Source organism: Macrobrachium nipponense, chromosome 28, assembly GCF_015104395.2.
Source record: "Macrobrachium nipponense isolate FS-2020 chromosome 28, ASM1510439v2, whole genome shotgun sequence".
Taxonomy (NCBI): Eukaryota; Metazoa; Arthropoda; class Malacostraca; order Decapoda; family Palaemonidae; genus Macrobrachium; species Macrobrachium nipponense.
Window position 1 is genome coordinate 32,238,572 of NC_087217.1, and position 72,089 is coordinate 32,310,660.

A 72,089-nucleotide genomic window follows, 5' to 3' on the forward strand; every position below is an offset into this window, starting at 1 on the left:
TCATCGCTGATATCATCCAACTTTGCAGCTCAAATGATGTAATTTTTTATGATTTGGCTTCCTGACTGTGTAAATGAAGAATTCATCTGATGCGGCAACATGGAGAAAGTCAGCTTCATCCCAATCTTTAAGAAATGAACCACAAAACCATGCACGGTCTTCTCTCTGTTGCTGAGTAATGTTGGGCTTGCTGATAGCATGAAATGGCTTGATACCAGATTTTTTCAACTCATGATATACAGCACTATAACTTCTTTTCTTTCCCCTTTTTGTTTCTAGTTCAAGCGCTAATTTACATAAAGACTTTCTTGGTCTACCCAATGCCTCAGCTATAATGTCTTTTGACTCCTGAGAAAGGACTTCAGCCCTTACAAGATTCTCACTCTTTTTGCGATGACAGTCATATGGACTTTTGTTCCAGTTTCTTTTAACAAAGGATTCGTCTCTTTTATTGTATTTAGCTATCCAGGAATGTGAAATAAAGGATGTGCCAGCCTCCCTGGCCTCTCTGAAGGTTATAGCCCGGATTCAGTCAATCCATCTGACTTCCTCCAAGTCGTTAGCCATGGCTGTATCTAACTCCGTCACTCAGTCTGAAAATACAAGAAATATAAAACAAAAAATGACTTAATATAAACTTAAGATAATGTACTTGGAGATAGCCTATAGCAGAAAACTTCATAATTTTCCATTTGTTCTGTGGGGTGGGGGGTTGGGGGGTTGGGGGGCCGCCTCTAATTTCAAAACACCCGGTAGTATACTGAATAATTAATTAGTCAATGACTGAACACTTGAAAATGGAATTCAAATTTTCATCATCTCTATGAAATTTTCAGTTTTAAAACAATTTGATGATATAGTGTGGTTACACAGTACTGTAGGATAGTGACTGAATATTTTAATTGGAATATAAACATTCTTTACAAACTACTTGTCTATCAAAATTCACCATCCGTCACAGAATTGTACAAAGAATTTCCAGTCACATAACATGGATTCCCTGGAAAATGACTTTGTGGTTAATCAAAGGTGTGTTTACTTTTGTTCTGTTACTGAATTGGAACTGAATTTAGATTCCAGGTGATTAATGGTCGCTGAACCGCATTCATTCAAAACAATTATTATTATTTCTATGTTCTCAAATTCCAACATTCAGAAATCTGCCTGCATATTATATTAAACATATATGCAACATCTTACTAAGGTTGCGTTCACACCAAACGTGTCGCGCCGAGTCGCGCTAATTCAGGGCTAGTGTCATCTTCGCCTTAAATAGGAATAGGGATGTTAATGTTTTCTACTTTGTTTTCGTATTGCAAATCAGTGTGCGGACGCAAGTTATGTTCTAATAAAATTGTACTCCTTTATATCTTTTTTCACTTTTATGTAGGACAAAATGTAATATAATTAAATTTCAGTTCATCTTTCTTTGTATCCATATGGTAACATTTAAATCTAAAACTTCCCTATAGTTTTTGAAAAGTTCAGGTTGAGTAGTTAATTATATCATATATATTTATTATTATATATATCTATATATATATATATATATATATATATATGTATATATAACATATAAAGACTGATATAATATGATATGATATGTATGAGACATTGTTGTATGTCACAAGCTTTGACATTCCTCAGAAATTGGGAATCATTGTTTTTAGCTTCCCATGGGGACAGAGAACATCCCAGCCTAGAAAATGCTGATAGGTCTTGAGGTGGTGTGACATTAAGATCCTTACCTAAGCAGGTCAACGCTCGTCTGTAGTTATGGGTGTTTGTCAGAGGTGATTTTGAAACTGGTTAGGAGTGGTTTCATGGCGTGAACAATGGGTGTGAGTTTGTGGGTATGTGTGAGCCTCTTTCCTACATATTAAGGAAATGTAAACTTATCATGGCGAGACTCTTACGGGGAGAGAAAGAGCCGGGATGGCTCTGCCAAAGTTTTTTCTGTTTTGTGAAAGTGCTTGGAGATTCTGGGTTGAGATGGATGAGTGTATTTATACCTGTTTTAGCCATAGGTGTGGCTTGACTGTATTTTTGATATTATGCAAAGATGTTTCATTTAATCTTTTGACTTTGTATTTATAATTGTGTATGCTTATCATTGTTCTCCTGTTCTTCTAACAGGCGATTCTAGCAGAGGGAACTGTTCTAATGGAGGGAACTATTCTGGTAGGGGGAACTATATTCTGGAGAAGAGTGAAATGGTGTTGACTAATTACTGAATAGACTGGTAATTACCGAGGGTTATCTGAGTTATTTGAACTTTGAGTTATCATCCCATTTAATCATGCTGTTAAGAACCTGAGTTATTCAGTTAATACTTTGCTTTTAAATAAATGCATATTTTTGTAAGTTCCGACTCTGATTTGATGACCTAATGAAATGGAGGGGAGGTATGACGAGAGAGAGAGAGAGAGAGAGAGAGAGAGAGAGAGAGAGAGAGAGAGCTGTTGCCAGTCGAGAGAGAGAGAGAAAGTGTTACCAAACCCAGTTGTCTACCGCTCTTGGCAGATTAACAAAAAATCCCGCAGAGAGAGAGAGAGAGAGAGAGAGACCTTACCTTACCTTACCTTACATCTTGTTCGGGTTGCCCCAGGTCCCTCAGTGTGAGGCACCTCTAGTGTCTACCAGAGAGTTGCTAGTACATCTTCCGGTTATTTTGCATCTTCCAATCTTGGATGGTCTGGGATGCAGTTTAGATATTTGTCGAGCTTATTCTTAAACACATCTACGCTCACTCCTGATATATTCCTCAGATGAGCTGGCAACGCATTGAATAGACGCTGCATTATCGATGCTGGTGCGTAGTGGATTAATGTCCTGTGTGCTTTCCTTATTTTTCCTGGTATAGTTTTGGGCACTATTAATCTACCTCTGCTTTCTCTTTCTGATATTTTAGTTCCATGATATTTTCTGCTATTCCTTCTATCTGTTCCATGCCTGAATTATCATGTAGCGTTCTCTTCTCCTTTCTTAGACTATATAATTTAAGGAATTGTAGTCTTTCCCAGTAGTCTAGGTCCTTAACTTCTTCTATTCTAGGACTGTAAGGAGAGAGAGAGAAGATACGTACTGCAAAAAATCCCGGAAGAGTGAAGAGAGAGATTTCAAGCAATTTATAACACCATGATACGAGGCGTAGTTAAAAAAATGTTCAGAAATATTTTCCTGCTATATTTTTTTGTAAATCGAAATATCTCTCGTGGAATATAGAAAATCAACGAAAAATCGAGAGAGAATGAGAGGAGAGTATGTGAACTGGGTATGTCCAGATATTGTTCAAAATATGGAGAGAATTCTAACGCAGGAATAGTCATCTTGTTTATTGTGGCTGCCTATTCACTGGTGAGGTTCTTCCTGACTACTGTTGATGGAGTTGAACAGCCCAAGAAGGAACTGAAGGAGAGAATTGCAACTTGACAATACACCATCCGGTGCCAGAAAGAGCAGGAGGTGAACTTGGACAGGATAATTCTTCAACTGCAACAGAGGCTCGACAACAATGAAGAGATTCAGAAGGCGGGCGGAAGGGAAGAACACACTCGTGTGCTCCAGATCACTCAGGAGGTGTTGCAACAGCAGGCCTGGCAAGAAAGGACCTACTCGCTCGAAGCTGACACGTTGTCACTGTAGAGGGAGAACGACCAAGAAAAGAGGAAAAATCGGCAGCTGGAAGACAAGAGCCTCAAGATCACAGATGAAAATCAGCAGCTGATGGAAAACACATAGGAAATTGGGGAGAGAAACGATGCCCTATGTGAGAGGATATGGGAACTAACAGTGTGGTTGGCAGAGGCAAACAGCCAGGTTGAGAGGCAAGAGGACTTGTACGACAGAAGGAGAGAGACCCGCAGTTAAAAAGCTAAGAAGCAGCGCGGATGGTGAGGCTCATCCAGGAACAAAAGAATGAGACCAAAAAGCACGAATCCGGCAGGAAAGACGTCGAGGTCAGGTTCGAGCGCCTACAGAAGGAAGTGGAAGACCTCAGGAAGGATAAGTGTGGACTCCAGTGTGAAGTTGAGGCTGTGAAACTCAAGAGGAAGGAGCTGACATGCTTTCTAGAAAAAGGAAATCATGGCTGGAGAGGAAGACCTGTGTCTAGGGCGAACAGAACAAAAAGCTGGAAGATGAGGTTGGACAGCTGCGAGGAGCGAAGGAGAGATTGGTTTACAACCTGAAGAATCTGCAGGGGAAAAACAGACGCCTAGAGAAAGACAACTGGAAACTGAAGGAGCAGCTGTTCGTCTTCAAGGAATGGCGCGATCTCCAGGGAATGGCGCTATCTCCAAGGAATGGCACAATCTTTAAGGAATGGCACTAGCCTCACAAAGACGGGTAAGATGTGAAAAATTTGAGGACAATGTTTGTTGTATGGAAAGTTTAATGTTTATCTGTAATAAGTTTGCTTTGTTGATCCTTGAAGGAAGTTGAAGTTGCAGGGAAATAAATATGCTGAAATGTTTTTTTATGAGTTTTGTTGATTCCTGAAAGGGAAAGGAAGATGGGAGGATTGAAGAAAGCTTGAGGAAAATGACAGGATTGGTGGAGTGCCAGGAAAAGAAGCATAGGATTAAGAGAAGCCCTAAGAGAACTGAAAGGATTCAGAGAAGCCCCAGGATAACTGAAAGGATTCAGTGAAGCCCGAGAGAACTGAAAGAATTCAGAGAAGCCCCAGGGGAACTGAAAGGATTCAGAGAAGGCTAAGGAGAACTGAACGGATTTAGAGAAGCCCAAGGGGAATTGGAAGGAGTCAGTGGCATATTCTGGTGTTGTCTATGACGGGACAGGCGGGCAAGGCCGGCCACGCGTCCCGGGATGGGCAGGCAGGGCCCACCAAATGTCCCAGGACGGGCAGGCCGGGTCCGCCACGCTTCCCGGGACAGAAGGGCTGGGCCAGCCACACATCCAGGGAAGGGCAGGCGGGGCACATCATGCGTCCCGGGAAGGGGCGGGCAGGGCCCGCCACGCATCCCGGGACGGGCGGAGGGGGCGCCCCACGCGTCCTGGGACAGGTGGGCACGGCCCGCCACGTGTCCTGGGACGGGCGGGCGGGGTCCACCAAGTGTCCAGGAAGGGAAGGGGAAGGCCCGCCACGCATCCCAGGACAGGAGGGGTGGGTCCGCCACGTGTCCCGAAACAGGCGGGCGAGGCCCGCTACTTGTCCCGGGATGGGCGGGTAAGGCCTGCCATGTGTCCTGGGATGGGCGGGCATGGCCCGCCACGTGTCCCAGGATGGGCGGGCGGGGCCCGCCACGTGCAATAGGAAGGGCGAGTGGTGCCCGCCATGTGTCCCGGGACGGGCGGGCAAGGCCTGCCACGTGTCCTGGGATGGGCGGGCTGGGCCCGCCACGCTTACTGGGACGGGAAGGCGGGGTCTGCCATGCATCCCGAGATGGACAGGCAGGCAGAGCCCGCCACATCCCGGGGTGGGCAGGCAGGGCCCGCTACATGTCCCAGGACTGGCAGGCCTGCCACAAGTTCCAGGACAGGCGGGTGTAGCTCGCCCTGTGTCCCGGGACGGGCTAGCGAGGCCCCCCACGTATCACAGGACGGGCTGGCGAGGGCCGCCACATGTCCCGGGACGGGCGAGCCTGCCATGTGTCCCAGAATGGGCGAGGCCCGCCACGTTTCCCGGGATGGGCGGCCACGCATCCCGGGATGGGCAGGTGAGGCTCACCACATGTCTCGGGACAGGTGGGCAAGGCCCGCCACATTTCCTGAGAAGGGCAAGCGGGGCCCACCACACGTCCTGGGACGGGCGGGCGGAGCCTGCCACGTGTCCCAGGATGGGCGGTCGGGGTCCCCCACATATCCTGGGACGGGGGGGCGAGGCTCGCCACATGTCCTGGAACGGGTGGGCTTGCCTGCCCTGTGTCTCGGGACAGGTGAGCGAGGCCCATCACGTGTCCCGGAATAGGCGGGCAAGGCCCGCTACTTGTCCCGGGATGGGCAGGTAAGGCCTGCCACGTGTCCTGGGATGGGCGGGCATGGCCCACTGTGTGTCCCAGGATTGGCGGGCAGGGCCTGCCACATGTAATGGGAAGGGCAAGCGGTGCCCGCCATGTGTCCCGGGACGGGCGGGCGAAGCCTGCCACGTGTCCCGGGACGGGTGGGCTGGGCCCGCCACGCATACTGGGACAGGCAGGCGGGGTCCGCCATGCATCCCGACACAGATGGGAGGAGCACGCCACGGGTCCCGGGACGGGTGGGCGAGGCCCGCCATATTTCCCAGTACGGATGGACAAGGCCCATCTCGTGTCCTGGGATGGGCGGGCGGGCCCCGCCACACGTACCGGGATGGGCGGGCGTTGGCCCGCTACGTGTCCCAGGACTGGAGGGCCTGCCACGAGTTCCAGGACGGGCGGGTGTAGCTCGCCATGTGTCCCGGGACGAGCTGGCGAGGCTTCCCACGTATCATGGAACGGGTGGGAGAGGCCCACCACATGTCTCGGGACGGGTGAGCAAGGCCCGCCACATTTCCTGGGAAGGGTGAGCGAGGCCCACCACATGTCCCATGACGGGCGGGCGGGACCTGTTACGTGTCCCAGGACGACGGGCAGGGCCAACCACATATCCTAGGACAGGGGGGCGAGCCTCGCCACATGTCCCGGGACAGGCGGGCTAGCCTGCTATGTGTCTTGGGACGGGCGGGTGAGGCCCGTCACGTGTCCCGGAACAGGCGGACGAGGCCCGCTACTTGTCTCGGGACGGGCGGGCAAGGCCTGCCACGTGACTTGGGATGGGCGGGCATGGGCCGCCATGTGTCCCAGGACAGGTGGGTGGGGCCCGCCACATGTGATGGGAAGGGCGAGCGGTGCCCGCCATGTGTCCCAGGATGGGCGGGCAAGACCTGCCATGTGTCCCGGGACGGGCGGACTGTGCCCGCCACGCATACCGGGCCGGGCAGGCAGGGTCCGCCATGCATCCTGAGACGGACAGGCGGGGCCCGCCACGTGTCCCGGGACGGGCGGGTGAGGCCCGTATTGTGTCCCATTACGGATGGGTGAGGCCCATCATGTGTCCTGGGACGGGCGGGAAAGGGCCCGCCACACGTCCCGGGATGGTTGGGTGGGGCCCACTACGTGTCCCAGGACTGGGGGCCTCGCCACGAGTTACGGGACGAGCGGGTGTAGCTCACCATGTGTCCCGGGACAGGCTGGCGAGGCCCCCACGTAACATGGGACGGGCGGGCGAGGCCCGCCATGTGTCCCGGGACGGGCGGGCGAGGCCAGCCACGTGTCCCGGGACGGGCGGCCAGTTGCCGCCACGCATCCCACCACGTGTCTCGGGACGGACGGGTAAGGCCCGCCGCGTTTCCTGGGAAAGGCGAACAGGGCCCACCACACATCCTGGGACGGGCAGGCGGTGCCCGACAGGTGTCACTGGATGGGCGGGCAGGGCCCACCACATATCCTGGGACGGGGGGGTTGGGGGGGGGGTGAGCCTCGCCACATGTCTCGGGTTGGGTGGGCTAGCCTGCCATGTGTCTCGGGATGGGCGGGCGATGCTCGTCACATGTCCCGGAACAGGCAGGCAAGGCCCGCTACTTGTCCAGGGACGGGCTGGCAAGGCCTGGCACATGTCCTGGGATGGGTGGGTACAGATGGGCGAGGCTCATCACGTGTCCTGGGACGGGCAGGAGGGGCCCGCCACACGTCCCAGGATGGGGGGGCGTAGCTCACCATGTGTCCCGGGACGGACTGGCGAGGTCCCCACGTATCACGGGATGGGCAGGCGAGGCCCGCCACGTGTCCCAGGACTGACGGCCAGAGCCGCCACGCATCCCGCCAAGTGTCCCGAGCAGGCGAGGCCCACCACGTGTCTCGGGACGGGCGGGCAAGGCCCCCCACATTTCCTGGGAAGGGCGAGCGGGGCCCACCACACGTCCCGGGACGGCCGGGCGGAGCCCGCCACGTGTCCCGGGAAGGGTGGGCTTGGCCTGCCATAAGTCCCGGTATGGGCGGGAGAGGCCAGCCAATTGTCACAGGATGGTCGGGCGAGGCCCACCACGTGTGTCAGGAGAGGCGGGCGAAGCCCGCCACGTGTCCTGGGACGGGCGAGCAACGCCCGCCACATGTCTCAGGATGGGCAGGCAGGGTCCGCCACACATCCCAGGATGGGTGGGCGGGGCCCTCCACGTGTCCTGGGAGGGCGGGGCCCTTCACATGTCCTGGGACGGGTGAGCGGGGCCTGCCACGAGTCCCGAGTTGGGCGGGCGGGACCCGCCACGTATCCTGGTATGTGCAGGCAAGTCCCGCCACGTGTCCCAAGACGGGTGGCCAGGGCCCGCCACGCATCCCGGGACAGGCGGGCGGGCCCCACCACATGCCCGGGACAGCGCGGTTGCGGGGCCCACCGGAAACTACAGTCCACGGGACAGGCGGGCAGGGCTCACCACACGTCCGTGGACTGGCAAGTGGGGCCTGCCATGACTCCCAGTACGGATGGGTGTGGCTGGCCAAGTTTCCCTGGACGGGCAGGCGAGGCCCGCCACATGTCCCATGACTGGCGGGCAGTGCCCGCCATGTGTCCCAGGATGGGTAGGCAGGGCCTGCCATGCATCCCGGGGTGGGTGGGCGTGGCCCGCCACATGTCCGAGTCCAGGCGGACGGGCCCACCACAAGTCCCAGGACGAGCGGTCGGGGGGCGCCACGCATCCCAGGACGGGCGGGCAGGGCCCATTACACATCCCAGGATGGGCGGGCAGGTCCCACCATGCATCCCAGTACGGGCGGGCAGGGCCTGCCACGCATCCCATGATGGGCGGGTGGGGCTTGCCACGCATCCCAGGATGGGCGGGCGGGGCCCGCCACGCATCCCAGGACGGGCGGGCGGGACCCACCACGCATCCCAGGACGGGCAGGCGGGGCCTGCCATGACTCCTGGGACGGGCGGGCAGGGCCTGCTACACATCTCTGCAAAACTCGTAAGGATCAAGTGGCAACCATAATTATGCGGACTAAGTATTCTATCTTCCCAGATCGCCAATCCATTATCATGCATATGAGTTCATTGTTTTATGCCGTTCGATACTTTTTAGTGACCATATAGGTAGTACAGCAGATGGCCTATAAATAAAGAAAACATGAGTGGCCGGAAATCGCGTGATTATATATAGATTTTTTCCCCAGAAAACTGCTATTTTCCAAAGAAGAACCTGAATTTGAAATTTGTGAAACTCAGGACGACAATGAATTAGTGCATTCATATGATTACATATTAAAAGTCTTTTTTCCTGAAGATTACTCACCTTTAGACGAAGTCGATGATAAAGAAAAAAAAGTGATAATGAGCAAGACAATAGTGTTATATTATGTAACACGCAGCCTCAAAATGTTAATAATGATGACGAGGAACAGTGCATGATTATATCGTCAGATAGTGATGAACACTTCAATGCAGACAATCCTGTTATAATATGTGACACAGCCTCAAAATGTTAATAATGTCAAATAGCGACGAACACATCGGTTCAGATATTACACATATCAGTGACAGACTCAGATGAAACATTGTTCAAAATTAGAAAATTAAATAATTTAGTTTACCGAGTAAGGTTCAGAATTTTGTTTTCTTTATTTTCTTATAGAAGGCCAAAGGTAAACAAGTATCGCTTGAAAAACGTAACTAAGCGCTTGCAGAAACTTTATGCGGATACAACGGCAACACTGTTTGGTGTATGGAATTCTGGTTCGGCGTTGTGTGATTACACACATAATGAAGTTTGTTTTGAATGATTTCAATTTGTTCTACGTTGGTAAATAGTAATATATGGTTTTATTTTTTTTTAAATCACTGAAAAATGGTGGTTAGTACAATTGTTCATACTGCTTTTACAATCTCTCCTGAAATTTTGCCACTGCATAAACAAAGTGCAACCTGTAAACCTTGTTCCTGGTGTCCAGGAACTCTGTCCTCCATGAGTTACAGTATAGAAGTTTGCCATTGGTTTGCTACAGGGAGACATTTCCAGTGAAGGGAAGCAATCACTCTAGCTTTGCATTTCGATCAACACCCTGATCCTTGCTTCAGTAGCTACATGTAGACGGATTTCATGAAGGAGGTTGAGAATATCTACAAGTAAGACATAGCTAATTATGCTCCCTAAGTGCTCAGTCTAGACAGTGAAGTTAAACAAAAGGTATTAGCCTATAATCAGGACTGCTATAGTAGTTATGAGATGATTTGGGCAAGAAGGCTGATGATGTTGAGAGAAGTCAAGTATGCAGAGTGTGGTACTATCAATAGGGTAGCACAGACTCTATTGAAATAATATTGCGAAAGGAAGAGAAACATACCTGTATAAAAAAAAAAGATAGACAATTATTCTATACCTAAATAGATAAATATAATAACAGAAAAATCTAGGCAGGACATTTGGTAAAGTACTTATATACTACCTATTCCTTTAATTCATTCCAAAATTTTTAATTGAAAATGTCAATTGTCTGTGTTTCAATGTTTGCTTTGAAAATATGTATAGCTAGCAAATAGGGGAAACACCGCCTTGAATCCAACGTCATCATGTGGCTCAGCCTTATTCACTTGATATTTAATTGGTGAAACAAGAATACAATTACATCTTTAAGCATACAATTCAAAAGGTTGAAGTTTCGTCAACATAATGTGATATATGAAAGCGCCATACGAACGAAAACAAGCATGTGAAGTCTTCGTAAAATATGTTTTCAAGGCAGTTTTTAAATTCAATATGGCGTCGACCGACTGAGGTGCCATTTGTAACCGGCATGGATCCAACGTCCTTCCCACCCTTCCCAGCGCTCATTTGAACAATATTAGCGTATACGTATATGTAACGTTTATTGATCTTACTCAAGATTGCAGTTGTAATCAGCACAATAAGACAACATTTTGTTGCATATGTTAGTGAAAATGAAACTTCTTATTCCCGGGGGCATGGTTTGAACTAAAATTCATTTTTACCTTGTAATCGATGGTTTTATCCTTACTGCCATCGCAACTGAAACTCCAAATTGCTTATTTGATTGTACTTATACACATTTTGGTCTTAATTCACTCCAAATTGCACTTGAACTACATCGCTGTCCCTGGTTCCTAAGTGGTCACTCCACAAACAGTTGCATGCAGCACACGACTACACTGTTTATGAGGTGCAAAGCTTTATTCCTTTAATTGCTTACCTTTCCCATTATTTAGTTTAACTTTACTTTGTTACTTCAAAATGTTTATTTTAATTCACATCTATTATCCCTTTTTTGCAACCAAATTAACCCCCAAAATTACAGATATTTCTGAAGTAGATGTGAGCAGACGACGGCAAAATTTCATTGTTGCCAATTTAGTGGAGCTTCACACATACACCAATGCATTTACAAACTGTTTCCATGAATTCTAGGTGTCATAGTAATGCAGTAGTGATAAAATTGCTCTAATATGTATATATACTACAAATAGATAGGCTAATTTTACTTATTTCCCCGGTTTTGTGTAAGTCTTATACCCAGTTTGGAGGGTAAACACATACTAATTGGCAACACTGATAAACAATAGAAGAGCGTGAATTCAACAACGCCATAGATACTGTTCACAGCAAAGATGTTGATATTTGAGTCAGGAATCTAGTTACTTTTTCAACAACGGATATTTTCAAATAAATAATCATGATTTTGTAAAAAAATTTATGCAACTCATGACCTTATACTGCTGTTTTAACAATTTATTTGAATGATTATCAAGTGCATGCTTCTTTCTACTGAAAAAATTGTACTGTCCTTGGATGTACCAGGTGGTTGGTGTCATAATTGACGATTGTTGTGAAGAAAGTGCCCCAGTGTCTATGGCTACAAGTGGTGTGTAGGGATAGCCCACATGGAATGCTAAGTTTATTGACACAAGTGACTCCGCAAACATCTAAATTTTTTGGTGTTTTAGGTAAAAATTTCAAAAGTGTCATGGAGGTATGTTTGCAGTGGGCATGGCTAGACTTTCATTAACCTCTTGTTTAATCTTAAAATATGACCTTAATTTCTAACTTTGGAGAAAATCTTCGAAAGGATAGTAGAGGTCTCGAGCTGTTGCTCTCACCACCAATGACTCGTGACTGGTGCCCATCTCCAGTGTCAGGACATGTTAAATTACTTTTTCGGAGGGTGGATCCATACGCCGTGAAAACTGGATCAGCTAGTCCAGTCGGTTGTTTCCCCTAGGTAGGCTAAGTATGTTTTGAGATAGTGAACTACCTACCTACCTACATATTAGTCTAAAGTAGGCTATAACTTAGCCTATTATACAATTTGTGGTACCACAATGGGAAAGCAATTTTTTGGGTGGGTGGGGGACAACTCAGAACAAGTAAAATACACATTGATTTAACATAACCTAACCTATAGGGGTGAGTCCTTACCTATACTCTGTTTTTTTCCATCTGTCCATCCGCCTGTGGTGATTTCGCATGGTAACACTGCATCCCGGGCTTTAAATAGTTACGTTATGTGTAAGTTTTAGGTAAATAAAAGGATACCTGGGTGTATATTTCCAACTGAAAAGTGTTTTATTAATTTACTGTATGTGAATTACACCGTTGATATTCGAAATAGGATATTATTTAAAGCCCAGAACGCAGTGTTACCATGCGCAAACACCACAGGCGGATGGACAGATGGAAAAAAACAGAGGAAATACAGGAATGACTCGAAATGCACAGCTCTCTCTCTTGGCGCCCTTTAGAGATCTGTCTAACTTTGGAAGATGAAACTCAGATTCCAATTGTTCTTCCATTCTCCTACGTGAAAGCAATTAAACATTTTTCTGCAGAGTTATAGCTGGTGAGGCCTTCGGCCTTCCTTGACCTCCCCACCTAACCTAACCTTTGGAGCTGCTTCACTCGTTTTGTGTTCTCCCTAACCCGAAAACTGCAATCTCCTCTGTATTATTATAGATTACACCCGGTCTACAACCTTTTGGATACTTCAATTCAAAATATACCAACTATGGAGCCTTTTATTAGGCCTAAAAGATTTGTCAAAAGAAAATTCCAGCCTACCCCTTCTCTAGTTTTAATTGATTTACTTTTTGGGAAGAACAGTTGGACAAGATTTTTGACAATAGAAAGCAAAAACAAAATTTCAAATTTAAAATTAGAAAATTATTCACTGGCCCCGATACCCAACAGAAAACATGAAGTTTTGTCAAACAAACCAAAACATGGATAGTGGAAACCACTTCTAAGGTTCAATCAGAAAATTACTTATAATAAACTTAATAGTATATGTGGTACTATAATCCTGCCAAATAATGACGACGAACTAATTGATAGAAATATTTTTATGGACTCGCTTAAGAAAAGATACAAAAAATTGAAGAATGTGACATCTATGATATCCCAAGTAGGAAAAATTCAAAGTTAAATATACAAGTAGCTAAACTAAAATTTGAAGGAAACGAACTCCCTTTAACAATTAAAGTTTTAGGGCAGACTAGAGAGTTGAGACCATATATTCCTAAACCACTACAATGCAAACCATGCAGTAAATATGGCCATTCAAGTAAAATTGTAGAGAAGCTGCAAGATGTGTATGCCGTGGATCATACAACCACACAACAAAATGGGACTGTGAAAACCCAATTTGCATAAATTGTGGGCAAAATCACCACTCAACATCAAAAGAATGCGCACATTACTTATACAACACTGAACTAAAAATCTTACAAGAAAGAAGTTGAATGTCAGTAAGAGAAACTAAGATAGAACTAAAAGTAAGAGGTTTACAAGATTCAGCAAGGCAAAACACATATAAAGAGGTAGTAAATAAAGAAGTGCAAAACCAAATTCCTACAAAATTATACAGTATAAATCGAACAGAAAATATACATATTATAATGGACCAATATTTAAGCTCTGAAGCTACGGAACATATAAGTAACCTAAATTTATATACAGTGGTACCTCGAGATACGAAAGGCTCAACTTACGAAAAACTCAAGATACGAAAGCCAATGCGAAAAATTTAACGGCTCTACATACGAAGAGTTTTCAAGATACGAAAGGTTTCTGAAAGTCCGAGATTCGCCCTGATAACAATTTTGAAACTCGCGCCACGTGCCGCCATCTTAGTACTAGTAGACTCGCCACCATCCTCCTGCTCTCCCATTGGTTCCTGATGAGATCCTTCTCTCCTATTGGACAGCATCCCTCCCATCATGCATCTTATACATGCGTGGTGGCGTGCCTACCTCGGCCTCTTCGTACCAACATCTTTATCATACACACGCGGCATTCGTTCGGTCCAACGATTTCGTTTAGTAACGTAGATTCGTTAGTGATTTTGTTGCAGTAGTATTATCGTGTTGTGCGAAAACATTATTGTGTAACTTATACGTAAATTACGTACAAGATAACGTAGTCATGGGTCCCAAGAAAGTTGAAATTCACGGAAAGAAGCACATGCTCTCTTTGAAGACAAAGATGGAGATCATCAAGAAGTACGAAGCTGGTATGCGATTGAGTGTGATCGCAAAGGAATACGGCCGTAATCCGTCGACAATAGGCACCATCCTTAAACAGAAGGATGCCATCAAAGCAGCTACACCGTCGAAGGGCATCACTATTTTGTCCAGCAAGAGGAACCATGTGCACAACGAGATGGAACGGCTGCTCCTCGTCTGGATAAAAGACAAAGAAATCGCTGGCGATACAGTAACGGAGACAGCAATCGCCCACAAGGTCAGCGCTATTTTTGGCAATTTGATTATGCAGCCGGAAGATGACGGAGGGGAAGGGACTTCAACACCAACCCCAGAGTTCAAGGCTTCGCATGGGTGGTTCGAGAAATTCCTAAACGGACTCGCATCCATTCGGTGGTGCGTCATGGGGAAGCTGCCAGCTCGGACACGAAAGCGGCCGAAGCATTTAAGAAAACTTTTGACGACGAGATGATGACCAAGGAAGCCTACAGTTCTCAGCAGGTTTTCAACTGTGATGAGACTGGCCTTTTTTGGAAAAAAATGCCTCCAGTGGGGATTGCAAGGTGAAGCCCCTACTGGTGTATCATTCCGAGACTCCTCGAGCCTTCAAGGCCCACAAAGTGCTGAAGGAGAAACTCCCAGTGATGTGGAGGTCTAATGCAAAAGCCTGGGTAACGAGGCGTTTGTTCATGGAGTGGGTAAATCTGTGTTTCGGCCCGACAGTGAAGACATTTTTGGAAGAGAAGCGCCTCCCCCTGAAATGTCTACTGGTGTTGGACAATGCCCCTCCCCACCCTCCTGGCCTCGAGGAAGATATCCTAGCGGAGTATTCCTTCGTTAAGATTCTTTTTCTTCTGCCCAACACCACCCCTCTCCTCCAGCCCATGGACCAGCAAGTGATAGCGAACTTTAAGAAGCTGTACACAAAACATCTTTTCAAGAGATGTTTCGACATCACCGATACCACAAACCTCACCTTGCGTCTATTTTGGAAGGAGCATTTCGACATCGTCATTTGTATCCAACTCATCGACCAAGCTTGGCAGGAGGTTTCAAGGCGAACCTTGAATTCCTCGTGGAGGGAACTCTGGTCTGATGCCGTATCCGCCCGAGACTTCGAGGGATTTGACGTGGGTGAAGCTGGTGCTGCAGAGTCCGAAACAGTTGGCGCTCCCGAAACTGTTTTGCAACCAGATCTTGACAAGATCGTTGCACTCGGCAAGTCCATGGGGCTGGTCGTCGACGAGGACGACATCAACGACCTTCTCGAGGAGCACCAAGAGGAGCTTACGACGGATGACCTGAAGGAGTTGGAGGCCATGCAACATAACGTCGTTCAAGAGGAGTTCTTTAGTAGCGGTGAGGAAGAGGAGGAGGACCCTATGACAACGGCAGAAATTAAGGATCTTCTAGCGCTTTTCATAAAGTGCTCACACAGGTCGTATGCTTGCGCAGTTCGATGACGTTTGCCTGAGTCGTTTCAGGAACACTGTGAAAAGTAGGCAGAAGCAATCTTCCTTGGATCGTTATTTTTTAAAGAGGCCTTCAGCATTAGCAGGAGTAAGCAAAAAGGAAGAACCAAGTGATAAAAAACAGAAAGTTGAAAGCAAAAAGGAAGAACCAAGTGATGACAAAAAGAAAGTTGAAAGCAAAAAGGAAGAACCAAGTGATAAACAGAACGTTGAAAGTGGTGATGAAGTTGAAATTCTGTAAAAAAAAAAAAAAAAATAAAAATAAAAAAAAAAGCCTACGTAAAAGTAAAAAAAAAACAAAAAAAAGTTAAAATCAAAAAAAGAAAAAAAAGTTTTAATTTGTAGTTTTTTGTAAAGTTAAGTGTTACAGTTTTGTTAATGTGTTTCGTAAATTTTAGTTTGTTCATGCAACTTACCTGTCAGATATATATATAGCTGATAATTTCCGACGACCGACAGAATTTAAAACTTACGACACACGTAGTGGGAGTCAGGTGGTTAGTACCCATTCCCGCCGCTGGGAGGCGGGTATCAGGAACCATTCCCATTTTCTATTCATAATTTTTCTGTCGCCGGTGTTGTGAACATCTGTTTACAGCACCTCCGTCTGGATTTGGAAACTTTTTGCTACTTGAGTATCCCTTTTGGTTCTTTTTTGGATTAATTGACTTGGATCGGTGGCTAGGCACACGTTATTAGTGGATTGATTTGATTTTGGTTTGGACTTCTCTTGGATAATATGTCAGGGTCTAGTACAGCTAGCGCTAGGTTCTGCTCTAGGACTGATTGTAGAGGTAGGCTACTGAAAGCTTCAGTAGACCCACATACGGTATGTAAGAGTTGCAGGGAGCATGAATGTGTGTATGAAAGCCGTTGCAAGGAGTGCGAAAGATTAACAGATTCTGAGTGGAAGGCGTATGATACCTATCTTAGGAAACTTGAAAAGGATAGGTTAAGGAGGTCTTTCCTCCAGGAGTGTTTCAGGTGTGCAAGAAATTAATGTTTTCTCCTGTTAACCCTCCTTCTGTTAATGCTCCTAACAACTGTAGTGTTTTGCCTCCGGGCCCTGAAGCAGTGTCTGTAGAGAGTAATACTTTATCCTTAATTTTGGAGTCGATTCGTAATCTAGAATCGAAAGTGTTGGCTCTTGAGAGCAAAAGTGATGTGCAAAAGTGCAGTGATACCCCTTGTGTAGTGGAGGGTGCGTCAGATCGGCCTCGTTTCGCCTCTAGGCCTGGACCTCTGCTTGACTCCCAGGACCTGGGGAGGGAGCATGTCGAAAGCCGAAGGAGGTTCACAAGGAACCCCCACCGATCTGGCGTGCCTTCGGCAGTTACTGATGAAAATCCCAGACTGCCAGGGAGCGTGCACGGGCACGTCTCCTCAAGGAGTGTTTTTTCGCATCGGAGGCTTCATCCCCACGTAAAGGGTGGAGTTCTCACGGTGCTTCCCGTCCGCTGAAAAGGACGGCGCGTGATGTTGACGCTTCACGTCCTAGTTCTCCGAATTTGCGATCTTCTCCTGACAGTGCGTTCGCTGCTTTTCCGCCGCAGAAAAGGCGTAGAGAGTCTTCGGACTTGGATTCGGTTAGTTCGTGCGAGCGATACAGTCGCTCTAGAGCTCGGGAGGAGGCCGTACCTAGGAGGAGGAGGGAGGCGTCCCCTCGCCGCTCTCCTGCTCACAGGATCAGTCCCTCCCCGGAGCAGGAAGATTCGCCAACCAAGAGGATGATTCAGTCACTGCAGCAGCAACTTCAGGACGCTCTTGCTTCTAGAGAGTCTCTTCCGCGTCGTAGAAAGGATGAGAAGCTTCCTGTGAAGAAGTCAAGAACCTGCTCTTTCCTCCTCCTCCGCCTCTCTCTTCGTTCGAGTCTCCCTCTAGAGTTTCGTTCTGCTCCCCAGCAGCTCTCTAGAGTTAGGTGAGAAGTTCGTTTCTTCTTCTCGCTCTCAGATGAGATATCTCCCGCTCGCAAGCGAGTGGTGGACGCTGAGCGCGCTTCTGTGCAAGTGGAGCGCGCTTCCGGTGCCGCCAAACGCGCACCTGTTGTTGATAAACGTGCACCAGTGGGCGGCAGCCGCGCGCTGACTGACGCTTGGCGCGCACCAGTGGAAGCCAAGCGTGCACTACGTGGTACGCTCGGTGTGCGCCAGTGGACGCCAAGCGTGTGTTAGTAGATGTCGAGCGCGCACCCTGTCGGCGCCAAACGTTTGATTCGGACGCCAAGCGCGCGCTGGTAGACACCAGTTCTCACCAATGCAAGTTCAGGTGGATGAAGGAACCCTTCCTGTTCGTCAGTTTTCTTCAGACTTTCCTCCTACTTCTCCAGTTTCTGAGGAAGGAGTTAGCGATAATTTAGTAGAAGCAGAGGAAGAACAGCAACCAGCTCCTGTCTCATCGGACTATAAAGTTTTGATGCGTCTTCTACAGTCAGAGTTTGGAGAAACTTTTCAACCGGAAGCCCCTCGTACTCCCCCTTCTCAATTTTCTTCTTTTAAAGCAACGAAGGCGTCGGGGTTCGTTAAAATGAAGAAGTCGCTTTCCACGAAGCAAGCGTTCGGAAAGTCCATGAGTGGATGGAGAAGAGGAAAGCGTCAGGAAAGTCCTCTTTAGCTTTACCGCCATCAAGACTCTGCGGTAAAGGAGGCATGTGGTTAGAGACGGGAGAGGACGTAGGGTTAAACTAACCAGCCTCCTGCTCAAGGTGATTTCGTGGGAGCATCGTGGACGCCTCCAGAAGAGCCCTTCTGTTCTTCATCAAAAGTCTCTTGACCCTATAACGAGTTCGACTTTTCACTACAAAGGCTCTTCAGGACTCTAGAGGTCTTCAACTTTCTCGACTGGTGTCTTGGGAGTTTTAGATGCCAGGTCAATGAGTTTCTGATACTATTAGTTCCCCACCCCCCTTGGGGGAAGGCTGTCCATTGGTACTTTTCATTGTATTGGACAAGGCCGTCAGGGATTGGTTCTGAGGTTGTTGGCTACGCACTTTAAGCTCGGGGCGGAGTTCCATATCAAAAAGAGAGCACTCTTTTGTAACTTCACGGCCACATCCGTCTCTCCAGCGCAAAAGGCGACTTGCTTTTCGCTCCGTTTTCAGACCATCTCTTCCCCCAGACTATGGTTAAGGACATAGCATCAAGCCTTCAGGAGAAGGCAACACAAGATCTTCTGGCTCAGTCTTCTAGAAGGCCAGCAGCTGCTTCATCTTCTGGAGTTTTCGTTTTGCCAAGAAACCGAAGCCCTTTCGTGCTGGATCTTCCTCGAAAACAGCCTCCCGAGGAGAGGCTCTTACAGAGGAAAAAAAACCCCTGCTCCGTCAAAGAGTAGGAAGTGATTTGGAAGTCCTTCAGACGCCGGTAGGAGCCAGGCTTCTTCGGTTCGCGAAAGCCTGGGAAGAGAGAGATGCCGACCCTTGGTCGCTGGATGTCGTGAGGAAAGGTTACAGGATCCCGTTCTTGCAGTCACCCCCCGCTATCCTCAACACCAAAGGATTTGTCTCCCTCTTATTCGAGGAGAGAAACAGAAAGTGCTTTTCGATCTGCTGGAACAAATGATCGAGAAGCAAGCGGTGGAACAGGTCTTCGACCTGGAATCTCCAGGATTTTACAACCGCCTGTTCCTGGTGCCGAAACATTCGGGGGGTGGCGACCCGTCCTCGATGTCAGCAGCCTAAATCTCTTCGTTATAAAGAAGAAATTCAAGATGGAGACGACTCAATCGGTGCTGTCAGCTTTGAGACCGGGGGATTGGATGGTCTCACTAGACCTCCAAGACGCGTATTTTCACGTCCCCATCCATCCCCAATCAAGGAAATACCTGCGATTTGTCCTGAAGGGAAGGTATTCCAATTCAGGGCACTTTGCTTCGGTCTGACCACAGCGCCGATGGTTTTCACCATTCTAATGAAGAACGTGGCAAGGCTGCTTCATTTGGAGAATATAAGGATCTCTCTCTACCTAGACGACTGGCTTATTCGAGCTTCATCGCGGGAACGGTGTCTGGAGGACCTGCACACGACCATGACGTTAGCAAAGTCCCTGGGGCTTCTGGTAAACCTCGAAAAGTCGCATTTGACTCCATCTCAATCTTTAGTCTATCTGGGATTCAGATGGACTCAGTGGCTTTTCGGGCTTTTCCGTCCCAGGGGCGACAACTTCAATGCTTGGAGAAAGTGGCGACCTTTCTGGGGAAGGAAACATGCTCGGTGAGGGAATGGATGAGTTTGCTGGGGACCATTTCCTCACTGGAGAAGTTTGTTTCTCTGGGAAGGCTGCACCTCAGACCTCTTCAATTCTTCCTAGCCAACAGTTGGAAGAACAAACAAGATCTGGAGGCGATCTTGTGTTTAACGAGAGAGGTGAAGGATCACCTAAGTTGGGTGGTCAGATCCTCGGAAGCTCGCAGAAGGGCTCTCCCTCAAACTTCGGAACCCCGACCTAGTGTTGTTTTCCGACGCGTCGTCCACGGGTTGGGGCGAGCAACACTAGGAGGGTAAAGAAGTGTCGGGCACCTGGAGAGGGGAACAGGTGTCCTGGCACATCAATCTGAAAGAGCTGTCAGCCATTTATCTGGCTCTCAGGTTCTTCCAGGAAGAAAGTATTCCGGCAAAAAGTCATTCAGATCAATTCGGATCGGAATTCAGCAACCACCAGCACCTGGTTCCATACCTAAAGAACAAATCAAGGGGGAACTCACTCGCCTTCTCTGTTTGCCATCGCAAAGGAACTCCTTTTATGGGCGAAAGCGCAAGAAGTCACTATCCTGACAAGGTTCGTGTCAGGAGTACAGAATGTTCGAGCGGACCTTCTCAGTCGACGAGGACAGCTGTTGCCGACAGAGTGGACCCTTCACCAAGAGGTTTGCCAGTCGCTGTGGGACCTGTGGGGCTGTCCACAGGTGGATGTCTTCGCAACTTCCAGGACGAGAAGACTTCAACTCTATTGCTCCCCAGTTCTGGACCCCGGGAGCAGTCGCAGTAGACGCCCTACTTTGGAGTTGGTCGGGTCTAGACATATACGCTTTTCCCCCGCTCAAGATCCTCGGGGAAGTGATGAGGAAGTTCGCGGCATCGGAAGGAGCGAGGATGACACTCAAGCGCCCCCTTCTGGCCGGCAGCCGACTGGTTCACAGAGGTGATGTCCTTCCTGGTAGACTTTCCGAGGACTCTGCCCTTAAGGAAAGATCTACTCAGACAGCCCCACTTCGAGAGGTACACAAAAACCTCCCCGCTCTGAGTCTGACTGCGTTCAGACTATCAAGAAGTTGGCCAGAGCGAGGGGTTTTTCAAGACCTGTGCGAAGGCGATTGCCACCGCAAGGAGGCCCTCCTCAATCGCTCTGTACCAATCGAAGTGGGCTGTCTTCAGATCTGGTGCAGGAAGAAGGGCATTTCCTCCACAACCAACCTCTGTGAGCCAGATAGCTGACTTCCTTCTTTATCTGAGAGAGGAAGTGAAGTTGGCTGTTCCAACTATTAAAGGCTACAGGAGCGTGCTTTCGGTAGGTCTTTAGGCAACAGAGGACTCGATTTGACTAATAATAAAGACATTCATGATCTCATTAGATCGTTCGAGACTAAGAAGGTCGTCCAGCCTAAAGTACCCTCGTGGAACTTGGATGTGGTGCTCAAATATTTTATTTATGTCGAGTCACTTCGAACCGCTTCATTCAGTTTTTCTATCAGGAATCTGACGAAGAAACGATCTTCCTAACCGCTCTGGCGACGGCGAAGAGGGTTAGCGAAATTCAGGCCATTAGCAAGCAGATTGGCTTTTCAGACAGTAGTGCGATTTGTTCTTTAAGTCCCATGTTCTTAGCAAAGAACAAGAATCCTTCCAACCCGTGGCCGAGGACCTTTGAAATCAAAGGGTTGTCAGATATAGTGGGAAATGAACGTGAGAGATTCCTGTGTCCTGTCAGGGCTCTAAAGTTCTATCTGCAGAGAACTAAAGCTTGCAGAGGTTCATCGGACAATTTGTGGTGTTCAGTGAGGAAACCTGATCTCCTATGTCGAAAAACGCACTGGCGTTCTTCTCAGGAATACGATTAAAGAAGCGCATAATAATGTAGTGATAGTGATTTGAAGCTTCTGAAAGTAAAAGCTCACGAGGTGAGAGCTATTGCTACTTCGGTAGCCTTTCACAAAATATGGCGCTCAAGATATTTTGAATGCCACATTTTGGAGAAGCAATTCGGTGTTCGCTTCACACTACCTGCGGGAGGTGAAAGTGACATACGAAAATTGCTTCTCCCTCGGACCATACATTGCTGCACACTGTTTTGGGGGCAGGAGGTAACACTCATCCTATCCTTTAGGGATTAGGGGGGTTTTTAATTTGTGTTTATGGTTGTGGGGTGACCGCCTGGGGCGGGTCTCCCTTCCATTAGCTTAGTTAAGTGGGATACCTTTGGTAAACTAAGCCAGGTGGTGGTATTTTTGTCTCGTTGCCCTCATTAGTATGGTCCATGGTCTAGTCACGTCGTGGTCTCGCCCCTGTTGACAGATTATCTGGAGTGCACCAGCTTCATAGGTCTCTACCTTGCTGGCAACTCTAGTAGCACAAGCAGACTTACGTGGCAGTAATCACGAAGCCAGCTATGCTAACAGGTAAGGAACCAAGATATCAAATATCTGCATATATGTGTTTCCTAAATCCTCTATTCTGTCTCTCCCCACCACCAAAAAAGGTGGGATTCAGCTATATATATATCTGACAGGTAAGTTGCATGACAAAATGATATTGTAATGATACAATTAAGTTTGTTCATACTTACCTGGCAGATTATATAGTTAATTACCCGCCCACCTCCCCTCAGGAGACAGTGGAAATAAAAATTATGAATAGAAAATGGGAATGGTTCCTGATACCCGCCATCCCAGCGGCGGGGGGAATGGGTACTAACCACCTGACTCCCACTACGTGTGTCGTAAGTTTTTAAATTCTGTCGGTCGTCGGAAATTATCAGCTATATATATATCTGCCAGGTAAGTATGAACAAACTTAATTGTATCATTACAATATCATTTTTATAGTTTTCCTTAAATTTTTTGTGTGTTTTCGTAAAGTTAAGTGTATGTACGTTATCTGCCGTTTGTCCTCCTCCTCCTCTGCCGCCACTTTTGGAGATCGCCTCACTCGAAAGGTAAGCTTCCACATTTTACGTACAGTATATTTCTTGTTACCATGTACACTAGTACGTATACACTTTATTTACAGGTTATTTTGCATTTTGTTATTAATTTAGGTATTGAATGGTCCAAATTGTTGTAGTATTTAATTGTTTATAGGTCAATTTAGCTTTATTATGAAATTTACTGGGGTGTTTTCGGAGGGCTTGGAACGGATTAGCCATTTTACATGTAAAATCAGGTCTAAGATACGAAAACCTCATGATACGAAAGGCGCCTCGGAACGGATTAATTTCGTATCTCAAGGTACTACTGTAATATATTACCAACACCAGAAATGCATGAAGACATGGTGAATTTGGAGGACAAGCAAAATACAAGAGCCAAGTCAAAAGACAAAAAAGATTACTTGAAACAACCCCACCCAAAACCAAAAAATAAGTTATACAATCGATAAGACCAAAAATCTATTAAAAAATGAGTACCGACAAGACAAAGTTAACGAAAATTGCTTGCAAACAAAAAATTAATAAAGAAAAACAAATAAAAGAGAAAGCTAAAATATCAGATAAACACGAAGAAAGTATTGAAACAAAACCCAAGATCAAAAGCCATTTAAATGCACCTCTAATAAAAAGAATATCTGAGATTCTTCAGTCAATAAAGAAAACAACATCACCCACCAAAAGAACAAAGTACAGCAAAATTATACAGGAAAGCAAACAAAGATATTAAAACAAAACCCAAAACCTTCTTAAAATGTTTATTTTACAGTGGAATATTAGAGGATACATATCAAATAATAAAAACTTAAAAACATTAATTAGAGAATGTAATGCAATTATCATTTGCTTTCAGGAAACTAAAATAGGCAACAAGGTTCTTAATGCTGGCATAAATTATAAAGTGTGGCAATCAACACAAATTTTAAATGACAACAGCCAAGGAGGAACTGCAGTCATAACGCATTCTTCAATTGAATGCCAACCTGTTAGGATTAACTCAATAATACAGGTATGTGAAGTTCAAGTATGCCTGGGAAAAAAATAATCATATGCTCAATATATATGGAACCGTCTTTAGAAAGTCGCTTAATAGATCATCTTGGAAATAATAGACCATTACAATTGGAAGATTTAGAAAGTCTAATAGAACAATTACCAAAACCTTACTAAGTAGGTGACTTTAATGCCAAACATCCCATGTGGGGAAGTACATCATATGACAGGAGAGGAAATATTCTCCTAGATTGTATAGATAACAAAAGTTTGATTATTTTAAATGATGGTTCTCCAACAAGATTTGATGTTTATCATAATACCACATCTGCAATAGACATCACTTTATGTTCCCCAGAAATTGCTCCAGATTGCAGTTGGAAAGGAAAGTAAGTAATAATTTATTTGGGAGTGACCACTGGCCAATACAAATTGAGTTAAAAAAATAATACTAATATAACATATATACCGAAGAGGAAAATGGAGGAAGCAAATTGGAATTTATATAAAGAGAAAGCAGTAATTGTCTACGCGGGAAAAGTTCGGGCGTTTTCTCTGTGCGACTGTTAACAAAATGTTCGCTGCGCGACTGTAAACAACTATGTTCACTGCGCGACCATAAACAACTATGCTTGCTGCGCAGTCATAAACAGCCATTTTCACGGTAAAAGGAAAATTTGGTAATTGAATTTCGGGCCCCTTTATATAAGCATATACTCTTGTCTTATCAAAGAAAAAAATTTTTTTTTAACAAGTGAACAAGTTCCCTTTTGGGGAATCTAAGGATGATTGGGGACGCTTTCCCTATTTCCTCTCTCTCTTTATGACGAGCAAGAAAAAGGAACAATCAGCTCATTTCCCCTGCCGCCCGGTCAAGTACATGGGAGGGAAACCCTGTCCTTTTGAGTTTAGACCTAGGAGAGGACGAACTTAGTAGCCTTGGAGGAAATTAAGTGATTTAGGAGGTAAGCATTGCAGTGTACTGAAATTTTATAGACTTAAGAGCTAATAGGGGGTTGTTGCTGATGAATAACAATTAATAGCTCAATAGAGGGTGGATATGATGAAAATAGAGGCCTGTTCAACGAGTATCATTAAGGGTCACGTGCACAAATTTATGATGGCGTTCCCCTTCAGGAATGTAGTCAGCAAACCACAATGGGATTGAGACGGACGGGCCTTACAGTGGGAAAGCAAACGATTTGGTAAGTAAAAAGGGTATTATTTTGTTAAGAGATCGTTATAATTTAATAATGAACTAATGCATAAGAGATCTTATAATTTGATAATGAATTAATGCATAAGAGGTCATAAGGGGTTGGACCAGGGTAAAACGTGCTAGGGCCGTGATAACTAATGGGTAGAGTTTGCTCATGACATTTTTAAATCCTCGGAAGTGCATGGTAATGCCTAATGTATATTTCTTAAAGATTTTATGTGCATTTATAGTTATTTTAATTATTGTGATAATGAATGAGAAATTAACTCTAATGTGAGTTAAGGGATTTACCTGTCTCAGTGTTAAGGAGTTATCATTTAACTAAAATGGCAAAATTGACACTACTGTGAATTTTCATACATTCAACTTACCTGTCAGATATATACTTAGCTATAGACTCCGTCGTCCCCGATAGAAATTTGAATTTCGCAGCACACGCTACAGGTAGGTAGGTCAGGTGATCTACCGTCCTGCCGCTGGGTGGCAGGAATAGGAACCATTACCTTCTAGAACCAGATTTTCTCTATCGGTTGGAATGTAAACATACGTTTGCGGTTCCTCCTGACTTGATTTTTGTGTTTCATCGCCATCGATCTTCTGGGCTGTCTTTTGCAGGGAAGTACTGGGTCTTTGGTTCGGCATACGCTTTTATTAACTTTTTAATGAATTTCGCTTCGAAATTTCGAAGAAAATATTAAGTGAAACTACCGAAATTATTGGTAGACACTCACATAGTTTGCAATAAAGGGAATTATTAATATTTATTCATTATTACATGTAATAAAGGTTACAACTTTATTGAGGAAATATTAAACTCTAATTTCCTACTTTAGGAAGTCAGAAAAGCATATACGTAACTAGATACGCTTACTTTAGAAGCTTTAATAGCGTTTGTGCTAACGAGCAGTTAGAGTATTAGCAGTATAGTATTGTTGCATCCTCATCACCTTCTTACTCCACAGAAACTACAAATTTATATATGCAAATTTGAAGATAATGTATGTAGCTCAAAATGCGAGCTCTTAAAAGGTAAGAAGTGAATATAGTGTTCCCCATTGAAGTGGAGGGTGCGTCTGATCGGCTCTTGTCTCGCTCCCAGGTCTAGACCTCTTCCAAACTCACAAGCCCAAAGGAGAAGGAATGTCGAAAGCCGCACGGAGGTTTCAGAGAATCCCCACCGATATGGCGTCCTCTCGGCAGACTCTGTAGAACGTCCCAGACTGCCAAGTTCGCCATTGGAAAGGCGTCCTAAAATAGTGGAGGGTGCGTTCCGATCGGCTCTGTCTCGCTCTCAGGCCTAGACCTCTTCCAAGCTCACAAGCCCAGAGGAGAAGGAATGTCGAAAGCCTTAAGGAGGTTTCAGAGAATCCCCACCGGTTGGGCGTCCCCTCGGCAGGATCTGTAGTAGCGTCCCAGACTGCCAAGGATAGCCGTTGGAAAGGCATCCTAAAACAGTGTTTGTTCATGAAACTTACCTGTCAGATATATATATAGCTGTATTTTCCGAAGTCCGACAGAAATTAAAAAACTTTCGACACACGTAGTAGGAGTCAGGTGGTTAGTACCCATTCCCGCCGCTGGGAGGCGGGTATCAGGAACCATTCCCATTTTCTATTCATAATTTTTCTGTCGCTGGTGTTGTAAACACAGTTTTCAGCACCTCCGTCTTGAGTTTAGGAAACTTGGCTACTATAAGTACCCCTTTTTGATTTTTTGGTATCTTGACTTTTGGATCGGTGGCTAGGCACACATTAATTGTGGATTTGATTTTGGCTTGATTTCTCTTTAAATAAGATGTCTGGTTCTAGTTCGGCTAGCGCCAGGTTTTGTACCAAGAGTGATTGTCGAGGTAGGCTACTGAAAGCATCAGTAGACCCTCATACTTTGTGTAAGAGTTGTAGGGAGCATGATTGTATGTATGAAAGTCGCTGCAAGGAATGTGAGTGTCTTTCTGATTCTGGATGGAGAGCGTATGAGTCCTATCTTCGTAAGCTTGAACGGGATAGGTTAAGGAGGTCTTCCTCCAGGAGCGTTTCAGGTAAACGTCAGGAAGTTCATGTTTCTCCTACTAACCCTCCTTTAATCACTACTCCTAACCCTGTAGTGTTGCCTTCGGGCCCTGTAACAGTGTCTGTGGAGGGTAATACCCTTACGCTTATCTTAGAGTCGATTCGTAATTTAGAATCTAAAGTGCTCGCCTTAGAAGGCAAAAGTGAAGGTGCAAAGTGCAGTGACAGTGCTCCTTCGTTTGTGGAGGGTGCGTCGGATCGGCCCCATTTCGCCTCTAGGCCTAGACCGCTGCCGGACTCCCAGGTTTCAGGGAGAGGGCATGTCGAAAGCCGCAGGAGGGTTATGGGGAATGCCCACCGATCTGACGTGCCTTCGGCAGTATCTGTTGACGCTACCCAGACTGCCAAGGAGCGTGCGCGTGCATGTCTCCTCAAAGAGTGTTTCTCTTCTTCAAAGGCTTCCTCCCCGCACAAGGGGTGGAGCTCTCAGTCAGTTTCACGCCCGCTGAAAAGGAGCGTTGGTGATCGTGACGCTTCACGTCCAGTTTTTGCTCTCGAGCGGCGATCTTCGCCTGAGAGTATGTTCGCAGCCTTCCCGCCACAGAAGAAACGTAAAGAGTCATCGGATGATGACTTTGTTGAGCGCCCCAGTCGCTCCCGAGCGCGTTCTACGGCAGTTCCTGGGAGAAGGAAGAAGGCGTCCCCTCGCCTTCTCACAGGATCAGCCCGTCACCTGACAAGGAATCCTCTCCTACTGAGAAGATCCTGCGCTCTTTGCAGCAACAACTTGCTGATGCTCTTTCTAAGAGAGGGACGCAACCACGTCCCAGGAGAAAGGATGACCGTCTTCCTGTGAAGAGATCTAGAAGGTCTCCCTCTCCTTCTCCTCGCTCGTCTATCTCTCCACTTTCTTCTCCTGCTAGAGTTCGTGCGGCTCCCCAGCGGCTCTCTAGAGGACGTGAAGAGGAATTTACACGCTCTGCGCATGAAGCGGTATTACCCGCTCGTAAACTTGCGGTGCGAGATCTCGATATTTGCGTGGACGCTTCGGTGCAAGTTCAGGATCTTGACGCTCGGTCGGAAGCCAAGCGAGCGCCAGTGACAACTAAGAGTGCACCGGCGGAAGCAGAGCGCGCGCGAGATGTTAAGCGCGCTTTAGTGAACGTCATACGCACGCCAGTGGACGCCAAGCGTGCGCCAGCGGACGCCAGCAGCGCGCGAGTGGACGCCAATCCCGCGCTAGTAGCAGCCAGGCAAGCGCCAGTGGACGCCAGGTGTGCGCCAGTGGACGCTCGGGTGGACGCAGATGTAGATTTTCGTTGTCACCCACCTGTTTTTGATGAGACTTTGCAAGTTACTTCGGGTCTTAGAGAGACAACCGGAGTTTCTACTAAGGAGTCAGCTTTGCCTTCCACTTCACAGCAACGCTCCTCTTGGAAACTTAGACCAGATGGTCTTGGTTCAGCCTTACTTCCTCCGACTTCACCTGTGTCGGAAGCAGAGGTTAGCGACACTTCGGTTGAAGTTGATGATAAGAAACCGTTGGCGGCGGTCTCTTCTGACTACCAGGTATTGACCCGCCTTCTTCAATCGGAGTTTGGAGATACTTTTCATCCTGAAGCTCCTCGCTCTCCTCCCTCGCAACTTTCTTCTTCCAAGATCAACCAGGTCTCGGCATTTGTCAGAATGAAGAAGTCCCTTTCGACTAAGAGGGCTCTTCGTAAAGTCCATGACTGGATGGAGAAAAGGAAGTCTCAGGGAAAGACTTCTTTTGCTCTGCCACCTTCAAGACTTAGTGGGAAGGCAGGCATTTGGTACGAGACGGGAGAAGACGTAGGTATTAGACTTCCCTCGTCAGCCCAAGGAGACTTCGCAAGCATTGTGGATGCCTCGAGGAGGTCTCACTTGTCCTCTTCGAAAGTTTCCTCTTTCGTACGTTAGAGGTCTTTAACTTTCTAGATTGGTGTCTGGGAGTTCTGGATGCCAAGTCTAGGAGTTCCGACTCGATTAGTCTGGGGGAGCTGTCCAGCATAATGTCGTGTATGGACAAGGCCGTCAGAGATGGTTCGGAGGAGCTTACAGCTCACTTTTGCACAGGGCTCGTGAAGAAGAGATCCCTGTTTTGCAATTTTACAGCTAAATCTGTCTCTCCGTCACAAAAGGCAGATTTGCTCTTCGCTCCTTTTTCGGATCATCTTTTCCCCCCACCCCCAAGGCTATGGTAAAAGACATTGCTACCAGCCTACAGGAGAAAGGCTGCCACACAAGATCTCCTCGCACAATCTTCAAGGAGACTGCGGGCGGTAACCTTTCGTCCGCGGGAGTTTCGATTCTCAAGAAATCGAAGCCCTTTCGAGGTAGTTCTTCCTCGAGACCAGCCCCTCGAGGAAGAGGCACTTCCAGAGGCAGAGCCACTGCGCTTGCCAAGAACAAGAAGTGAAACAGAAGTCCTTCAGTCACCGGTGGGAGCCAGGCTTCAGCTTTTTGCGCAAGCCTGGGAAGAGAGAGGTGCAGACAAATGGTCCTTGGACATCATAAAGAAGGGTTACCGGATCCCGTTCCTGAAACCACCCCCGCTATTCTAACGACACCCAGGAGCATGTCACCATTCTTAATCGGGGAGAAAAGCAACAAGTGCTTTACGATCTGCTAGATCAGATGATCGTGAAACATGCCGTAGAACAGGTCTCCGACCTGAATTCCCCCGGATTTTACAACAGACTGTTCCTGGTGCCAAAGCAGTCGGGGGAATGGCGACCGGTACTCGATGTCAGCAACCTGAACCTCTTTGTCATCAAGCAGAGGTTCAAGATGGAGACACCTCAGTCAGTGATGGGAGCCTTAAGACCGGGGGATTGGATGGCTTCACTAGATCTCCAGGACGCGTATTTTCACGTCCCCATCCACCCCCAGTCGAGGAAATACCTGCGGTTTGTCCTGAAAAGAAAAGTGTTTCAATTCAGGGCTCTCTGCTTCGGACTCAGCACTGCTCCGATGGTATTCACCCTACTGATGAAGAACATTGCGAGGTGGCTTCATCTTTCCAAAGTCAGGATCTCTCTCTACCTGGACGACTGGCTCGTACGAGCCTCCTCGAAAGACCGGTGTCTGGAGGACCTTCACACGACCTTGTCTTTAACGAAGTCCCTGGGGCTTCTGGTGAACCTCGAAAAGTCACATCTGACCCCTTCTCAGTCTTAAGTCTATCTGGGGATTCAGATGGACTCAGTGGCTTTTCGGGCTTTTCCGTCCCAGGGGCGACAACTAGATTGCCTAAGCAAAGTGTCAACCTTTCTGGGGAAAGAATCATGCTCGGTGAGGGAATGGATGAGTCTGCTGGGGACCATTTCCTCACTGGAGAAGTTTGTTTCCCTAGGGAGGTTGCACCTCAGACCTCTTCAATTCTTCCTGTCGGACAATGGAAGCACTAAAACAATTTGGAATCGATTCTGGTGTTATCGGAAGAGGTAAAGGAACATCTAAGATGGTGGACCGACCCTTTGAAGCTCGCAGAGGGTCTTTCCCTCAAGCTTCAGAGCCCCGACCTAGTGTTGTTTTCCGACGCGCCCTCTTCCGCGGGGTGGGGAGCAACACTGGGGGGGGAGGAAGTGTCAGGCACCTGGAGAGGGGAACAGGTGTCCTGGCACATAAACCTCAAGGAGGTGGCAGCAGTTCATCTGGCGCTCCAGTTCTTTCAGGACGAAGTCTCCGGCTATGTGGTGCAGATCAACTCGGACAACACCACAGCCCTGGCATACCTCAAAAAGAAACAGGGAGGAACCCACTCTCGATCCCTGTTCTTCCTTGCAAAAGAGATCCTGTTATGGGGCGAAGGCACACGACGTCTCTATCCTGACGAGATTCGTATCAGGAGTAGCAAAACGTCCGTGCAGATCTGCTCAGTCGGCAAGGTCAACTTCTGCCGACGGAGTGGACCCTTCATCAGGAAGTATGCCAGAGGTTGTGGAAGTTATGGGGATGTCCTCTCGTAGACATCTTCGCAACTTCCAGGACAACGAGACTCCCGCTGTACTGCTCACCAGTTTCTAGACCCAGGAGCAGTAGCAGTAGACGCCCTTCTTTGGGACTGGACGGGACTAGACGTATACGCCTTTCCCCCACCCGTTCAAGATCCTAGGGGAAGTAATAAGGAAATTTGCGGCATCAGAGGGAGCGAGGATGACTCTCATCGCCCCCTTCTGGCCAGCAACCGACTGGTTTCACAGAGTCATGTCTTTTCTAGTAGATTTTCCGAGGACTCTACCTCCAAGGATAGATCTACTCAAACAGCCCCACTTCGAGTAGGTACACAAAAACCTCCCCGCTCTGAGTCTGACTGCGTTCAGACTATCCAGAAGTTGGCCAGAGCTAGGGGTTTTTCAAGACCTGTGGCTAAAGCGATCGCAACGGCAAGGAGACCTTCTTCTATTGCCGTATACCAATCCAAGTGGGCTGTTTTTCGGAGCTGGTGCAGGAAGAAAGGCATTTCCTCCACCTCTACCTCTGTGAGCCAGATCGCAGACTTCCTTCTCTACTTGAGGAATGAAGTTCGCTTGGCGGTGCCTACGATAAAAGGCTACAGAGTGTGCTTTCTGTAGTCTTTAGCACATAGAGGGTTGGACTTAGCCAATAACAGAGACCTTCATGATCTCCTGAAGTCTTTCGAGACTTCGAAGGGTATCTCAACCAAGAGTTCCTTCTTGGAACTTAGACATTGTTCTAAAGTTTTTGATGTCCAGTAATTTTGAACCGCTCAACTTAGCTTCGCTTAGAAACCTTACAAGGAAGACACTTTTTCTAACTGCTCTGGCGATGGCGAAGAGAGTTAGTGAATCCAGGCAATAAGCAAGCATGTTGGGTTTAAGAACTCTGATGCAGTTTGTTCTTTAAGCCCTATGTTCTTAGCAAAGAAACGAAAATCCTTCCAACCCTTGGCCCAAGACATTTGAAATCAAGGGTTTGACAGAGATCGTGGGTAGTGAGCCAGAGAGAGTCCTGTGCCCTGTCAGGGCTCTCAAATTCTATTTAGACAGAACGAAGGACTGTAGAGGACCTTCGGGCAAGTGGTGCTCTGTCAAGAAGCCTGATCTTCCCATGTTAAAGAACGCGCTTTCTTTCTTCTTGAGAGACACCATTAAGGAAGCTCATTCCACATGTAGTGATAGTGACATGAAGCTTTTAAAAGTGATGCCCACGAGGTGAGGGCTATTTCGACCTCGATAGCCTTTCACAGAAATATGGCACTCAGTGACATTTTGAGTGCCACATATTGGCGGAGCAACTGGGTGTTCGCTTCACACTACCTGCGGGAGGTGAAAGCGACATACGAACATTGCTCGTCGCTTGGACCATACGTTGCTTGCAGGACACTGTTTTGGGGGCAGGAGGTAGCACTCATCCTTTTCCTTTAGTGGTTAGGTGAGTTTTTAATTGTGTGTGTGTTGTGGGGCGACCGCCGAGGCGGATCTCCCTTCTTTAGTCTAGTTTAGTGGGATACCTTTGGTAGACTAGGCCAGTGGTTTTTTTACTTCGTTGCCCTCATTGTATGGTCAATGGTCTAGTCACATCCGTGGTCACGCCCCCGTGACAGATCATCTTGAGTGCACCAGCTTATAGGTCTCTACCTCGCTGGCAACTCTAAGTAGCACAAGCAAGACTTACGTGGCAGTAACCAGAAGCCAGCTATGCTAACAGGTAAGGAACCAAGATATCAATTATCTGCATGTATATGTTTTCCTAAATTCTATTGTCTCTTCCCACTACCAAAAGGTGGGATTCAGCTATATATATATCTGACAGGTAAGTTTCATGAACAAAATGATATTGTAATGATACAATAAAGTTTGTTCATACTTAGTACCTGGCAGATATATATAATTTAAGTACCCACCCACCTCCCCTCAGGAGACAGTGGAAATAAATTAATATGAATAGAAAATGGGAATGGTTCCTGATACTCGCCTCCCAGCGGCGGGAATGGGTACTAACCACCTGACTCCCACTACGTGTCGAAAGTTTTTTAATTTCTGTCGGACTTCGGAAATACAGCTATATATATATCTGCCAGGTAAGTATGAACAAACTTTATTGTATCATTACAATATCATTTTTTTCGTCATCCGAGTCTTCATCGAAAGGAAATAGGGTGGAGTTCTGACAAGCTGTCGAGACCTTCTAAAAGATTGTGGAAATCGCCAGCTTGGGATTCTAGCCCGGAAAGTTTTCCGGAAGACTATCCACCCGAGAAGAAGAAGAAAGACATTTATTCATTAAATCCTCCTTCCCCTAGATCGGATACAGAGAAAGAAGACGATGCTACGAAGATCCTAGGAGAAAGGCAACAGTAGATATCTTGTCGTTAATAGAAGTTTTTGAAGAAGGATCGTCCCGGAGAAAAGGATCGCTTCCTTCCCGTTAAGAAATCCCGTCCGATAGAAGTCTTTGACAGCTCAGACGAGGCGGCCAGGCGCAAATCGCCGACAAGGCGAGAGGATTCTAAAGAGGCGCCCGAAGCGGCTGAAATGAGGCACAAAGCGCCTGAAACGAGACGCAAAGAGCCTGAGGCGCCTGAAACGCGCAAAGTAGAAGCGCTGAAATGAAGCGCAAAGTGCCTGAAGCGCCTGAAAGGCACAAAGCGCCTGAAACAGGAAAGCGCCGAACGGCGGCAAAGCGCCTGAAACGCCTGAAGCGCCTGAAATGAGGCGCAAAGGGCCTGAAGCCCCTGAAACGCCTGAGATGAGGCGCAAAGGGCCTGAAGCTATAAACCAGGATCTTCATCGGATATGGAGTTAGAACCTGATTCTGCGAAAGGTGAAGACATTCGAGGCCTTCTCCTGATAAGGACGGGAGTTGTTGCACGGGCGGCCGTCGCCCTTCTCAGGATAGTCTTAATGCAAGTAAAGGCAAGAGCAAGATCGGCTTTTTTCCTGGCGGGACCTCAAGATGTCGCACAGGGCGGCCGTGCCCTTGTCAGTTAGAATCGGTACTGCTAAAAGCTCTTCACCTTACGAAAGGAGGCGCTCTCCTCCGGTTGCTCATTCTTCTCCCAACTTGATGGACAGGAAATGGAAGATAGATCGGAATTGGAAGCCAATAAGGGGGCAGATCTCTCAGTTTATAAGACCTTAGCGACCTTTTTTTATGAATGAATTAGTTCATTACTAATAAGACGATATTAAAATCTTCCCCCTTCTAAAATAATGCAACCAACCATTTACAGAAAGAGTGGCAATCGTTTGCAAATTGAACAAGATTCGTACGAGCTCTCATTCATTGATTAGAGGCTCTTCCAGATAATAGAGGCGTAGAATACGGCCTTAAGAGAATAAAAATTTGAGGGATTCTCTTTGATCCTAGGGTTTTCATTGCGATCTCTTTCGACTAATACTAATTCGTGTTTATTGACGAAAAGAACGAAGAGGGCAATATTTCCATTCTCTCTCTGCATCGGAGAGGAAAGAATGTAGTAAGAAGATTGGTGTATACGACTACTGAATGACAAGTCATATACGCATACCATAGTTGCCTTTGTGGTTCGCTACGGAATTATCTATATCCTTACAGGATTTTCCTGGTAAGGACTTCACTTGAAAGGTTTGTTACGACAATACCTACTCAGCTTCGGTATTTAACAAAGGTTGTTTGGCTTAAATTTGCATTATTGAGAGCTTCCTTAGGCTCGAGAATAATTTTATTATATTCCTTCATTGAATGAAGTAACTGGCAACTCAGGATGAATGCAGCCAGGCAGCGAACGAGACGGCCGGGCTGTCATTGTAAGGCCAATACAGTACCATCCAGTTCTCGATCATGAGCAGTCGGTTACATCTCTCTCTCCAACGGGATCGAATGGTTAACAGTATATTCCCCCTACAATCATGGACTTAGTCTCGAATGGAGGGGATAGTTAAGCTAACATAAATAAAATTTGTTCCGACACGGCATACAAACCTTCGGTCCTTTTACAATAGGAAGGTACTAGCGGCAGCTGGATAGGTCGTAAGCTTTCGAACAAGGGGTTCGGTAGTTAACTGCTTGTCGACAGGCGCGCCGCGCGCGACTGGGAGGTAAACAAACCACTTTTGCTTTCGGCCTCACAGCGAGTGGACATGTGTGTTCGACGCTCTCTGCCCGCTTCTCGTCGTTTGCTTTCATGAGTATTTGGTTGTGTTTGTGTGTGAATCATTTGTAAGTACAATCATTTCCTCTCTTATTTCATCATTTGTGAATTGATCAATAATGAATCTTCCACGCCTCGCTACCCCCGGAGATTATGCCCGGGTACCGAAGGGCGTAAATGCGGAAAAGTTCCGCTCATTCCCGGAAATTGATCCACATATTTTGTGCGCTCGGTGTCGGGGGCGCGAATGCACCCGAGCCGAGCCCTGTGAAGTACGTATGTTCTAATTGGTCGGAGGCGCAGTGGGCCTTGTACGAAGGCAGGAAGAAGCGAAGGCCTGCAAAGGAGTCGTCGGAAAGCTCTCCCGCGACTCCTTTGGTTACGGACACTTCGTCTTCTTTCCTGCCGCCCGCTCAGCTCCCACGTTTGGCGCCTTCCCCTTCGGGGGGGGTTTCTAGGTCCTTCTCCTCACACCCGACCTGTCGAGTGTGGAGGAGGGCGCTAGATACCCCCTCCCCGATGTCGAGTTGTAACTCTGGGTCCTCTATCCGTGGTTCGTCTTCGCGCGCCGCGGGTGGAGGATCCTGCTAATCACCCGACTTTGCTTCCTCAGATGCGGTTGCCGCGAAGGACGACCTCGGACAGGTGCATCGTTGGGTCTGCAGGGCGTGCCAGTGTCCAGGGGCTGCTCTACCATCTCGCTGGCTCTGTGGCGGTCACGCATGCTACGGTTACGACCACCACCACGACCCTTTCAACGCCTGGCTATGCTTCACCTCCTCACCTGGTGTACACGCACGCGGTCTCTGTCACACCAACTACATCGGTGCAGGGGCCAGTCGCCGTACCACGGGGGAGTGTGATGCCACCGCCTGGGTTTGCCGTGCTGCCGCGACCGGACTTCGTGTGCCCGAAGAGCTCGCCCCTGGACCTCCCACCAGTACCTAGGAGTCTGTGCCGCTGGTCCGTCCACCTGGACCGCCTGTACAGCTGCCGTACCTGCCGTACCTGCCCAGCCGCTGTTCACGGACGTGACGTTACCGACCACTGCTGCCGTTCCTGTACCTGCTCCTGCCGTCTCCACTGCTGTTCCTGTGATGCCTGCACCTGCTGACCGTTGTTTTCCTGTTCCTGGCACCGCTGCCCCGATGCTGATCTGTTCGGACAGGTGCGTCCGGGCCCTGTTGCTTCGGCAACAGCAGCCCCGGTTCCGCTCTGGATGACAGATCTGACATCGGTCCTGAGGAGGTTTGACGAAGAGAAGAAGAAGAGGAGGAAGGTGTCGTCGTCGTCTTCATCGTCTTCTTCGTCGTCGTCGTCGTCTGCCGCCTCTTCCCCTTCTTCTTCTAAGGCTCCCCCGCCTAAGAAGAAGAAGTCGCCTCCCCCCCCCTAAGAAGTCTCCTTCGGGAAGAACTTCTAAGGGCCCGTCTCGCTCTGGTGAGACGGGGGGTTCTTCCGCCTGGTCACCCTGCTCCTTCGGGGGCAGGACCCGTCTCTTCTTCCGCAAGGAAGAAGACTACGGGGACCAGAGGAGTGCCGGCTAACACCGGCACTTGCCTCACCTGCTGTTATGGTCGGTTCGACCACGGCAGCAGGAATCCGTCCTCGGCCTCGGACTCTCGTTCTGCGGAGAGTTGTACCGAGTGTACTGGGTCCGCCTACCAAGCGATTCATGCAGCTAGGAACCAGACCTCTGAGCCAGCTCAGCGTCAGGTTCACGGCACGGAGCGGAAGACTGGTGACAGCCTCTCACGCGACTCTCACCAGACCAGCTCTCGCTCTCGCGGCGAGCAGCTGGCTACCCGGGCGGACGTGACGGTCCATGACCGGCCACGGGCTGAGGCTGGGAAGAGGTCCCCCCGTTCGCCGGCGCCAGCCACGGCTGGTACCAGCGACGTGACGCGCCGTGAGGATACGCACCGGTCTCACTGTGACAGTGGAGCTCGCCGGTCGCCTGACCGTCACTCTCACAGAGAGCGATCGGGTACGGCAACCAGCACCAGCTCCTCTGACACACCGAGACCGGGGCCGCTGTTCTCGGTCCATCCGTTCTCCACAGCGAGACGGCTCGACTAGGCCTGCAGCTCGATCACCACCGAAGGCGGGTGACGATCGCCTGCAGTCTTCCAAGCCCACTGGTTCTACCAGCGAGCGAGGAGGGAGCGTCAGTCTGCCTCTCCCTACCTTCAACCCTCCTCGGGTTACACCGGGAGGGCGAGGTATTGAGGAGTGATCGTGAGGGGTGCTCAGGATCCCACCACGTCGTCCTACGTACCAGGCACGGTTCTCGGACCAGCAGGTCGTGTGCACAAGTGGCTGGAGGAGACCAAGAGAGGTCTGTCGCTGTTCCTTCCCTCGAGGGAGGAGGGTCTCGGGAGATGCTTCCTGTTTGAGGGACTGGATGGTCCGACTCCGCAGGACGCAGTCACTCCTGAGATCCAGAGAACTTTGCCGAGGTTATTGCGCTGATTCGTCTGCACAACGACCTCGCGGAAGGATCGCCGCTCCCACCATCCGAGCCCACGTCCCGGCTCGAGTCGTTCTGGGGCCCTCCCGAAGAGGGAACCCAGACCGACGGTGGGTTTGCCGGCGTTCCGAGCTTGCCGACTCAGTGCTGGACCAGGTATAATCGCTTGTCTCCGGGCAAGACGGTTCTCTCAAGTCTGGCAGGTCGAGCAAGCTGCGTTCCACCTCCTCTGCTGCGACAGCGGCGTTTTTACCGTGGCCATCTGAGGACCCGATCCGCTCCGCCCCCCAACAGGTGAACCCGTCAGTTAGCCAAGGCTGACTCCTGGGTGTGTCCTCTGCAGCAGCTCCTTGTCCGAGAACCTATGGTTCTCGCAGCAAGAGGCACTCGGCCTGGAATCTACTGCCATGGCAGCTTTCCAGGTCGTCTCCTGGTTAGATCTGTGGTCCCTCACAGTATCTAAGGTCACAGCCAACTCCGGGGGAATTTCTCGAAGATGACTCGGCCTTTAGGAGACTTTGCCAGTCTGGGGGAAGAGCCATCTCCTTCCTTGCCCACCAGACGGTGAACCTGTGGGCCAACCTGGTTCTCCGACGTAGGGACGCTGTCCTTACTCGGTTTCCATGGGCGGCCGCGCGTGAAGCGGCGTTGGGACTTCGCAACGGACCTTTTTTACGGAGTTCCACGTCTCTCTTCCCAGGAGAGATGGTGGACGCTGCGGTGGACAGACGGCGCACTGACGACAGTGACCGTCTGGTTCACCAGGCAGTCTCGAAGGCTTCTGGGCAGCCTCGGACTGCGGCCAAGTCAAAGAGCTCGGCTAGCGCTTCCTCGTGGCTAAGACGGTAGCTGCGTCGAAGCCCCGGGGAAAGACTCTGTCTTCTTCGACTTCTACAAAGGGGAGCCGTAACCAGCCCTCCTCCCAGCCCTCCTCCTCCCGTGGAGGCTCTGGGAAGAAGTCGAAGAAAGGGGGGAAACGCTAGGGACGGCGTTCCCCCTCACCTGCGCGGAAGTGGGGGGGTGCTGGCCAGCCATTGGGCAACTTGGCAGCGCTACGGCGCCGAGAGAACCTGGATTGTAGATGTTCCTTCGGGAGGGATATCTATTACCCTTCGAATCTCGGCCACCCTCACCCCTCCAACCCAGGTCCAACAGCAGTCCGAATACGTCCAGGGTCATCGGAAGGACGTAGCATTGACCGGAGATCAAGCCATGCTTGAGCAAGAGAGCGTAGAATCGTCACGACATCAGTCACCGGGCTTTTACAGTCGACTCATTCCTGGTGGAAAATCTACGGAGGCTGGTGGCGCCCGGTGATAGATCTCTCTCCTCTGAACCGGTTTGTCGCCAGACCCGTTCACGATGGAGACGGCACGTTCAGTGCTCGACTCCATCAGGGAGAACGATTTCATGCTTTCAGTGGACTTGAAGGATGCGGTATTTCCAAATACCCCATTCATCAGTCCTCCTAAAAGTACCTCCGCTTCATCCTCGACGGGACGGTGTACCAGTTCAGGGCACTTTGCTTCGGTCTCTCAACCGCCCCCACACAGTGTTCACGCGAGTGTTCACTCTGGTGTCTGCTTGGGCCCATTCGCACGGGATACGTCTGCTTGAGGTATCTCGACGATGGTTAGTCCTGGCGAGCTCCCGCTCGCAGTTGCTACAGGACAGGGGATCGACTGCTCGAGTTCTGTCGCGATCTGGGGAGGGATCGTTGTGAACTTCGAAAAGTCCGATCTCGAGCCCAAGCAGAGGATGAAGTACCTGGGTATGCTGATCGACACGGTAGCAGGGCGAGTCTTCCCCGCAGGACTCGCTGGATCAGCAGATTCAGGGAGGCAGCCGCAACCAGTTTTTTCCTGTCTCGGGCAGGAACAGGTAAGCTCCAGCGATGGCCAATAAGTCGTGGATCGGCACCTGTCGTCACTCGAGAAGTTAGTCCCTCACGGGCGTCTTCACCTGCGGTCTCTTCAGTGGAGACTAAAGGAGAGTTGGTCACAGGCGACGGATCCCCCAAGCTTTCCAGTGTACTGACACCGGAGGTGAGGCAGGACCTAGCCTGGTGGCTGGACGACAGGAACCTCTTAAGAGGAGTGCCTCTGCGCACTCCCCCCCGGACATGCAGCTGTTCTCAGACGCATCGACCGAGGGATGGGGCGCACACCTGGAGGAGTTGCTGACTTCAGGAGTGTGGGACGAGAACGACAAGCACCTTCACATCAATGTACTGGAACTCAAGGCGGCGTTCCTCGCTCTCCAAAAGTTCCCGGACCCTTGATGGGAACTCCATTGGTGTTGATGTGCGACAACACCACGGGTAGTGCCTACGTCAACAAACGGGGGGCCTAGTGTCTCTCCCGTTGTACCAGTTGACTCGGCAGGTGCACGAGTGGGCCGAGGCACACTCAATAGAGCTGTCGGCACGCTACAATTCCCAGGGAAGAGGAATTGTAGTAGCAGACACGCTCAGCCGTCGGGATCAGGTGATAGGGACCGAGTGGTCTCTACACCAGGACGTGGCGGAAAGGCTCTTCAAACCTGTGGGGGCGACCAGTCGTGGATCTGTTTCGCCACCCGCACAACAGGAAGCTCCAGGTGTTCTTCTCGGCCGTGCCGGACCCATGGGCAGCTGCAGAGGACGCTCTTCAACACCCGTGGGACAACCCTTCGTCTATGCTTTCCCCCGTTCAGCCTGATTCGCAAGGTGATCAGTCGAGCACTGGTCACCCCGAATCTCAGGATGATCCTGGTGGCTCCCAAATGGCCACAGGCCATTTGGTATCCGGACCTGCTGGCTCTTCTCGCAGGAGAACCGAGAGAGATTCCCCCTTGGCACAACCTTCTCGCCCAGCCACACGTCGAGCGGTACCACCGAGCAGTCCAGTCCCTACGTCTTCACGGCTGTCTGTTATCCACCATCTCTTGCGAACGAGAGGCTTTTCTCGTAGCGCAGCAACAGAGATGGCTGGAAACGTCCGTCAGTCCTCTGCAGCTGTGTACCAGGGGAAGTGGGCCGTCTTCTGTGGTTTGGTGTCGTAGACGGGGTCTATCTCCTCTCAGAGCCACTCTTCAGCAGGTAGCGGATTTCCTCGTTTTTCTTCGCCGAGAGAAGCTCCTCTCAGTCCACAGTCAAGGATCAGAGCCGCCCTGGCTCTCGTCCTGAAACTGAGGGGATTGGACATCTCGAACTCGTTCGAGATCTCCTTGCTTATGAGGAGCTTCGAAAGGTCTTGCCCACCTAGGGAACTCAGGCCCCCATGCGTGGGATGTGACTCTCGTCCTTAGGAGTTTGACTCGAACGCCGTTCGAGCCACTCCGAGAATCGTCAGACAGGGATCTGACCCTCAAGACCCTCTTCTTGCTGGCCCTGGCATCGGCGAAGAGAGTAGGGGAACTTCATGGTCTTTCCTATGATGTACGACACTCCAGGGGATGGGGATCTGTCACGCTCGATTTCGTCCCGAACTTCGTTGCGAAGACTCAGAAACCGTCGGTCCCTGACGACAGGTTCGAGTCCTTCACGATTCCTCCCTAATGGACTTCACCGATAATGATGCGATGAGATGCTGCTTTGTCCTGTGAGGCGCTACGGCGCTATCTGAAGAAAACTCGACACCTCAGGCTGAGTGTCGACGCCTCTTCGTTAGCACCGGGGTAACCAAGAAAGAAGTATCCAAGAACACTCTTTCATTCTGGCTGCGTGAGGTCATCAGGAGGGCGTATGAGGCTGATGGTAGTGACGACATCCGTACGTCCCGTTCCGAGAGCTCACGAAGTCAGAAGTATTGGCCCCTCGTTGGCGTTTCAAGTTAAGAACTTGTCCGTGGCGCAGGTCCTGAAGGCAGGGTCTGGTCTAACCAGACTACCTTTACGTCCTTCTACCTTCGGGATATTGCCCACAGGTCCTTGGATACCTTTTCCTTGGGACCCGTGGTGGCTGCTCAACAAGTTGTGTGTAGCAAACCCAGACCCTCGCAGGGCTGAAACAGCATCGAGTCCTGGTGTGCTGTGTGGATGGATGTGTGAATGAGTGAGTGACTGGCTCCCTCTTCCCGTCTTTTCCTCCTCCTCTACCTGTGGGCAGAGGGCCACGGTCGTCACTACGCTGGATGAGGAACGAGATGCAGGTGAAGCTATATGACAGAGCCCCATCCTATCCCCTTTCACTAGGGATAGGAGCAGAATATCCACCACTTCCTCCTACAAGGGGGGAAGTGGATGCCTACAAGAGTCAAACCCATGACTATATTTGCTCCTTGTACAGGAACAAGTTCTTACATTGCTGGTACGAAGAGATACGCTTGCCTCTCTCTTAGTACTCGGTCCAGAGGTCTGACCATTGATCCTGCGGTGCACACCCGATCAATCGGACAGAGGCTTGGATCCTCCTTGCTCTTACGACAGGGACTTCAAGGTTGGGCGAACACAGTCTGTTCACAAAAGACTCAGATTCCTCCCACCAAGAAGTGAGTCTTCCTATTGTAAAAGGACCGAAGGTTTGTATGCCGTGTCGGAACAAATGACAATTTGTCCAAAATTGCATTTTTCCTAACTATACAAACCTGAGGTCCTTTTACACATAGCCCCACCTCATGCCACCCCTCACTCTGCAGTTTTTGCTTGGGCCAAAAGCAAAAGTGATTTGTTTACCTCCCAGTCGCGCGCGCCCGCCTGTCGGACAAGCAGTTTACTACCGAACCCCTTGTTCGAAAGCTTACGACCTATCCAGCTGCCGCTAGTACCTTCCTATTGTAAAAGGACCTCAGGTTTGTATAGTTAGGAAAAATGCAATTTTGGACAAATTGTCATATTGTCTGCCTTTTGCTAAGAAGCTTTCAATAAGAAAGATATTATAACCTTTCAATGCTGTTTACCGTAGGTAACATTATTAAAGGATTCTAACGCAGCAGAACATTATATTATATAATGCTCTCATGCTTACGAAAGCATGGCCCTTATTAGATACATGCTAGTGAGAAGATGGATGTAGTAGAGAATTCACTTTAAGACTACGGTATGGTCAAGTCTTTCAAGAAACGCACACAACCTTTTTAGAATCGGATATTGCTCAAGAGAAGATGGATGAGTGGGATGGGAAACATTCTCTTCGTGGCAGAAATGGTTTCCCTGAATGGACTATACTACGTATATAAGAGTTTTTTCCTACTAAGAACGGAATTAACATGTGAAAGGATGTCGGGTACCATAAAGGCACAGATGTTCTGGCACAACATAAAGAGAATTAGAAGAAAGCGCCAACCTGGCGCAATGCGCCAGAAGCGCCAGCCTGGCGCAATGAGCCAAGAGCACCATCCAAGATATTTTCTCGTTTTAGCGAGTTATTAACCTAAGAGTCCAGTAGCCTCTCAGACAGCACGCTCGGTAACGGCAAGATTCATTCCTGATTTTGTTACCCATTTAATCACTTAGGCCAATTCCACGACTCTCTCATATCGCAAAGAGCATCGAGAATCTCTTTTTTCGCTCGTGTTCGCGTTAACAAAGAGAACCTATTTGGAAAACAGAGGGAATGTAATGATCCTTAAGAGGTTCGATGCAAGATTTTGCATGTCCGTGAGAACCTTCTCGATCGACGATAATAACTGTTAACGTATGTCTAACATTTATTGGAAAGAGTTGTGAGAACCTGCGGAAAGTCTTCTTCATAGATCTCTTAGCAAGGTAGAAGACGAACAGGCTTCCTATAGACTGCTTCCTTTTCCTCGAACCAAGAGAGGTAGCAATATACGCCATCTTTATTTTATAGAAAGGGGAATAAACTTTAGTCTTTTTTCCCCTAAATATAAATTCTTTACAGAATTTAAGATAAAGGGCATCAAAGAAAGAGAGGATAATACTTTATGCCTCATTTTGGGCCTAAGAAGGTTGGATTCACAGAGGTCACGTTCTTCTCACAGCATGTTTTGGAAGTCTTTTCCAAGACAGTCTGAATATTCTATCAGCATCTATTATAAATGGACCTTAACAACCTCTCCACTCTGAGTCTGTCTGCGTGCAGACTGACCAGAAGTGGACATGAATGAGAGGATTTTTCAAGGTAAATGACAATAGTCATGGACAAGATATAGAATTGCTGCAGATCGTGCTAGAGGGAATGAGGAAACTGTCCTCTTCCGATACCTCTGTGAACCACATAGCGGTTTTTTCTTCCCTTTCAGAGGGAAGAATCACCTTTGTATATATCTGCTATCAAAGAATGCAGTAAAAAGGCCTATACTCTGTCTCTACAAAGGGAATGAGATAGCAGAGGATTAAGATCTTCTTGGGATCTTATACGATACCTCAATATGACAAGAGTAGGATATCATGTACTTCTAATGGGATCTTTTTTGTGGCCACAGATTCCATGTTCCGACAAGATGGAACTGCTCCTCATCAAACTTCTTTGAGAAATTTTTATGAGGGAATTCTTTGTTTCTCTTGGTCCTAAACGATCAAGATGACATGTGAATTTTTTGAGCTTTGGAATCTCGCATCACATTCTATGGAGACTAGGCAATGGGTTCTTGCCAGCATAGTATGTCTGGCAAAAGAACTAAAAACCCCCTAAAACCCCTGTTCCTGATTCAATGTTTTCAGATAGAGGTTTCGTTGTCCAGGCAGGGTACTTACGTTTTCATCTACAGTAGAATGATTCAAACGTTTGCCTACAGAGTCTTTGGAATGCGATGACGGCTCGAAATGCTTCCCAGAAGGTGTTCAGAGGGATACAATGAAGAGCTAGAAATCAGGAGTACTACCAATTTCAGCTCGGAGTCTCCTTCGACTTCCAGGCTTCTTCCCTTCCTTCGGGCAAGGATAGGGAAGATTCTGCAATGGGAAACCCCTTCAACATGTAAGAAGAGATCTCGTGAGCAACGGAAGTACTCAAGAAGGACCCTCCTCGGAGGAAGACTCTTATCTCTCGTACGGTTAGATATCCTATTTTCTACTGGATGTAGCTGACTACAATCACCTCCCCTTGCCGGAGAGGCCAAAGCTCAAAGTGGAAGAACTTCTTCCACTCTTCTCCAGTCTCCTGATAAACTATTGTGGATGTTCAGGACTTTTGGACAATGTAGCGCCAACCAGGTGCCATATGCCAAACAGGCGTAAAAAACGCCAGAGGCAAACAGTCCCAAGAACACTGTCATTGTCTGAGGAGAAAGAGCAGGCCTACAACCTGGCACAGATGTGCTAGAGGCGAACAAATCGGACAGATAAGAGTGTCCGATGTGGACATCGCCAGACATCCTCGAGACTCTACCAAGCTCGAAACTCCGGCAAGTGGGGGGGAGCCAGCGAGGCGCCAGCCAGGCGCAAGCCAGGCTCTAGGCTTCATCCAGAAGAGATCCATTTCAAAGGAAGCCCTGGTCTTCTTTGAAATAAGTGTGATCGCTAAAGCACTTCATGAATAACTTGATGATTCCTTCAAACAGCTGAGAATTAAAAGCGCTTGAAGTGCGAGCTTTTATGAATTCTTGTTCGTTCCATAACAATATGTCGTGAAGGACATATTAGCTGTAACTTACGGAAGATGCAACTCTGTGTTGACTTCCCTTTGCACGTAGGAGGTCAAGTTGACCTACGAGAGATCCTTCTCTCTTGGTTTTACGTGTCTACGGATACGTTGCTGGGATAGGGAGCCGACACTGAAATTTAACTGAGTGAGTTAATTTTTATGTTAACATAGTTTTTTGTTCATGAAACTTACCTGACAGATATATATATAGCTGTATTCTCCGAAGTCCGACAGAATTTCAAAATTCGCGGCACACGCAGGGGGTGGGCGGCCAGGTGGTAGTACCCATTCCCGACGCTGGGAGGGGCGGATATCAGGAAAAACTATTCCCATTTTCTATTCAATATTTTTCTGTCGCCGGTCGGAAAACAACTGTTTACAGACCTCCGCCTAGGATTTTGAAACTTCATTAGCCGCTTAAGTATCCTAATTATTCTTTCAATTATTGACTTGGATTTGTGGCTAGGCATACGCTATCGTAAATTTTTTCATTTGCATTGATGTCTGAAGCTAGTTAGCCTAGTTTCAGACTTGTTGTCTGCATGGGGTAGGGTGAGGCTACCGGAACTTTCGGTAGACACTCGCTTAGTATATATGACGTTTACATGTTTTCTTTGCATAAGTTCAATGTAATTAGTGTAATGTGTGACTTACGGAAGAAGTAGGGAGTTCATGTACGCATTTTAGAGCGTGTTGTTTAGAATCAGGAGTTTTCCTCCACAGTAAACAGAAGTTAGAAATAATGAACCTTCTAACCTCCTGTAGATTTTATTTTGCCTAACCTTGTGGTATGCTTACGGGCCTAGAAGAAGTGTCTGTTAGAGGATTACATCAAGTAATCTTAGACTAAAGTGCTCGCTCTCCAATCAGTGTTGTGAAGTGTAGTGCCCCTTGTTGTGGAGGGGGCGTCAGATCGGCCCCATAATGCCTCTAGGCCTGGACCTCTGTCGACTCCCAGGACTCAGGGAGAGGGCATGTCGAAAGCCGCAAGAGGGTTACGGGGGCTCCCCACCGATCTGGCGTCCCTTCGGCAGAACCTGTTGACGCTTCCCAGGCTGCTAAAGATCGTGCACGTGCACGAATCTTGAAGGATGCTTCTTCGTCCTCCGAGGCGTCCTCCCCGCGCAAGGGTTGGAGCTCTCGGAAGGACTCGCGCCCTCTAAGAAGCTTTAGAGAAGAGGACGCTTCACGTCCTCTCTCTCGTTAGGAGGGAACGTCAGATCGCCCCATACGCCTCTAGGCCTAGACCTCTGTCGGACTCCCAGGAAACCAGGGAGAGGGCATGTCAAAAGCCGAAGGAGGGTTACAGGTTTTTCATGGCTGATCTGGCTTCCTTTCGGCAGGTCCTGTTGTCGCTTCCCAGGCTGCTGAAGATCGAGCACGTGCACGAATCTTGAAGGATTGCTTCTCGTCCTCCGAGGCGTCCTCCCCACACATGGGGTTGGAGTTCTCGGAAGGACTTGCGCCCCCTAAAGAAGCTTTAGAGAAGAGGACGCTTCACGTCCTCTCTCTCGTCACAAGAGGATGAAAGAGTAAAGAGACCACATTTACCCTTTTAGAAGAATGCACTGGCTCTTTTCCTAAGGGGACATATTAAGGAGGCTCATTCATCTTGCCAGAAGAGTGATTTGAGCTCCTGCGAGTGAACGACCCTAAGTGTATACATCATTTATTTATACATTATTAAGGAGGCTCATTCATCTTGCCAGAAGAGTGATTTGAGCCTCCTGCGAGTGAACGCTCATGAAGTTAGAGCTGTTTCAACACGCTAGCATTCCAAAAGAATTTTGGTAATCAAGGACATTCTAGATTCCACCTTTTGGAGGAGCAACTCAGTATTCGTCTCCTCTCTCATGGCGCTCCGTATACGTTATGTAACGTTCGCTTTACTTCGAAAAAGCAAGCTGATAAGTTTGACGGTCCGGCAAGCTGCTTTGCACAGTCAAACAACTTATGTCTTCTGGTTCGGCATAAGAAGGGCAATTTAGGCGTGAGGAAGCTTTTGGAGGTGCTCGCGTCCTATAAGTAGAGACATTCTCCAGGACGCTCGGCAAGCACCTTGCGAGGGTGTCTTTCGGACGCTCGGCGTTCCTTTGCTGAGTGCGTTTCTGGAGATGTTCTTTTGCATTACTAAGACAGACGCAAGTTGTCGCACAGGCAGCCACTGTCTTTGTAAGAAGGTATGAAGGTCTTTAAGGCCCGTCTTGAAGACGAAAGCCATACATCGTCCTTTAGTGTTCACACACTTCAGGAGCAGCATGCGGCTCTCCATGGAGACTCGCATGAGGACGTCCCTTGAAAATATTCAACGTCATACGCAAAACGCGGTTCGTCATAACATTGAGATGTTGGCAAGGTCGCTCGCCAGGACGCCTCTTGGCGGGCCTTGCATGCATCAGGGCGCTCAACGAGTTCCTCTCTGAAGCGTCGTTCAGAAGACTTGGTGTTCTCTGCTCAGACACGCTCGTAGCTAAGCAGGACGCTTTCCAGGACACGCTGAGGACGCTCGGCAGACGCTTTCCAGGACGCTAAGCAGGACGCTTTTGAGGACGCTCGCAGGACGCTATGAGGACGCTTTTTGTGGACATTCGCCAGGATGCTCGGTGGAAGCTAGCAGGACGCTTTGCGAGAAAAGAAAAAGACTTGTAGAAAGGCGTCTTATTTGCTGTTCAGGACGTTTCTTAGGACGCTTGACGCTTTCTAAACGCTCGTCAAGAGGAGGTTTTTTTCAGGACTCTCCACAGGACATTCCTTTACAGAAATTTTTAAAAAAGGATTCGGAGTTAGCGGAGAGACATACCCGAATTTTTTCTTCGATCCCTCTTTCCTCTTCGATTTCTCTGAGAATCGGGAAGATTATATACTCGGATTCCTGGGTGACTTTCGGTCATGTTAAAGGGGTTTCCCCTATTAGCAAAGTGCTAATAGTTTTGTCAAGTAAGGACGTTTTCCCCATTGTCAAGATACTAAACGTTTTGTCATTTAAGTGGGGGACCCCTCATAAATGGGGTAGTTCTCATTGACATAGATTTTAACGTTTTTATCGTTTAAGCGGATAAACTCATTAACAAATTTCGGAAGAGCTCTCATTCATTTTCAGAGGCTCATCCGGGGAGTAAGAAAAAGACTTGTAGACTAGATCCAGGAAGTCTTATGTCCAATATCATAAGAACATTGAACGGTCCTTTTCGATCCTCGGTTCTCTCTTGATGATCTCTATTCGAATATTACTCCCTTTTCTTGGCAAAGAGTCAAGGAGTTCTTTTAAAAAGTCTCATTCATTAGAACGTGGACAGTCGTTTTCCTTTCTTTCTCTCTTCCTCGTCGAGGAAAGATGTAGTAGAGAATTCGATGTTCAAATTACTACAATACTTACGTAGTTTATCTTTGCGTCATTTGCTAACGCATGGGTCAAGTCATACGCATATCGTATTTACCTCTGCGGATAAGAAGCCCGAAAGAACTGTTGTTCTAATGTATTTATTGACACTCCTTCAACCTTCCAAGAGTTCGGAGTAAGAACAACTCTTCAGGTTAGACGAGAAGTATTCTAATTGAACTGCAACACCAACTCAGCTTCTGTATTTAGCGAATTTTGTTTCGTTTAAATATGCCTGCTTGAGAGTTTCCTTTTGCTCGATAATTTGTTCATGCCACTTACCTGACAGATATATATATAGCTGTATTTTCTGAAGTCCGACAGAATTTCAAAACTCGCGGCACACGCAGTGGGCGGCCAGGTGGTAGTACCCATTCCCGCCGCTGGGAGCGGATATCAGGAACCATTCCCATTTTCTATTCATATTTTTTTCTGTCGCCGGTCGTAAACAACTGTTTACAGACCTCTGCTCAGGATTTTTTGGATTTGACTCGCTTTTAAGTATCTGATGGTTTTTTGGTATTGAATTGGATTGTTGAATTGGCATGCGCGATCGTGGACCGTTTTTTGATTTTGGATTGGCTTTTCTATAAAAGATATGTCTGGATCAAGTGCTGTGAGTTCAGAGTGTGTGTGAGGACTGATTGTAAGGTGAGGCTACCGAAAGCATCGGTAGACCCCCACACAGTATGTATGAGTTGTCTAGGGGCATAATTGTTTGGTTGATAATCGGTGCAATGAATGTGAGAGATGACCGATGATGATTGGAGAGTATATGAGTCCTATCGCCTTAAATTGGAGCGCGATAGGATCAGGAGGTCTTCTCCAGGAGTGGTTTCTACCAAAGGTAAGGCTAACATCTCTCCTGCATTAACACCTGTAGAGTTGCAACCCCTAAACCTGTGTTGCCTTCGGGCTCTGATTCTGTGCGGGAGAAGCTAATGCTCTCTCTCTGATTTTGGAGTCTCTTCGCACTCTGGAGACCAAAGTGAAAGCCTTAGAAACTGGCTCGGTGCAAGTGTGTATCGTGCCCCTAGTGTTGTGGAGGGGCTCAGATCGGCCCCATAATGCCTCTAGGCCTAGACCTCTATCAGACTCCCAAGACTCAGGGAGTAGGTATGTCGAAAGCCGCAAGAGGGTTACGGGGGCTCCCCACCGATCTGGCGTCCCTTCGGCAGGCCTTGTTGCAAAGTCCCAGGCTGCCAAGGAGCGCGCACGAGTGCGCGTCCTGAAAGAGTGCTTTTCGTCCTCCGAAGCGTCCTCCCCGCGCAAGGGGTGGAGCGCTCGGAGAGACTCTCGTCCTCTGAAAAGGACGTTTCGTGTTTGAGGACGCTTCACGTCCTGTATCGCCGCTTTCGTCGGAGGATGCGTATGACGCTTTTCCGCCTCAGAAAAGGGTAAGATCTCCTCCGAGAGGACGCTGGGTTGCGTGCACAGGCGCGTCTACCTTGAGAAGCAGGTAGCTGTACCTGTGAGAAGGAAGGAGGGCTCCCCTCGCCCCTCGTCTTCTCGCAGGATCAGTCCTGCTTCCTCTGTTCGTTCTTCCCCAACGAAGAACATTCTTTTGTCCCTTCAGGACCAGCTATCGACGCTTATGGCTCAGAGGACTCGCCCAGCAGCAGTCGAGCCTAAGCGGAGGAAGGACCTTAGCCTGCCCGTCAAGAGGACGAAGCAGTCTCCTTCTCCTCTCCTACTTCGTCTCGTTCGCCGATCGCTTCTCCTTCGGCGATTCGCCGATCTCGTTCGTCCTCTAGAAGGACGTTGCGTCAAGACGCTTTTGAGGAGGACGCTCAGCACGACGTTCGACAGGACGCTCGTCAGGACGCTAGGCAGGACGCTAGGCAGGACGCTGGCAGGACGACTTGGCAGGACGCTCGGCAGGACGCTCGACAGGACGCTTGTCAGGACGCTCGGCAGGATGCTTGCAGGAAACGCTAGGCAGGACGTTCGTCAGGACGCTCGCCAGACGCTAGACAGGACGCTCGGCAGGACGCTCGGCAGGACCGCTTGGCAAGGAAGCTCGCCAGGACGTTCAGGGCTCTTTTCAGACGCTTTTGGGGATTCCGACCAAGAAGTCGTACCCACCAAGACGCTAGTTTGCGCGCACAGGCACGTATTCCAGCGAAAAGGTCTTCCCTTTCGTTTGAGAAACGTAAGGACGCTTCTCTGGCAAGTGAGGCTGCCTCGGATGGCGCTAAGGACGCTCGTCCTCGTCAGGACGCTCTACCTTCTTCAAGTAGTAAGCGTCATAGAGAGGACAGCCGAAATAAGGCTTCCTCTAGCAAGGATAGTTTCAGCCTGCAGCTCCCAAGTCTCCTCCTTCGCAGTTTTCTTCATCTAAAACTGGAAAAACCCCGGAGTTTGTGGAGTATGGAAATACTTCTCTCTCCACTAAACGTTGCCTTTAAGGAAACTCCAAGATTGGATGGTACGAAGGAGAGATCAAGGCAAGACGACTTTCGCCTTGCCTCCAGCTAGACTCAGCGGAAAAGGGGGCATTTGGTATAGAACCAAAGATGAAGTAGGAGTTCGTATCCCTTCTTCAGCTCAAGGAGATTTCTCCAGCTTAGTGGATTCGCAGAGGAGGTCTCTTTTATCCTCTGCTAAGTAACCTGGACCTCTACGGAGACGGACCATCATTTGAAGGGTCTGCTCAGGACGCTTGAAGTGTTCAACTTCCTTGACTGGTGTTTGGGAGTTCTGGATCTGCAAGCAAGAAGCCCAGAATCTCTCAGTCTGGGGGAGCTGTCCAGCGTGTTAGCATGTATGGACAAAGCCGTCAGGGATGGTTCGGAGGAGATCGTCTCTCATTTTGGAACGGCTTTATTGAAAAAGAGAGCTTTGCTGTGCAATTTCACAGCTCGTTCGGTAACTCCAGCTCAGAAAGCGGATTTGCTGTTTTCTCCTCTTTCGAACCATCTCTTCCCCCAGACTTTAGTAAAGGACCTGACTAACAGTTGCAAGAGAAGGCAACTCAGACCTTTTGGCCCAGTCTACAAGACGTTCGGCCGTACCTTCTACCTCTTCAGCTGCGGTTCGACCGCCGAAGAAAGTTAAGCCCTTTCGTGGGGCTCCCCCCTCGAGAGCAGCTCCTCGAGGGAGAAGGTTTTCACGAGGAAGAGCTTCCTTTAAGTCAAAGCCTTCCAAGTGAGAAGCATGTCCTTCAGACACCAGTCGGAGCCAGACTGAAGTTTTTTGCGGGAGCGTGGAGAGAGAGGGACACGGACTCTTGGTCCCTCAAGATCGTGGAGCAGGGGTACAAGATCCCCTTTTTAGATCTTCCTCCTCTCTACGACTCCCAGAGACCTTTCTCCATCTATCAGGGAGAGAAGAAGAAAGTATTATTCGATCTCCTTCAACAAATGATTGACAAAAGAGCGGTGGAACAAGTCACGGACCTGGGGTCCCCAGGTTTTTACAACAGGATTTTCCTAGTACCGAAGCAGTCGTCAGGTTGGCGTCCAGTTCTAGATGTAAGCAGGCTCAATCTTTTCGTGGAAAAGACCAAATTCACGATGGAGACGCCTCATTCTGCTCTGGGAGCCTTGAGACGGGCGACTGGATGGTGTCCTTAGACTTGCAGGACGCGTACTTTCACATCCCGATCCACCCTCTTTCAAGAAAGTATCTAAGGTTTGTCTTAGACAAAAAAGTGTGGCAGTTCAGAGCTATGTGTTTCGGCCTGACCACGGCTCCAATGGTGTTCACTGTAGTCATGAAGAACGTGGCGAGGTGGCTACACTCTTGGGGATAAGAGTTTCCCTGTACCTCGACGACTGGCTGATCAGAGCGTCGTCGAGAGAGAAGTGTCTGAAGGACTTGCAGTTCACTTTAGCCCTAGCAAAGTCCCTGGGACTTCTGGTCAACCTCGAAAAAGTCGCATCTGACCCCAACACAGTCCATCGTGTATCTGGGGATTCAGATGGATTCAGTGGCTTTTCGAGCGTTTCCGTCCCAGGAACGTCAGCGGCTAGGCTTAGAAAAAGATCTCAGCCTTCCTAGGGAAAGAGACTTGCTCGGCGAGGGAATGGATGAGTCTGCTGGGAACCATTTCCTCGCTAGAAAGGTTTGTTTCCTTGGGAAGACTGCACCTCAGGCCTCTCCAATTTTTCCTTGCGGACAAGTGGAAGGCCAAGGACGATCTCAATGCCATATTGAGAATATCGCTTCCGATAAAGAACCATCTAAGATAGTGGTTGGACCCTCAGAAGCTTCAGGAGGGCGTGTCCCTAAGTCTTCTGAGCCCCGACCTAGTGTTGTTCTCCGACGCTTCCATCACGGGCTGGGGAGCAACACTAGGAGGGAAGGAAGTGTCAGGCTCCTGGAGAGGGGAACAGGTAGCCTGGCATATAAATGTCAAAGAACTGGCAGCAGTATTTCTGTCCCTGCAGTTCTTCGAAAGGTGTTTGAAGAACAAGATTGTTCAGGTAAACTCGGACAATACCACAGCACTCGCTTATTTAAAAAATCAGGGAGGAACACACTCCAGAACGTTGTTTTCCCTAGCGAGAGAGATTCTGCTGTGGGCAAAGATAAGAAATGTGACTATCCTGACGAGATTCATTGCAGGAGTGCAAAACGTCAGGGCAGATCTTCTCAGTCGTCGGGAACAAATCCTACCGACGGAATGGACCTTGAACGAAGACGTTTGTCGAGACCTTTGGACGTTGTGGGGACGTCCGCTGGTCGACTTATTCGCGACGTCAAGGACCAAGAGACTTCCTCTTTATTGCTCCCCGATCCAGAAGCAATCGCGGTAGACGCGTTGCTTTGGAATTGGACGGGTCTAGATCTGTACGCCTTCCCACCATTCAAGATTTTGGGGGAAGTCATGAGGAAGTTTGCGGCCTCAGAAGGGACGAGGTTGACCCTGATCGCTCCGATGTGGCCAGCGAGAGAATGGTTCACAGAGGTCATGTCTTTCCTTGTAGACTTTCCAAGGACATTGCCCTGGAGGAAAGATCTACTCAAACAGCCTCAATTCAAAAGGTTTCACCAAAACCTCTCCGCTCTGGGTCTGACTGCGTTCAGACTATCGAAAAGTTGGCCAGAGCGAGAGGTTTTTCGAAGGCAGCTGCGAGAGCAATCTCACATGCAAGACGTGCTTCCACAAGAGCTGTTTACCAATCGAAGTGGGCTTCCTTCAGGGCATGGTGTAAAAAGGAGGGAGTTTCCTCTTCCTCGACCTCTGTGAACCAGATAGCTGATTTTCTGCTCTTTCTCAGGAATGTGCAGAAATTAGCGGTCCCTACCATCAAGGGATATAAAAGCATGTTGTCAGCGGTTTTTAGGCACAGAGGCCTTGACCTGTCTGACAACAAGGACATTCATGACCTTTTAAAGTCTTTCGAGACTTCGAAGGTTCCTCAAATGAGACCTCCGTCATGGAACCTTGACGTGGTTCTTAAATTCCTTATGTCAAGCCCTTTCGAAACCGCTTCAGGCAGCGTCTCTTCGAAACTTGACAAGGAAGGCTCTTTTCCTAACTTCTCTTGCGACGGCTAAGAGAGTTAGTGCAAAATTCAAGCGTTCAGTAAGTTAATGGGATTCAAAGGAGACAATGCTGTCTGCTCGTTGAACCCAACTTTCTTGGCGAAGAATGAAAATCCTTCGAACCCTTGGCTGAAGACTTTCGAGATCAAGGGTATGTCAAGTCTGGTGGGCCAAGAACCAGAGAGAGTCCTGTGCCCGGTCAGGGCTCTCAAGTTCTATGTACATAGAACAAAAGAGGTAAGAGGTCCCTCAGGTAATCTCTGGTGCTCTGTGAAGAGACCAGAGTTACCTTTATCGAAGAATGCTGTTGCTTTCTTTCTAAGGGACGTTATTAAGGAGGCTCATTCATCTTTCCAGAAGACTGATTTGAGCCTCTTACGAGTGAAAGCGCACGAAGTTCGAGCTGTCGCTACCTCTCTTGCCTTCCAAAAGAACATGTCAATCAAGGACATTCTTGATTGCACCTTTTGGAGGAGTAACTCCGTCTTCGCCTCACATTACTAGGGATGTGAGAACGATTTATGACGATTGTAATTCACTGGGGCCATACGTTTCTGCGGACACAGTCTTGGGGTCCGGAAGTAGCTCTTTCCCTATCCCTTAGTTAGGATTAGGTTAGTTTTGTTGTTGTGTTTTTAGGTTGTGGTGAGTCTTATGTGAAGATCTCCCATCCTTTAGTTAGTTTTAAGGGGTTTTTGTGAATAGTTGGTCAGGTGGTGGTCAGTTGCTTCGTTGCCCTCATATGTATGGCCTCGATGGTCTTGTCATGTTGAGTCTCGTACCCGTTGACAGATCATCCAGAGCGCACCAGCACTACAGGTCTCCACCTGGCTGGCAACTCTGATTTAAGCAAAAGCAGCCTTAAGTGACAGTAATCACATAGTCTACTTTGCAAACAGGTGAGGAACCAAGATGTATATCATCTACTTAATTTAAGTTTCCTAAAAAATCCTATTCTGTCTCTTTCCACCATCCGAAGGTAGGATTCAGCTATATATATATCTGTCAGGTAAGTGGCATGAACAAAATGTTATTGTTATTATACAATTAAGTTTGTTCATACTTACCTGGCAGATATATAATTAATTGTTTCCCGCCCTCCTCCCCTCAGGAGACAGAGGCATTAATAAAATATGAATAGAAAATGGAATGGTTCCTGATATCCGCCTCCCAGCGGCGCGGGAATGAGTACTACCAGACTGGCCGCCCCACTGCGTGTGCCGCGAGTTTTGAAATTCTGTCGGACTTCAGAGAAAAAGACAGCTATATTAATATCGGCCAGTAAGTATGAACAAACTTAATTGTATAATAACAATAACATTTTCATACCTATCCCTTCGTAAAAGGAGTAGCTGGCAACTCAGGCAGATAGTGCGAGACGATGAACAAGGCTGCTGTTACTGTGATGATGATCTACGCAGTACCGGCTAGCTAGGTGTCATGCGCGGTTGGTTACGTCTCTCTCCCTTGCGGGAATGGCTGAATAAACCGTCTCTCTGCCCTACAATCATGGATTTTAGCCTCGGGTTGAGGAAATTTCTAGTAATCATGAATGAACATGCCTTCCGTTTACTTAGAAAATTTCAACAAGATATATCTTATACTTGTTCGGTGCGGGTTTACCGCACGGTAACAGAATTCTGTACGAATCTACCGCGGCATAGCACTATAATAATGCTCTCCTGCTTATGCAAAGCGCAGCCTTATTTAGGGAAGGAAGCAGGCTGAGTGAGGGAATGGATGAGTTTGCTGGGGACCATTTCCTCGCTGGAGAAGCTTGTTTTCCCTGAATAAACAGCAATTCAGACCTCTACAATTTTCCTCACGAAGAAATTGGAATAACATCAAAGATCTTGTAATAATTCTAATTTTCTCTCAACGGCTTGAGGATCACCTCGGGTGATAGCGAGAGGGTGCCAGACATCCGAACAGAGGAACAGATGTTCTGGCACATTGTCTGAAAGAATTGGAAAGCCAAAATTGGTCGGTCTTCTCCAGTTCCTCGAAGGGTGAGTTTGGATCGAGTGGCCCAAATCATCTCGGATAATTTCTCAGCTCTCTCATAGCTCAAGAAGAGAGAATTGGTTATGGGCTTGGGCACGGAACGTAACGATCCTCAAGAGGTTCGTTAAACACTAGTGCACGTCCGTGCGGGTCTTCTCGATCGAAGGCAACAACTACTGACGTCTGAGTAATCCTCACTTAGAAGGATGTCGAAAGTGAGGAGAGACGAGGGCGTCCTTTCGTTAAGTTTTTCGTCATATTGAAGACGAAGGAGCTTCCTCTTAAGTTGTTCCCTTATTCATGATCCTAGAGGATTAGCTTTAGTCGCCACATGTTGGCCTCTAAGAGGTTGGATTCACAGAGGTCAGGTAATTCAGAGAATTGTCCAAAGACCCTTCCCGAGAGAAACGGTGTAATCTAACATCGTCACTTAGTGAAGTATCTAATATCTCTCCTCTCTGAGTCTGAAGGCGTTCAGACTATCGAGAAGCGATAAGATCTTCAAGATTAATGGCAGTCTCTTGGCCAAGGCAAAGCAGTGCTGCCTATTTTCAGTGTTCAATCGGAGGGGGCCGTTTCTGGAGATAGTGCAGGGAAATGACTGTTCCTCCACCTCGACCTCTGTGAATTTCTTTATGGTTCTATCTTTCCGTATGAAGTATGAGATAAGATAGAAGTCCTAACTATTGTAGAATATGCAAATATGTTGTTGACGGCCTCTAGGCTCAGAGATTCGGTTCTGTCAAACAACAAAGCTTCACGATCTTTGAGGTCTGGGGAGATCTTGAAATTCTCTGGATCGCAGGTTCGGCATGGAACTTAGACGTAGTCTGAGTTTCTGATGTCAAAAGCATTTCGAACCTATCCTTTCTGCGAACTTAATACACGTGACCAGAAAGGATAACATTCTAACCGCTCTAGCCACGGCAAAGAGGGTTAGTGAGGTTTTAGCCATCATCAGAGGTTTTAGCTTTAAAGGACATAATGCGGTCTGTCCTCTAAGCCTTCCGTTCTTGATAAGAACGAAAACCTGTCTAACCCTTGACCCGAAGGCTTGGAGACCAAGGGTATGGCACAAATTGTTGGGCAAGGGCATTAGAGAGTCCTGTGCCCTGTCGGGTCTCTCAAGTTTTATCTTGATAAAACTATGGAAAGTCGAGGTCAACGGACAATCTGCGGTGTTCCGTAAAGACCAGACTGGTTCATGTCCAAGAACACCCTGGCATTATAGTCAAGGAGTTCTTTTAAGAAGTCTCATTCATTATGTTTGCATAAAGATTTGAGATTTTTCTTAATATGAATGCTCAAGAGGTGAGGGCGCGGCCTCAAAAGCATTTCAACAGGGCATGACACTCAGTAACATCCTGAGTGCCACGCTTTAGCGAAGCAACTCTGTGTTCGCATTCACACTCCCGACGGGATGTGAAGACGACATTTGAGATCTGTAAGTCGCTAGTGGGACCATACATATCCGTAGATATATTATTGGGGGCAGCAAGCAACACGAATCCTATCCTATAGAAAAGGGATAGGTGTGCTTTTAACTTTGAAGGGTTGGTCGCTTGAGGCGCGTTCCTTTTCTTTAGCCTAGAAGTTATGGAACTAACTTTGATAGGTTAGGTCAGGTGGTGGTTTTTAGCTTCGTTGCCCTCAGAAGTATGGTCATATGGTCTAGTCACATTGTGGTCACGCCCCCGTTGACAGATCATCTAGAGCGCACCAGCATTACAGGTCTCTACCTCGCTGGCAACTCTAGTAACGCAGAAGCAGACTTTGGTGACAGTAATCACGAAGTCGGCTATGCTAACAGGTGAGGAACCAAGATGTATATCATCTACTTAATTTAGTTTCCCAAAAATCCTATTCTGTCTCTTCCCACCATCCGAAGGTGGGATTCAGCTATATATATATCTGTCAGGTAAGTTTCATGAACAAAATGTTATTGTTATAATACAATTAAGTTTGTTCATACTTACCTGGCAGATATATATAATTAAAGTGCCCACCCACCTCCCCTCAGGAGACAGTGGCACTGATAAAATATGAATAGAAAATGGGAATAGTTCCTGATATCCGCCTCCCAGCGGCGGGAATGGGTACTACCACCTGGCCGCCCACTGCGTGTGCCGCGAATTTTGAAATTCTGTCGGACTTCGGAGAATACAGCTATATATATATCTGCCAGGTAAGTATGAAGAAGCTTAATTGTATTATAACAATAACATTTTTTTTCTTTGGTTTGTTTGAAAGGAGTTTGGGGATAGCTCTTTTCAAACTAAGCACAAACCCTCGTGTTAGGATCAGGTGATCGGGATCGGTGTTGTGCTCCTTAATTATGCCCCTAGGCATAGGTGTATTGTCATGTAAGTGGATAAGACCCCATTGACAAATGACCATTAGATTCTGTCGAGTAAGTGGATAAGACCCCATTGACAGATCTACAAGAACTCTTAGCCATAGGTCACATCCTCGCTGAGGCTCTTTAGACAAAGCAGACTACTAGCAATAGCTAGGAAGTCGACCCTTCGTCTAAACACATAGGAACCAAGGTTTTATTTATTTATTACCTACAATGTATGTTGTTTACTTGTCTAATCAGTAAATAGCTGTCTCTTACCCACCACCAATGGGTGCTAATCAGCTAAGTATATATCTGACAGGTAAGTTGAATGTATGAAAATGATATTGTTATGATACAATAAAGTTTCATACATACTTACCTGGCAGATATATACGATTATCGCCCACCCAGCCTCCCAGCAGGAGACAGGTGGAAGAGAAAATCTGGTTCTAGAAGGTAATGGTTCCTATTCCTGCCATCCAGCGGCAGGATGGTAGATCACCTGACGTACCTACCTGTAGCGTGTGCCGCGAAATTCGAATTTCTATCGGGGACGACGGAGTCTATAGCTAAGTATATATCTGCCAGGTAAGTATGTATGAAACTTTATTGTATCATAACAATATCATATTTATGTTATGTTCATTTTTTCAGTGACTGATTGTAATAAAGGCAAGATACAGTCGATGTTTCAATCAAATACCCACAGAGGACCTTCTACAGTCACAAATCGGTTACCCTCCTGGCAAAGCTGAGCGGAGAAGACGAGGAAATGAGCAAGTTTTCAAAATATGTCTGCTACCATGCTGCGCCCAAGGAAGAACAGGAGGCGAAAAAAGCTAAGTCTACACAGATAAGAAGCCATTGTTTGGTCCATTTCATTAAGGCATTGTTAGACGTTATTCAATGGTAGTGCCTGCACCAGTGAAATTATTTATCAGGGCCATGGTGGTTCCGCAATGAATGCTAAACGTTCATGTGCCGACATTGTGTATTGCCGAAGGTGTTAGGCGTGATTGTTAAAAGTGTCCGCATGAGTCAAATTATTTATCAGGCATATGATTGTATATTCATCTCATCATCATCTCATTTGGTGGTTCTGCAACGAAGGCATTAAAATGTTCATGAGCGAAGTTTAACGAATTTTGATGTACCTCATTAATATTTAAGAGTTATTGATGAAGAGAGACCCTTAAGTTTAAGATTCTGATGTCCGCTTAAGTTTATTCTACTAGAGGGTCTTTAAGTTGGTAAGAGGGGCTGGTTAAGTTAGGGTAATTAATTTTGTTTTGGAGAATTATTCAAGTTAGGGTAATTAATTTGGTTTTGGAGAGTTATTCAAGTTATAATATTTAATTTTGTTTTGGAGAGTTATTCAAGTTAGAGTAATTAAGTTGGTTTTGGAGAGTTATTAAAGTTTGGGTAATTAATTTTGTTTGGAGAATTATTCAGCAGGATAACCTTGTAAATTGGTAGTCATGTGTGAAAAACATTTGGGTAATTTAATGTGAGAATTGATTGCTGGGCGGCAGTTTGTTTAAGGTGTATTTAACTAGGGGTCATTTAATGTGAGAATTGTTGATTGCTGAGCAGCGGTTTGTTTGTGTAAGATGTATTTAACTAGGGTTCTTACAATCTTACCATTCTTAAATATATATATATATATATATATATATATATATATATATATATATATATATATATATATATATATATATATATATATATAGCTATATGTTGTAACGGTTCCCGGATTTGTGCCATTTCTTCAGGGAGGGGCGTAATTTTGTGGTTGGTATGTAAAACTACATCTGGGTGAGCCTGTCCAGGGCAAGGGCTGATTTGGCAAATTTTGTGGGTTCAAGATCGTGTTCGTGGGTTTGTAATGAAATTTGGTGGGATTGTGGTGTCTAGCTAGGGACCCAGATGAACCACAGTAAAGGTTAGTAGCATTTAGAGGGGTGGGCATGCTTAAGCTGGGAGAACAGTCCAACATGTTTGAAGCCTCATGGTGTATTAATTCCGTTTTGTAGGAGGATTTCCCACAGTCCGTTTGCCGCTTGCAGTAAGGCTCAAGTCCATAGGTCTGGGGCACGAGACATAGATGCATTCAGGGTTGGAGGATCTTTGTGACATCACAACTGAGTAAGGCACTGGTGGTAGTCTTCGTTGAGTGGTGCAGGATCTTGGCAACTCATTGGTTAGGTCAGCTACAGTTCGACTAGGGAATTTCGTTAGCTCATAGGGAGTGGCCAGAGCTGAATCCAGGAAAATGGAGACCCTTAAAGTTGTGCTATAGAGGGAGGGTTTGAGAGCTAGAAGCCTCCCAATGGGGGGAACAAATCTGAATTGTATCAGCGTCTAAGTGAGTCACTAGAGAAGGAGGGCAGGAGTGTTCAGGAATTTTTAAAGGAACTCGAGTTAAGGCGGGACAGTGAGATCAATCAGGACCATGAGTTAGGAGAGGACATTGGGCCATTCACAGAGGAGGAAGAACATTTAAATGTGGGGGATAGTGCATCAGTTATCGGTAGGCAATCTGTTGCTTGAGGGGGCTCTAAACGGTCGAGCGTGAGTTCTGCTGGGAGTAGGTGTGTGTTGGAAGCTGCTTTTAGACCCAGGTTGGAAGCAAAATTACAGAAGTTGGAGGAGCTGCAGGCCATAGAGCGAGAGGAAGAAATTTTAAGACAGAGGAGGGAGAAGCTTAGGTTGGAGTCAGAGATAGCTGAGGTGGTGGCAGAGGAGAAAGTTTTACAACAATATGATGAAAATGATAGAGAAATAATTCCCGTTACTATGATAAGGGAGCACATAGACCCTAACATAGGCAGGAGTGAACGACCCATGAGTTTGGGTGCAGTATCGCCTGAAGTCAACTCGGGTGGGAATAACCAAAGGGAGTTAAGTAATAAGGAAATCATGCAGGCATTAATCTCTTGCAGCCTCAAATGCTTGATGCCCAAGCAGGATATAGCTAAGTTCAATGGAGATTATACAAAGTATTTTAGGTTCATCTGCTCATTCGATGACGTGTTTAGCAGCCAGTTGACAAATGATAAAGAAAGGCTGAGGTATCTGGATTTATACACACTAGGTAGGCCAAATGAGATAGTGGCAGCTTGCCTCCACTTAGATGCTTCAAAGGGCTATAGGCAGGCAAGAAAATTGCGGGAGGAGCAATACGGCAACCTCAAGCAAATAGCCACCGCATACGTGGATAAGGTAATCAAATGGAAGGAAGGACATGAGGGAAAATAATGCAGAAGACTTTGATGAGTATGCAGTGATGCTAAGAACCTGCAGAAATGCAATTTCATGTGTCCCTTATGGTGTTGCTGAATTGCAGAACCCAAAAACAATGATGTTGATCCTGAGCAAATTCCCATCTAGCGTGCAGGATCGATGGTGTAGAGTTGCTGACGAGATAATTAGTGAGAAGAAGCAGACTGTGCAGTTTGATGATTTAGTCAGTTTTATTGAAGGGTAGGATAGGGTCTTAAAAAATCCTTTGTTTGGGCGCCACCTGTTCGAGAGTGGTAAAAGGAGGGCCACCAGTAGGTTAGGAGAAGGTTCAGCACCAAGCAAATCTGAGGTTTTAACAAGGGCAAGGAAAGTTTCATGTAACAAAATTGGGAATGCTCCGCTTTCATGTTGGCACTGTAAAGGACCACATATAATAGATGAATGTGACCAAATAGCTAAAATGGAACTTGAGGATAAACTGATCACCATTAAGGAATTGAGGCTTTGTTTCGGTTGTTTGAGAAGTGGTCATATGTCCCGATATTGCAGAAACAAGGAAAGGTGCAACGTATGTAACGAAGACCATCCAACTCTGTTGCACCGACACCAGGAAGTAGAAGTGGTGGAACCAGAGAGCTCAAATAGGGCCTTAGTGGTTCAGGGGGAAGGTACACATGACAAAATTGCTATGTTCAGGGCAGTTAGGGGGGTAGCACTGGCACAGGGATGTCAGTTGTGCCAGTAAGGGTTAGGTCAAGGGAAGGAAGGGAGGTTGTGAGGAAGGCTTTTCTGGATAATGGGAGTTCTACGTGCTTTTGTGTAGAGGCCTGAATGAAGACCTTAGGGTGCACTGAGATCCAAGACGTTAAGGTGAGTGTTGAAACCATTAATGGAACAGGAAATTGCATGTATCCTAGTCTCAGGATTGTCAGTATTGGTGTTAAGCACCTCTCGCATACCTATCGATGTGTGTGATGTGGTCAGGGCTGGAGATCTGGAATGCTGGCCACATTTGCAAGTAATAGAGATCCCAGATGTGGATGCTGAAGTGGGGTTATTAATTGGAAACAATGTTCCTCACTTACTCGAGCCGAGGAAAGTCATTAACTCAACCCGCCTCCATGAGCCATATGCCATACGAACATTATTAAGCAGGGTAGTCTGTGGGGCAAAGGACAAGAGGTGTTGAAAGCACATCAATAGGATCCAAGTAACAAGCTGGCGTTTGGAGTTAGATAGCATGCTGGTGGAAGATTATAATCGCGACTTCCAGGATGTGGCATCTCCCAAAAAGTAAATGTCTGCAGAGGATAAGAAATGGCTAGATCTACTGTATATGCTCATGTATCATGCGACTCTTGAAGCCCTAATTTTGGAGCTAATTTTAAGGGGGTCGCATCTTACATGAGATATAAAATTCGAGTATGTAATAATCATATATTAGTATCATATGAGAAAATAAACAAAATAGATATGCATCTTTTCCATGGATATTTTAAAAAGTTTTGTTTTACTTGACTGCATCCAATAAAGGGATTTTGACAAAGGAAAATTCTATTTCTGGGCAGTGACCTGTGTCGCCCAGTGAAATGGTTCCTTTAGCACTCATTTCTAGGTATAAATATTGCTAAATATACCAGAGAAAAAAGCTATATGGTAATGCCAGAATATTCTGGCTCGCTCACCTTATTTAAGGTGTCGGTATGGTATCTGGGGCAAGTGTAACTACTACCAGAGGTCCCCTGCCATTTAGTCTTCTTCCTTTCTCAATATCCCTCTTCTACAAAGGAGCCGTTCTAGGCCCCAGCTACCCACTACTGCTACGGCTAGCGCTTTGTTTACCATTCATGTAGATAGCACCCAAGCTTGGGCCAGATCAGGGTGTGGAAATTAGAGGGTGGGGTTCACTGGGCAACACAGGTCACTGCCCAGAAATAGATTTTTCCTTTGTCAAAATCCCTTTTCTGGGCCTACCCTGTGTCGCTCCGTGAAATCGTAACAGAGAATTGGCCCCACCAGCTTGGAAAGTTAGTGTAGATAAATTACTGCAAGGAATTGAAAGCTGCATAATTATTAAATATTATAATAGTAGTTATTCAATCTACAATACTTAATAAATTTCCTTAATACTATGAAGATTTTTAATAATATCCTTAAACTACAGTTGTTCCGACACGGCATACAAACCTTCGTCCTTTTACAATAGGAAGGTACTAGCGGCAGCTGGATAGGTCGTAAGCTTTCGAACAAGGGGTTCGGTAGTTAACTGCTTGTCCGACAGGCGCGCGCGCGCGACTGGGAGGTAAACAAATCACTTTTGCTTTCGGCTGCTGGCTGGAATTTAAGGGCCTCTAAGGATTTTAGGTAGTGGCGTTTAAATACTGTCGGTGATTTCCAGCCTGTATACTTTTTGAGATCATCAAAGTTCATGTGTTGAAAATAATTAACTGATGTAGCTAATGCCCTAACATCATGTGCTCGCGGAATTGATTCCGGGTTAGCTTGTTTGATAAAATATAGAATCTGCTGTCTGATTCCTTTTAGGGAGATGGTTCCACCATTTTCCCTAATAAACAAGGGGCCTGAAGTTCATGGCGGTTCTGTTTAAATAGGTTTTTAGTGAATTAACTGGACATAAGGACAGATCCTGAGGAAGAGGAACAATTTTCCATGGGGCCCACCTATCTTGTGGGTCTTTGTTTTTAGCCAAAAATTGACGATCTGGCAAAAGTAATAATTCTCCTGATGGGAGGAACTCAATATGGTCTGGTTCCCTAGAAAGGCCCTTTCTTGGGAACCAGACCATATTGTCGGCCCGACAGCTCAGATATTCTAGCTCCTGAGGCCAGACTTATTAGGAATAATGGTTTCCTTAGGAGCGTTATATAAGTACATGACTCATTAACAGTGTCCGAAGCTAGCTTAAGGACATCATTTAAGAACCAGGAGACTGTTCGAGGTCTATCTATTGGTCTAAGTCTAGCACAAGCCCTAGAAATAGAGGAAAAATACGAATCTGTAAGATCAATTCCAATAAATCCAAATTGGAATATTTTCTTTAGTGCCGATTTGGTTGTAGTAATAGTACTAACTGCTAAACCTTTGTCGAACAAAGTTCTGAAGAAGGTTATCGCCAGATTCGTAGTCATGGTTTGTGCTCCTGTGTCTTTCAAGAAGGTGGCTAGCTTCTTAACTGCTGAATCATATTGACGCAGTGTTGATTCTCGTTTATCTAATTTTAGGAATCGGATGTTTTGAGGATCAATGTTGGCATCTTTCTGTACCGCAAACTTCACGAAGTCCATAAAGTTAGGGCTTTCTGAATTCCTGAGGAAGCGAACACAGTCCGCGTTTGTACCAACTGCGTCAGTTTGGGATTGGGAATCCGTCGGGGCCGGAGTCCCAGTTCCACTAATAGAGGGAACCAATTGCTCTTGGGCCAGTTGGGAGCTACTAGTGCGATCTGACCTTTGAAAGTCCTGAGTTTGTTCAGGACCTTCATTAGTAAGTTCACCGGAGGGAAGAGATAAATCCTTTTCCAGATATTCCAGTCTATTGCCATAGCATCTGTGGCATAAACCAGAGGGTCCAGGTTGGGAGCCACGTAGCATGGTAGTTTGTGGTTTGATTCCATGGCAAAAAGATCCACTTGAAGCCCGGGCACCTGTTGGCAGATCCATTTGAATGACCCTCCGTCCAGGGTCCACTCCGACTCAAGCGGAGTAGTCCTTGACAGAGCGTATGCCACTACATTTCTTACTGTCGTTAGGTGAGTGGCCGATAGTTGCCATTTGTTCCTGGCTGCTAGGGCAAATATGGCTATCATTACATGGTTTACATGGCTCGACTTGGAACCTCCCCTGTTTATGCAGTGGACTACCACTGCGCTCTCCAATACTAGCTTGATATGGATTTTCTTTGCTGGAAAGAGTTTCTTCAGTGTTAGAAACACTGCCATAGCTTCCAGTACATTGATATGTAGCTGGCGGAATGACACTGACCAGGTTCCCTGTACTTTCTTGTACTGTGAGTATCCGCCCCAGCCACTCAAGGAAGCGTCCATATGGACTACTAGGGCCGGCGGATGAAACTGTAGAGGTACTGATTTCGATAGACTCTTGACTTCTGTCCAGGGGCGTAGTCTCTTGCGTAAGATCTCCGGGATACGTGATACTTTGTCCCGGGATCTTCTGTTTGCTCTCGATCGACAAACTCGATTTATATCTTCTAGCTTGGCTTTCAGTAGTACGTCCGTAACTGATGCAAACTTGAGTGAATCTAGGATTCTTTCCTGGTTTCTCCGGGACGTCTGCTTGTCTTTGAGAAATTGTCTCGTAGCCTTGGCTATTTCTCTCCGTTTTACCGGCGGAATTGATAGTGTGAGTTTAGGTCCCATTGGATTCCTAGCCACTGAAAACGTGGTGCCGGAGTTAGACGGGACTTGTTCCTGTTTATCTGGAAACCTAGGTGTTCCAGGAACTTTATCACTTTGACCGTCAACTTGCGGCATTCTTCAACATCTGTGGCCCAAATGAGCCAGTCTCCCAGATAGGCTACTAACATTACCCCTTGAGTCCTTAATTCCTGGACTACTGTTTCCGCTATTTTCGTAAATATTCTAGGCACTATGTTGAGCCCAAATGGCATTACTTTGAAGGAATAAGCCTTCTTTCCTAGTGTGAAGCCTAGGAAGGGGCGGAAGTATCTTGCTATCGGGATATGATAGTAGGCGTCTGTAAGATCTATAGAGGTGGTGACGGCCCCACGGGGAAGTAAGGTCCGCACCTGCGAAACGGTCAGCATTCGGAACTTGTCGCAATGAATGAATGAGTTTAGATGGGACAAGTCTAGGATTATTCTTAGTTTGTTTGAGTCTTTCTTTGGAACGCTGAACAAGTGCCCTTGAAACTTTTAAGATTTTGACTTGAGATACTACCCGTTTTTGAAGTAATTCTCGGGTATACTCTACCAGTTCCGCTGTTGGTCTTTGGTAAAAGGTGTTCGATGGAGGAGGACCTTGTATCCAGCTCCATCCCAGACCTTTGGTCACAATACTCTGGGCCCAGGTGCTGAACCCCCACCAATGTCGGAAGAGGTACAGCCTCCCTCCTACCTGAGGAGTCTCACTGGTTGGCGGATGGACGGCCACCACGGGCTCCCCGGAAGCCTTTGCCTTGGTTGGAGGCTCTTCCACCACCTCTGTGTCGGAAGGCTCCTCTGGCACGGCTGCCTCTGGCAAACCTGTTGTACCATTGAAAAGCCTGGGTTTCAAAGGTAGCATTGTGAGCCGGAGAGACGGAGAAGGAGGTCGACGTCTGGGGTTGTTGAGCTGGCTTGAGTCAGAAGCACAAACTGCTGTTGCGGTTGTGCTTTTGATGTTGATGGTTGACTCATTTGAGCCACCAGAACCGCCTGGACCATTGTCTGTGGTTGAGAAGATTGGAAGGGTTGGAACTTCCTCAACTTCTTACCTTTGGGATTCGTTCAGGCAGACTCGGATTTCCTTTTGTGAATGAGTCCCCAGCGAATCTTCAGACTTTGGCTCACCCTCACTGCCTCCGCCAAGACATCATTAACGGCGGAGTCGGGGAAGAGGTTTGCTCCCCAGATGGAGGATCCAATCAGCTTATTTGGCTCATGGTGAATGGACGCTTCAGCCAGAACGTGCTTCCTACTGTTCTGTGTGAAGCAATGACTTTGTCAGAACTTCAAACAACGCCTCATCTTCGTAGATGAGCGCTGTCATTTCCGACATGGTGGTGGAGTTGAGGGACCTACTCAGCCTGAATCTGGCGTCATACTCGGCCTTGATGAGGTTGTATGGAAGCCTAGGAAGCTGCTCGCTGAACAGTGTGTTACCACAGTCCGGCGCCAGCTTACCTGCAGAAAAAGTGGCAGGTGCATCTACCCAACAGTCCGTGCTTCCGGGGAGCAGAATGGAAGGCAAATCTGTTTCCCGGAGCTGTGGCATTGGTTTGTCCTCCATGGCTGCCTGCATGGTTAGCTTAGCCACTTTGGATAGACACGGGGTAGGTGTTCCTTCGTCTACCGCGAAGATGGTAAAGGGAGTCTTATGAGCCGTCAACCTGGTGTTGACGCACTGCCACTCTGTCAAGCTCCGGAGCCAAGCTTGTTGAGCTTGCTCCCTGGGGAAGATGACAGTCTCTTTGGGGATTTTATCCTCCCTCACCATCGCGTCTTCTGTCAGACGAGCGTATCCAATGAAGGGGAACTGGAGTCCCGGAGGATAAAACTTGAATTCCTCCAGTCTTCGAGTTCCGCACCCCTCGATGGTAAGCATACCATCCGAGAACGGTGCGTATGCTGCTGTCCTCCAAGGGTTGTTACTCTTGAAGGGAGGCAGCTTTGAAGAGTCGGGCATTGGTAGGGGATGAACTACCTGTCCAGACTGAGGCTGTCCAGTTGCCATAGAGTCTCAGAGACCCGCCACTAGGTTCTCCTGAGCTACCATCCTCTCTGATAAGGATTGGATTGACTGGCCTGAGGCTTCCAGCGTGGATGACAGCTGTGAGAACATTTCTTGGAACTTGGTCTGGATCAAGTTTCCTACAATGTTCCCCATCTGCTGCATCATGCTTGCAGAAAATGTCTCCGGGTCAAAGCTAGGTACCGGGATCCTAGCTTTTGGAACCTTTGCTCTCGTCCTCTGTTGAGAGGGTGTCGCTCTTGCCGTGTCCGCCTCGGGGTTAGGAGCCGATGGCTTAGTGACGCCACTGGTTCCAGACCTTGGCTTAGGCAAGGACTTCTTCAATGCCTTAAAGTCAATTGGGTTCTTGACTTTAGGAACCACCGAGGAAGACTTCGGTCTAACCGACTGAAGCTTCCCGGCGAATCCCTGGAAGGAAGTGGTAGAGGAAAGAGAGGAAGGTTGAGATGGACTCAAGAGCAAGCCTTGAGCCCCTACACTACATGCCTCACTAACATTCCTACCTTCGCCCTGGTTGTCCACAACCATGGGCTCGCGGTCAGGGCTGCCAGATTTCCACACTAAGGAAATCCACGTTCGGTATCACACACTTGCCAGTTATGCAATATATTCGATTTTATCGGCGTAGTGGTTGGAACTGTAGGAATGTTATAAGTTGTTTATCGTGACCTAGTAATTGCTCAAAACTTAACGGTATGAACTCCTAGCCAATATTTTATTTCTTTTTTAACTGATAAATAAGGGTAGACACCAACCCTTTCCGTTTTTAGTTCATATTGTTCAAACATTTAGTTTGATTTTTATTCTAGTGTTTTTGACGAGAGGGTAAAAGAAACAAAACTTCTCAACAACAGTCGGTACTTCTTTAATTTGATGATGAAAAACTGGAATGAAACTTATTTAATTTGACGATGAAAGAGTTGAATGAAACTCCTTTAACAGGTGATGAAAAATTTAAATGAAACTTATGTATTTAATTGGACGATGAAAAAAGTAACAGGTTTTTTACCACAGCTTTATAGTTATTACAACAAGTTAAATAAATATACTGTACTAGAATGCAATATGCATATATATATATATATATATATATATATATATATATATATATATATATATATATATATATATATATATATATATATAGTAATAATAAAGCATCTTAATCACATCGTCGTAATGAAATGTATCGATGAATTTATCATGGTGGTCAATCAGACAGTATTGATATAAATATAATGACTAGACCTATATCTTGGGCTAACTAACACTATTGGTTATATGCTCGCACATGAACTAAAAAAAAAAAAATTATTACTATTGTATCGTTGCAATTACATAATTACATTAACTTTCATAAAGAATATTTTGAAGCTGCAAATGTAGTAGTAAGCACAACTATGTCTTATTTTTTAGAGTAAAGTAAACTGGCAACATATCCTGGAACAAGGCTAATGTACCGAACCATTTATTTTACATGAAGATTTCATTACCACTGCAATATATAATTTATTACTTTTATCGTTGTTATACACATAGTCATTCATTTAGGGCAATATCAACTGACAACGAAATCATGAGCACTATTATCTATACTGGTAAACTAGGCCTATGATTTCTGCTAAGATCTTACGTTATACGAATTAAAATTATGATATTATTAAAGCCCTTTCCTTTCAAAAGTTTATGTAACTGTAGTTGTAGAATAACCAAACTGATTATACAGGCACAGTAATAATTTTCACATGTAAAAATTGCAATCTGTATTGCAAAGCTGTAAAGTGCTTCGCTGAGAAATAATTTGGTACCAAAACGCAATATGAATGTATGAATATAATTCACAAATTTTTCAAGAAAATATATCATCGGCACCAGCAAAATAAGAATACTCTTTAGTATCATGAAAAAGAATAAATGCAGATTTTGTTGAGGACCAGATTGAAAATAATTTTGAATAGGTAAATGAGGCTGGTTGGAGCTGGAGCCAGCCAGTTCGTACGGTCAGGATTTAGCTTATATTCTAGGTCTGGGTTTGCACATGAATCAACGGTCAGCGTTATGCATCTGATAAACATCCAAACGCATCCACAAATTAAAAATGATAATACTAATTATTTACCTTTAAAGATATTTGTGTGTGAGACATAAAAAGAATAGTAAAAAAAAATTCATAACTTATTATTAGATTTGAACTAGCATACGCTTTTTAAATAAAAAGCGTGGAAATTTTTTACGTGTGGATTCTACACTCCACACCTAATCACAATGTGGACAAGATAAGCCTTTTAGTGACGTCATTTCCACACTTCGGCAGCCCTGCCAGCCATCTCCTCAGACAGCATGTAGGGCTGAGCTTTCTTGGCATTGCGGCCAAATCCGCTGACCCAGGTCTTCAAGGTAGCCAGCGCCGCGTCCTTGATAGCTTGGATGCTCTGTAAGAGGAGTTATGTCAACTCTTGAACTAAATACTATCCTTAGTCCAGTATAAATCAAAACGATATAGTTCATATGACACTCATTGTATCCTTATCAAGAATGGTACATACCGGCTCGGAGGTGAGTTCCATCATGAAGCCGTAGCAGACCTGGCATCCCTCGTGGTGCCAAACCAACAACTCCCCGACCTTGACAGCACAACCGGCGTGGGTCCTACATACCACGTGCCCACAGGGTTCTTGGAGGACGGCGGTACACCCCGTCTCCAAACACTGCAAGATCTGTAAGTCAAATGATACATGAGTATCACTATTTAGACCCACCGGAGGTGTGTCCGGTGGGGCATGCATTATTCCACAGTCATTGGAGGTGACTCCGGTGACAGAATATTGTCATATCTTGTTCTTGTCATATCTTAAGTATAGGGCTGGTGGAACGGGACAGATTAAGTGAAAACCTGTCCTGACTCCGGTGGCGCTGGAGAAGTAAAATCTATTGAATTAGGATTGCGTCTCAAGCCCGTTCTCCATTCCTCTAGGGTGAGGGATGGATGAGACAAATCAAGACAAATGAACAAGGCCGATGGGCTAGTGATAACAAGGTACCTCGGCTTGAAATACCCGGCGGAGTAATAAGTCTGCCGAAGTAAAACAAACAGACCGAAGTATAATAAGATAAGATATCTTATTGGATAAAACTAACAGTATATGTATCTAATGTACATAACCACATGTTTACATATATATGTGTGTGTATGTATAACTAACTGATCCAACAGAAGTGGATCGTTACCTTATTCCGTGTCTAAATACACCAAGCTATCCCGATACTGGGTCCGGCTTCATGGGAACAGAACAGGGGATTGGTAAAACTTGAGCCCATAACTGGTCAGTAAGAATCAGAGCTATTTGCATAGCCAATACCTTTGAAGCCGGGATCCCGGAGCCGCCGGAGCGGGGGACAGGATTGGTGAAAGAAGACCGTGGAAAGGGATATGACAACGTGGGCTGGAGAGCGCACCGCCCGGTTGAGCCAGGTGGCCAGCCAAGGCTCGCCTGAGCAGGGCACCCTCCTTACCCCTCATACAGAGCATGGTGCGGTGAGCCTACCCCCTGATCGCACTCCCTGCCCTCCCCCTTATTAAGCGAGGAACTCGGATCGGCTACATGGCATAGCGTGAGCGAGTCCTATACCCCACCAAGGTGGGTGTGAGGGGGAGGGAGGTCAGCTAGTGGGGTGGCTCGCACGCGATCAGCTGGAAACCCTCGCAGCCAGGTGCACCACCACGCGGTGGGAAGGATCCAACTGATTGGAATAGAAGGCCTAGGCCTACTAACACATGCTACTAATA

General features: G+C 47.3%; 1 long non-coding RNA gene across 1 annotated transcript; it reads left to right on the top strand.

Moving 5' to 3' along the window:
* The first annotated feature begins 9,949 nt into the window (after positions 1 to 9,949).
* On the top strand, positions 9,950 to 59,944 carry LOC135201313 (uncharacterized). The gene is made up of 3 exons (XR_010311489.1): positions 9,950 to 10,092; positions 25,193 to 25,260; positions 59,266 to 59,944. It is a non-coding gene; the product is annotated as an uncharacterized LOC135201313 (long non-coding RNA).
* Positions 59,945 to 72,089: the final 12,145 nt, after the last annotated feature.